Here is a 67,281-nt window from a genome sequence, read left to right on the forward strand (position 1 = left end):
TTCAAACCGCTGTAGAAAGTTTGAAACGTAATTTCTTCTTGTTACGAATATAATTTGTTTTCTCTCTATGTCTATGTATTTATTAATTTGTTAATTTGTTCTATATAGCTATTGACATTCATGAGTAGGGATGAGTAGTTGAGAGGATATTTGAGTTTATGTGAATATAAAATGCGTTTATATGCCCATTTATTTGATTTTTTTAAAAAAAAAATTAATTGCATATTCCTATATAATAATCATATTACACTACGAATTTTCAATTTATTTTCAAAAATTTAAATTAATTATAGAATAATATATTTATTTTATTGCATGGTTAATTCGTTTACAAGGTTACCACGGTGAAAATTCCCAATATACGGTTTCTAACTTGCAAAGTATGGACCTATGGAAGAAAGTTTGATACAAGTGATTATCTTCTATCCAACTTTCTTCCATACCTTTCTATCACTTTCCATGTGTGAGAAGGAAAAATGAGAATGATTGTGGTTGGATTAATGGCCGGGTGTGGTGCTATTAGGGATAAAAAAGAACGTGTACAAATTTTTTGTTAGTGAAGAAACAATTACCAAATCAAATGATTGCTTATTCAACCAAATTTTGCTTCACCTTGCAATTTTTTCATATTTTAGTGTGACGTTTTGGTGCAAATGTCAAAATTCTGGTTTTCATAAACATATATATATATATATTGGACAGAGAAAAATAGTCCATCTATGTAACAAATAATGATCGCCATTTACAAGGATGATGATAACGTGGTAATACTAATTGGAATTACGAAACCGCTGATAGTACACATCATTGCAGTCCACACCAAGCCGCTTAAAAGTAGCTTCATAACATTGTCTTACATATTCAGGTTCCTTTTTAATTGCCTCAAATTCAAAGTCCAAGGACCAAGCTTTGTAGCCAATTGAACTTTTTTTCGAGGAAGCTGTTTCAAAGCCTGAAATCACAACCACAAGAATTGCAAATCTAACGATAAGAATTCCCATAAAAAATTTCCAACAAAATATCATATATTATCAACAAACAAATCTTGGGTACTCCTTAGTCCATATTTCATGCTGATTATGTTGTAAAGTTCTTCAAAAAAAACAAATTAAGCTAGTACTATATTTGATTAAATGAACAAGGAGCTAAGCAAGGGCTGTTATGCTTCAAATCTGCTAAGAGCATGTCCTCTTCTAAAAGGGTGAATAATAATTTCCTTCTTTGTCAAAAATTTTTTTAGGAAAGCAGCTAATGTTTGACGAATCCTATATGAGCTCTGTGATTGAATGTTCAATAGACAAGTTTACCTTGCCAACCATGATTCCATTATCATGATTATCTCCATAGACATCTAAAGTATCAAAAAAAGTGAACTTCCAGCTTGAATGAGAGAGAGGAGCATTGTACATTCCGGATAGTCTTGCACATCCAAATCCTATACCATTTTGATAAAAGACAACTTGCCACACCAAAATTAAGTCTCTTTCTTTTATTCATTGTAGAAGCATGTTTCAGGGCAAGGCCTGAGAAACCAATGATGATGTTGGATCATGAGCAGCAATTTGAGATAGCAAAGAACACATAAAATGTTAAAATTGGAAAAGACTGTTTTAGGTTTTCTATTACATAAAGCATACAAGAATTCTACATTTATTACAAGTCAAGATCATTCCATGAATGATATGAAATTATGTGAGTTTTTTTTTTGCATAAATTATGGAATTAATTTTCACGACATCTAAATTTTGTACGGAGATTAACAAACAAATTCTTCTTCCCTTTTTTATTTTTATTTTTTATTTTATGTTTTATTTTGAGTTTTTTTTTTTTTTTTTTTTTTGGTAATTAACATTTTTTTCGAGTTGCTCAAGATTCTACAACTAGTTTGACTAGGGGGAAAATACTACATAGAAGGCTTACATGTTTAGATAACAAATTCCCTTTCTCACCAACTTCCATACTATTTTAGTTACCAAAAAACAAAACTTCGGTACTTTTTTTCTTTCTTTTTTAAATAGGAAAAAGTTTCTAATACTTCGGAGTAGTTAGAACTCAAAATTCATGCCCTTCAAATTATATCATCTGTTTAATTTTTCATAATAATAATGTACTATGATCTACTATGGTTGATAGGATAATAGAATAATATTATACAGTTATTAAAAAGGTGCTTTGAAAGGTTACTTTGAACCCACGCAAACTTTTCTACCATCCTTGAAGCTTTTTATACTGTTCGTTGTCTATATCTTGCGGAAACTCATATTTCATCTTTATTTCCTAATTTCTAATTATTTTGTTATTTCCTAATCTTGGTCGGTTTTTATTTCTATCTTTCCTAATTCAACCAAGATTAGAAGTATCTCCCCCCAGTATACAAATATGTACAACATCTATGGTTTTAATTCAATTATCTATTTCTCTCTTCTTTACCTTACAATATTACGATTTGATTTTTCAACTTCAGCAACAAATTCAATTCTTCATTGATTTGACAATGGCCTGCTAAAACGGAAGACCAAACTGGTTGGAACTTCATTTTGATCTCTTGGAGTTGATCCTTAAAAAACGTGTTCCTCCGGATATTGTTCGGTTCAAATCTGGTTATTCTCTTTGGAAAACTGCTGCTGAGTCCTATATGGCTTCCCCTACTTACGCTCCATTGCTTCGACCATTGCTCATGCTCCATAACTCTTAACAACAACAACAACAGGAATTTGAGGCCGATAATAGTTCTAGTCTTTTCTATAGTCTTGCAGAAAAAAAAGGTTTACAAGCTTAACAACCTATTTGGGGTGTTTGGGAAAAACACCTGGTGCATCGGATCCACGCGAGGTTGGTTGGTTATTTTAGACGCTAGATTGAATCTTCATCTTCTTAATCCAATTTCGTGAGCAAGAATCCAACTTGCAACGACACCCCAGTATCGTAATCATATTGTCTATATCTATCTACGCAAAGACCCTGCTTTCCCCAATTGTTATATTCACAAAGCGGTCCTCTTGTCCGATCCATCTCACGGCAAGAATTTCATACTTGTGGTAATATTTAGAATGGCAAAAAATCTTGCTTTCTGCAAGTACAGAGAGAACAAATGGAAACACTTTAGCGATAAGGAAGGTTACAATGATATATTAGGCCACAGCAGTGGTCAACTAAATGCTCTATTTAAAAGCATAGCACTAGAAATTTGGGATTTCCAGGGTGGTTCTAATATTCCAAGGATAGTTAAGCGTGTTAAATGTTCTACACCACTAGTAACATTGTATCTAGCATATCCAAACTATTTTAGTGCTGGTCTTGATAGAAGACGTATGGTCAAAGTATATTTGGTGGAATGTTCATCCTTGAGGGAGGTTTTAATGGTGTTTCGGGTTTATGAATTTGGTAGGCTTTTATTAGAGTCTAAATACTACTCATCAGTTCAATTTATTGTTTTCAGCATGGATTTCAATGTGGAAAAGTGGGTTAACGTGAAGGAACTCTTGAGTAAGCCGATTATCGACTTTCCTCTTGATGAGGAAAAAGACGCTGTTTTATAAAGTTGTCCGATTTCAATTGACGTCTAGGAAGGGAAATAAGCTTGCAACCCATTTTACGGGGAAAAGGCTCCAATGTCACCATTGAAGTCTCACTTAGGGGGGAAATCAGATTGATTGCAAGCAAAAATCCCAATAAAATGAAAGATTACTCAGATCAGGGGGAAGGGGGTGCTAACTTTGTTGGATAGAGCTATTTTCTTAAATACAAACGAATCCATTTCGATATCTACTCGGGATTTACCTGAATGCCAAGAAAATTCAATATACTTTACAGATGATTACACAGATTGGCAATATCGTCGTCATTTGGGAATGTACAATGGTCATGATCTAGGAGTGTACAACTTCAAGCAAGATGAATTTACATCAAGGGATGAATTATACACCATGAAGAGTACTGATTTACAACCTCCTAATTGTCGTTGCTTTTGGTTTGTCCCTACTTGATGATCTTTAACTATAAATTTTCAAACTGCTGTAGAAAGCTTAAAATGTAATTTCTTCTTGTTACGAATATAATTTGTTTTCTCTCTATGTGTATGTATTTATTAATTTGTTAATTTGTTCTGTATAGTTATTGACATTCATGAGTAGGGATGAGTAGTTGAGAGGATATTTGAGTTTATGTGAATATAAAATGCAGTTTATATGCTTGTTTATTTGATTTTTTTTTTTAGTTAATTGTACATTCTTATATGTTAATTATTTTACACTACGAATTTTCAATTTATTTTCAAAATTTTAAATTACTTATAGAATAATAGATCTATTTTATTGCATGGTTAATTCGTTTACAAGGTTACCAGCTTGAAAATTCCCAATTTACGGTTTCTAACTTGCAAAGTATGGAACTATGGAAGAAAGTTTGATAAAAGTGATCATCTTCCATCCAACTTTCTTCCATACCTTTTCATCACTTTCCATGTGTGAGAAGGAAAAATGAGAATGGTTGTGGTTGGATTAATGGCCGGCCTAGTGCTATTGGGGATCAAAAAGAACGCGTACAAGTTTTTTGCTGGTGAAGAAACAATTACCAAATTTGTAATCAAATGATTGCTTATTCAACCAAATTTTGCTTTCACTTTCAATTTTTTCATATTTTAGTGTGACGTTTTGGTGCAAATGTCAAAATTCTAGTTTTCAGAAACATATATATATATATATATATTGGACAGAGAAAAATAGTCCATCTATGTAACAAATAATGATCACCATTTACAAGGATCATGATAATGTGATAATACTGGTTGGAATTACCAAGCCGTTGATAGTACACCTCAATGTAGTCCACATCAAGCCGCTTAAAAGTAGCTTCATAACATTGTCTTACATATTCAAGTTCCCTTTTAATTACCTGAAATTCAAAGTCCCCAGATCCTGATAATACCAAGCTTTGTAGCCAATTGAACTTTTTCTCGAGGAAGCTGCTTCAAAGCCTAAAATCACAACCACAAAAATTGCGAATCTAGCGGTAAGAATTCCCATCAAGAATTTCCAACGAAATATGATATATCATCAACAAACAAATCTTGGGTACTCTATAGTCCATACTTCATGCTGATTATGATGTAAAGTCTTCAAAAATCATTAGCTAGTACTATATTTGATTAAAATGAACATTTGGATAGATCTAAGAGTTAGTCCCCATGCTTGATACTAATGTTTGACGAATCCTATATGAGCTCTGTAATTGAATGTTCAATAGACAAGTTACCTTGCCAACCATGATTCCATTATCATGATTATCTCCATAGAGATTGAAGTATCAAAAAAAGTGAACATCCAGCTTGAATGAGAGAGAGGAGCATGGTACATTCCAAATAGTCTTGCACATCCAAATTCTATACCATTTTGATAAAAGACAACTTGCCATACCAAAATTAAGTCTCTTTCTTTTATTCTTTGTAGAAGCATGTTTCGGGCAGATAGAAAGTAAAAATATAGATCCTTAAGGTTGAAGATGAACCAGGTAGAGAGAGAAAGAGAAAGAGAAGAAGAAAGAGAGAGAAATCGATTCACATTTTTTATTAAGAAAACAAAGCGTACTGAACAAGCAGAGTCTATTGTCACATTATATAATACCTCAATAAGTTGAAAGAAGTTGCTGAGAAAAATTGGTGTGACAAATCAATGAAGAACACGTGTACAATAGTAAAACTAATCTCTTAACTAACCTTCTAACTATCAAAATAATAATAAGCTTTAAACAACCAATAGAAAGAGAACAACAAGTAAATGCCACGTCATACAAAGAGGACATATAAGTAGATTGAAAGCAAAGACTGATTCAATATGCCCCTGCAGAAGCAAACCTCTTCCTCAAACTATACACTGATGCACCAAGTCAATACGCTCCCACAAAAGCAAGTCTCTTCCAACCTCTAGACAGATCTCTACTTCTACAATTTATTGAAGAAATTGAGCTGTAATATTTAACGAGTTAAACTGCAGTATCAGCAATATTAAGCTTACTACGAAGAGCAAGAAATCTGTCAGTGCTAAGTCGTTTGGTAAAAACGTCAGCCATTGGTATGTATCTGATTTCCAAAGTCTTTGCAGTTACTTTATCTCTCACAAAATGCAAGTCCAGCTCAATATGTTTGACACGAGCATGCAGCACAGGATTTGTAGCAAGAGCTACAGCCACAATATCATCACACCATACAATGGGACAATCAAGCTTATATTAAAGTTCTGTTGTTAAATTCTGAAGCCAACAAATTTCAAATGTAATGTGAGCAAGAGCACGATACTCATCTTCAGTACTGGATCGAGCTACTACCCGCTGCTTCTTGGAACTCTAAGATATGAGATTGGTGCCCAAGTAGATACAATACCCACTTACTGACCTTCGATCATCGATACTGCCAGCCCAATTTGCATCAGTAAAACCTTGAACTTGAAGAACTTTATTTGATGTGAGCTTCAAACCATGATGAAGGGTGCCTTTCAGATATCTAAGGATACGTTTACAGGCATCCCAATGATTAACAGTAGGGGCTTGAAGGAACTAGCTTAAAGTACTAACTGAATATGATATGTCTGGTTGAGTGAGTGATAAGTACTGCAAACCTCCCATAGTACTTCTATAAACAGCAAGATCTTGAAGAGGATCACTATCAAACTGAAAAAGCTTCTTACTGGAGCACATTGGAGATGAAACAGGCCTTGCACCATCCATCTTAGTCTTTTTCAACAAATTTGAAATATATTTTGCCTAACATAAAACCATAGTTGAGCTTGTACGTGTTACCTGTACCCCAAGGAAATAATGAAGACTTCTCAAATCCTTAAGAAAAAAGAAATCATCCAACTGTTTGATTAAGCTAGCTATATAAGTTGGCTTATTTCCTGTAATTAAGATGTCATCCACATACACCAAAATTAAAACATAAGCTGAAGTAGGCTTCAAAATGAACAAAGAGTTATCAACCTGTGAGTTTTGAAATCCAAGACTTTGAAGAAGTGTCTTAAGCTTGTTAAACCAAGCTCTTGGAGCTTGCCTAAGACTATAAAGAGCCTTAGTGAGCTTACAAACATGAGTAGGCAAGGATGAATCAACAAACCCTTCAGGCTGTTGCATATAAATAGCTTCCTTTAAGTCTCCATTGAGAAAAGCATTGTTAAAATCAAATTGTCGAACTTCCCAATCATTAGATAAAGCTAGAGTAAAAACAAGTCGTATTGTAGCTGGTTTGATAATAGGACTGAAAGTTTCTATGTAATCAACTTCAGGTGTTTGATGAAAACCCTTAGCCACCAAACGTGCATTCAATCGCTCAACTGTACCATCTGCTTTAAACTTGGTACGAAACACCCATTTATTACCAACTACATGCATTCCAGGTTCATAAGGGAATAAATTCCAAGTTTTGTTGTGCTTGAGGGCTTCGAATTCTAAAGTTATTGCATGTTTCCAAGAAGGATCTGAAAGAGCTTGTGAGACAGTAGAAGTATCTAAAGGAAAAGAAAGAGCTGTAACAAGTAAGGGATGATGTGTAGCTGAAAAAGTTTTTGGTTTAAAAATTCCTACTTTAGATCGAGTAATCATAGGATGAGTATTGAGAGCAGGTTGGGAAGAATGCACAGGTAATGATTGTGAAAAGGAAGAAACTGGTAGGTCTTGCTGCAAATTTCTAGGTGTAGGAACTAATGGAGAAGCTGAAACATGAGGAATTAAAGAATTTATGGGATGAGGAGATTGAGAGATAGCATTAGAAGAAGATGATGTAAATGCGGATGACCTTCTTAAAACTAACAAAGGAGCAGAAAACTCTAAATCTGAAACTGAAGACTTCACAGTAGGCACCATACTCAACTTATGTAAGGAAACAAAAAGAGGATATGAAAGGAAAGGAAGTTCTTGTTCATTAAAAGTGACAATTTTAGAAATATAGACACATCCTGAAGAATGAAGGCATTTATAACCTTTGTGGTCAGGACTGTAACCAAGAAAGACACATTTCTAAGTATGGAACTGAAACTTGTTTTTGTTGTAAGGCCGAAGGAAGGGATAGCATTCACAACCAAACATACAAAAAAAGTTAAAGTCAGGAGTTTTGTGAAACAGCAATTGGTATGGAATTTGATTTTGTAAAGCTTTTGTGGGTAACCTATTGATAATAAAAGCAGCACAACAAAAAGAATCCCACCAATATAAAAAAGGCCTATGAGCATGAGCAAGTAAACTAAAACCTACTTCAACAATATGTCTATGTTTGTGCTCAACACGACCATTTTGAGAATGTAAGTGAGGACAAGGATGACGAAACTGAACCCAATGGTGGTAAGATAAGGCAAAAAAGAACGATACTCACCACCCCAGTGAGCTTGAACAGTCTTAATTTTTCTGTCAAAGTGTCGTTCAACCATGGTTTGAAATTGAATGAACATAGGTAAGGCTTTTGATTTATGTTTAAGAGGATATGACGAGTATGATCATCTAAGAATTGAATATAGTAACGAAAACCATCAACAGACTTAACTGGAGCTGGATCCCATAAATCTGTATGAATCAACTCAAGAGGTGCTGCAGCTCTTGAGCCTGAAGAGGGAAAAGAAATAAGATGATGTTTACCAAACTAACAAGCATCACAGAAAGAAAATTTTGAAATGGTTGAGGTAGAAGAATGTGTGCAAAAACGTAAAATTTGAGAAAGAACCTATGAAGATGGATGACCAAATCGTTGATGTAAAATATTAACATCACCATTCATGTTTGTTGTTGAAAAGAAGCCAAAGATGTTGAATTAGTAGAAGAAAAAAAGAAGGTAAAACTAAAATAAAATTATTTTATTTGATGATAGTAGAATCACATTGTTCAAAGAACATATCACTATCAACAGGCTATGATGAAGATGAATTACAATTGAAACCTGATATTTGATCACAAGGAAAAGTTGAACTAACAGTGGACTTTTTGAACTAACAGTTGACTTTGAAACAGGAACATTACAGGACAAATCTTTATTTGAAGACAAAATAAAAGAAGATTCAGTATTACAATTTGCAGCAAGACCAGAAAGCATCTTAGTATCATCGGTAGGAAAAACAAAACTAGCTGTTGCAGTTTGAAAAGAAGAGTCTGATGAGGAATTGGAAATATTGCCTGGACCATGAGAAGACAGAAAAGTTGAAGAAGAGATGATGGTATGATGATCCCTTTTTGGAAGTACCAATCTGTGTAAGCCCTCATCAAGCACACCTTTGAGTATTACAGTCCCTTGATGGTCCTTGAGAACACAAGAGTCAGCAATAAACTCAATTATCAAATCATTGTCTTTTGTCAGTTTAGAAACACTAAGCAGGTTCTTTGCAATTAAAGGAACAACAAGAATATTCAACAGCTTTATTGGAGCACTACTAGTGGGAAGATAAGAGTTTCCAATATGAGAAATAACTAGAAACTGACCACTACCAACCATTAATTTGTTGTTACCTTGATACTCAATTTGTTCCAAAAGAGTATTTCCATCAGCTGCTACATGATCTGTAGCACCACTGTCTAGATGCCACACTGGATCAAGTAATGTCATCGGGGAAGCTGATTGATAGTGACCAACAAACTTGTCAGATACAACCACAACTGGAGTAGAATTTTATGGTGCTGTAGTTGTTGTGGTAGAATGAACCATGTGGCTTTGGGCTGGCAGAGAGGAAGAAACAGGTTGGCTAGGTGGACCAACTGAAGGTGCAAAAGAAGAAGTAGTGATTGCAACTTGGGGTAAAGTACCAAACTATAACAGTGGTGGTGTTGGTCTAGAAGGTAGAGGACAGTGAGAAGCAGGCAGTGGAAAAGGTGTTTGAGATGCACAATATGGTGTACCAATTTGAGATCAAATGAAAAAGTCAATAAAATTACTTGGATCAGGAGGATATGAAACCTCAGAAACAGTATTACCAACATTTGGTCCCAGAAATGTCCTGTCAAACCGTCGATAACAATGAGCTACAATATGACCATAAACACCACAGAGTTGACAAGTTGGTTTCGATCCACCACCACCTCTACCAAAGAAATTTCTTCCTCTGCCTCTTAAGAAATTATTAAAACCTCTACCTCTTGAGAAATTATTAGAACTTCGACCAACAGATTAAGAATCATGCATCACATTAAAAACCTTATTAGTGGAATCAATTTCTGTCAAGACCCATCCAAAATTCCTCACCGGAACCCTAGACAAGCTCTAATCCCAGGGAAACCCTACCAGACCTTCCAATAGAAAATCCAGTAGAACCTCCCCTAAGGGTTGGACTTATCACAATTTTCCTGCACTGAAAACACACTTCTAGAAACATCCCCTTATTCCTTCCACATTACTGCAATTTAATCCACAACTTTCAGCACTCCGATAAAATAAACAAGAAATTCATGCAGTACTGATACAATAGGTCCAGTAAATATACAGAGCATTATAAGTTACAGATGAGTGTCAAATTTATACAACATAAAATAGGAAACAATAATACAACAGAATACAAGGAAGCATAACTCTTTGAAACTCAACAGCAACAAACGTCGAGCTTGATTCTGATGTCGTCTAACAGCCCGAACCTAAGGGAACGGAATTTAAAAACGTGAGATGCTAATCATCTCAGTAAGTGACCCTATCTACTGTACAATTATAATAGTAACGAAAATTATAGCACATTTGAATAATTAACAATAAATGAGTAAATAAATAATAATTAATTAAAAATAATATTTTCTCTCAAAACCCTCACGGTTCGCTCGGTTGGAAAAGTTCTCCTTTTAAAACATTTCACCAAAACCCAGCAATTATATTTCCCCAAAATCAAGGTAGCCAATAAATAATTAATTAAATAATAAATAAGTGGAATAGCAACATTTAAAATACAAAATCATGCAAATAATAATATAGAGTGCCACAATTTATATTTTCTCAATAATTACCAATAAAATGCAACAATTTCTTTTTTTGTGAAATCCAATGCACTCGGAAAAATAATCCGGAATAAAATAAATTTTTAATAACAAATAATAAATCATATAAAAAAATGCCATAAAAATTATTTGTTTGAAATAAACAGTAAAATTTAAATAAATTAACCATTTTTAATTGAATAGTATTTCCAAATAATGAGTTTAAAAAATTCAAATCGAAAATAGCCTGATGCACCACACTATATACCAGTGATGCCCTACGGTACTCAGCGTCCCGAGCACCCTCAGGCCGGGGTTAAAGAGAGAACCGGCATACGGTCGCTTCGGCGTCCCGACAGCGCCGCTGTTAAAACCTATCATCCCTGCCTAGGAGGAGGGCGGTTATGTGCACTATACTAAACCGGCCTGCCCTCAGGTCTATAGGTAACTCATGGGAGACTGTCATCCCAGCCTAGGAGGAGGGCGGTTATGTGCACTATACTAAACCGGCCTGCCCTCAGGTCCACAGATAACTCACGGGAGACTGTCATCCCGGCCTAGGAAGAGGGTGGTTATGATGCGAATCCACCCGAGACTGCTCGACCGACAACCCGCTGGGGTGCTGACCCAATACAAATGAAGGTGGGACCGATCACTAGGGCCCAAGCCAAGAAGTTCAAGGACAATCTTGCTGTCTTCATGCAAGGAATAAGTCATAGTCAAGAGGGGTTGGCCACATCTAAAGAACCAAGGCCTGTTTTACTCATACAAGCAATAGAAGCCAAAACAGGGTCGGGTGACGTTTTTGGTGATAATAAGGAGGCCGGGTTGTATGAATTGGAGCCCCATCCTTATGGGTTCAATTCATATGGAGGATGAGTCATAGAAACCAGCCAAAGCAGCTTCAAAGCCGACCAACAAGGTGGTTTGCGCACAAGGAGAAGGAAAGGCCGGATTTGCTGTATTCCTTGCTGGCTTTACTGTATTAGCCTTTTCTCATACTTCCAAGCAAGGGCAACGTGAGGAACTTCACAATAAGCTTATTTGGCATCCTACAAAGCATATTGAAGCTAATTTGGAGCTTAATTTGGTCAAAGATTGGTCAAAGTCAATTTAGTCAAAAAGCTAGTATTATAGTTTCCTAATTTTATTCTACTTTTTGTTTTAGGAAACTACCATTACTTTTTAGTTTTTATTTATTTATTTTCTGGACAAATAAGTTTAGGAAAGTTATTATTTTATTATTTTCATTGTAAATTAATTAATTCCTAATTCAAAATAAAGGAATTAATTAATCCAAATTAGTTTAGGAAAAGGAAAGTTTCGGCCAAGGTAGACTTCTTCATTGTGTGGCTGGTTTTTCCTAGGGTTTTTAGGGTTTATTTTGTTTCTTTCAAAGCCTATTTAAAGGCTTATTTTTCATTAATAATACAATTTTAAAAAACTTTGATTTGATTAAGAAAATACTTGTGAGATTAATTATCTCTTTGTTCTTTGAGAACACCTAAAACACCATTAGAGAATTGGTAGTTTTAGCTTGACTTATCAATAGGTTTTCCATCCCCTATTGTGGCGTCTACATTATACCAAGGTTTCTAACCACAGGTTGGTTAGGGGTTGAGGTCCATTCCATTAGAACTTGAACTTAATTAAAGATCCGGGCTAATATAATACGGGTTTAGGAGCAGGTCGTCCTAGGTTCGTATCAGGTTATGTGCACTATATTAAACTGGTCTGCCCTCAGGTCCATAGGTAACTCACGGGAGACTAAAACCTATGCGCTATTCACAATCTCATGTACAGTACAGAACACTGGTATTGCATAAGTGCGTCCAAAATAATTAAAATAAAACAAATACCAATAGCCCATTTTTATTATTACCAAAAATTTCCGAAATTTACCGTGGGAGTTATAAAAATCTCCAAACCCACATTCCTTGCATTTCTCACCGTAAATCATCAATATAGAAAAGAAATATGGTTTACTCAAAACCATGAAATCAACCACCTCGCATTATAAATGCATAATTACCTTTTTAAAACATACGGTACCATCATACCAATATTTTTCTTCAAATTCTTTAAATCAATTTTCTCCTCCAAAATAATATATAAGGCTCACAAAAATATTTAAATATATTTTCTCTTCATAAGCCCTTGATTGTACATGAAAATTCTCGGTAAAAATAATAATAATAACAATCCAGAATTTAAATCATAAATTCTTTGAATTTCTCCAATATTCAATCATGGCATCAAAATATATATATGTATGCATATAACCAAACATCCGAAATTTGACATTATAAAATAAATACCCAATTTTATAAAATTCCAACCACATACATATATTTTCCAAATATTCAAATATCACCAAATAAATATAAATCATCACCCGAAAATAGTTTTTAAGGTAGGTCACTCACTTGAAGCACGCAATTAATCCAAGATCCTCCATGGGATCAATTCCACGACGTACACATGCTCCTAAAACAACAATATTACACATCTCAAATAAATTAATATTTTATTCGAATAAATAATACCCGGTACCCGAGGGAACTAACACAAACGTTAACCAAAATTGACGAGTAATATACCGAATCGAAGCTTGAGTGACAATGATTACGAATCTGGTCTTACTTCCTGGAGATCGGACCGGTGGTGGCCGAAATTTTACCGGAAAGCTCTCGGCATTTAGAGCCTCGATTCTCCCAAACCATCATGAATTGGAGGAAAAGGATCCCGGATCTGAGTTCAGGGGGTCGGAATTAGTGGGAAAAGGTGGGTGGTGCAACCTGGAACTCGCCGGAATAGTGATTTCTTCGGCTAGCCGTCGCAGTCACCGGCAACCGTTGCCGCCGGTGGCGCGTGCGGTGGCCATTGACTGTGATTTTCAGCAGGGAGGTAGGTCTCGAGGTGGGTGTTCCAATGGGACCAAATGAGGCAAATGGTGGCCGGAATTGAGAGAAATCTGGGTTTGAAGGTGGCGGCGTCGCTGCCGGAAAAAGCCCCGATCCGGGCGCGTCGCCGATCGATTGGCCATGAAATTTTAGGGGTTGGCCAAAAATTGAGAGGCGCTCCTACCTGGCCGGCGTATGTGGCAAGATTCGGCCAGAAAAGTTTGCAACTCCGACGACCGGTGGTTCTCTCTCTCTCTCTCTCTCCTCTCTCTTTTTCTCTCTCCTCCCCCCTCTTTTCACACCGGTATAAGGCCACCGTGGGTGGCACTGTTCACCCACGTGGACCTTAAGATGTCAACACGTGGTATCACTGTTCATGCACTGTGCATAATTTGAAAATAGAATAAAATATTACGGTAACTGGAAATCTTTGTAGACCCATAACTTTTTAACCGTACGTCCAAATTAAGCGTGCCACTAGTCTGTGGACTCGTATCGATGAGCACTTTACAACCATGTATGAATCAAAGCTCATTTCCCCATAAATAAAAAGCCAAATCCGGCATCCTTGGACGGTTTGGACCCCAATCTTATTTTGCTCATATCTTTCAAACCGTAGCTCCATTTTCAACGTGCTACTACTCTACGAACTCGTGCCAACGTGTACTTCGTAACGGTACCTCAGTCAACCTAGAATTCCATCCGAGTCAAAAAGTCAACTTTTGACCTCTTCGGTCAATGGTTAACGGTCAACCTCGGTCAAAGTTAAAAAATTTCCGTTGTACTTTGGGACGGGGTGTTACAATTTCTCCAAGAGAGGAGCCAATATATTGGGAAAAACTTGGCTGAATAGAGTAAGGATTGGTTACTTTTAAGCTAGAATAAGCCATAAATGGCACACCAGATCCATAAGAAGATTGAGGCTCATAAGAACTAGAACCAAGTGATGAAGAAATTGATCCAGTAGCCATATGTGTAGCTTTATGTGTATCATCATAGTTAATAGCTAAGTTAAGTTCATCCAGTTTAAACTCAAAGGCTAAAAGATGATGTTGTACCTCCTCTAAGAATATTGTTCTGGTTGACTTTCCAAAATTGTTGAGATTGGTTGAAAATCGGAGCCAAGGCCTCCAAGAATGTACATCACCAGATCTGTCTTAGAGACATTATCACCAGCAGCTGTTAGGTTTCCAGCCAAGGTTTTCATTTTAAGAACGTAATCATCAATAGATAGAGCATTTTTCTTTGTGTTCTGTAGCAATTTACGGTAATGAAGAATTCTAGTTGAAGATCGAGCTGCATATCGATCGGTAATTGCACGCTAGATTTTATATGTTGACTCTTTTCTAAGAAAATGACCAATAACTTCCCTAGCAATTGTTCTTCGTAACCAGCCTACAAGAAATTGATCTTGTACCTCCCAATCATCATGATAAAAAATAGAGCAGCTTGAGGAAGAATCAATGGATATTGCATCTGATAAGCCATTGTTGTTGCTATTTCCCTTCACATATTCATCATAAGAAGAAAAATGCAGAAATTTAGTGAGTTTGTGACCTTTAATCACTAGAAGTATTTTTTTTTTTTTGGGGTAAATAGTACTGCATTAAGCACAAAAGAGGGGGGCACCGGTACAAGAAACCCAGTTACCCCAAGGTACAAGAAGAGATCTCCTCCAAAAGGATTTGCTCTTGGATAGTATCTGGACAATTAAACATATCAGAGCTCGAACAAAAAATGGTTAACTTATTTTTCATTGCTTCTTTAGCTGCTAGATCAGCACACTTGTTTGCTTGTCTTGGAGTCCAAGAAATTCTCCAGTTGTGGTTTTTCATTGTCTTCTTAATGGACATGATGATCTCCTAAGAGCTCCACGCACACGGCTCATCCCTGTCAAGCAGCTGGTTGACCACTGAACGGGCGTCACTCAGCCATTCTATGTCTTTCCAGTTGGATTCCTCAGCTGTGGCCATTGCCCACTCGATGGCCTTTATTTCGGAGAGTTCACTTTCCATTGGTGTAGCTGGTTTAGCAGCTAGCAGAAGGACTTTACCTTTGTCATCCCTTGCTATAAAAGCTAAACCAGTTTTACCTGGACTACATGCGGCATCTGTGTTTATGCAGATTTTGCCTTTTTGGGGGGGGATCCAGCTGACCTCTTTGGGAGAAGGAGTAGGGATGTGTCTATTTAGCACCACTTAACTGTATTCTTCAACTAGAGATTCCCATCTTTTCGTAACCGTGATCAAAGTGCCAGTGTTTTCAAAAATTCTGTCATTTCTCATCTCCCATACAGAAAGGTGGCCAATAGCAGAGTAGTAAACTCTTTGCCTCCAAACTTTGAATGTAATTGGGAAGACGGATTTAACACCACAAAACTATTTCTTGAGCGCTATTGGCAGCTACAGAGTCTATCCTAAGGCCCCATTTGCTTCCGAAGGCTACTGCTCTAGCTGCTGGACACTTGGTAAATAGGTGGGTCGGGGATTCAAAAATGAAATCGCATAAGGAGCATCTCAAGTCCCCTTTGCCTGTTCTTTCAAATAAAAGGCCCTTGAAAGCAGAACCTCGGCTGCCATCCTCCAAAGAAACATCTTGAGCCTCTCGTGGAGTTTGGAGGCCCAAATCTCCTTCCAAAGTTTATCGCCAGTTTCCCCGTTGCTTGATAGAATTCGATAACAGCTTTTCACGGAAAAAACTCCATTGTTTGTACCAGTCCAGAACAGTTTGTCCTCAACGTTTGGTCCACGGCACTTTACATTTTTGATGGCCTCAATGGATTCTTGGTCACACATCATTTGTAGCTTCGTTTCGTCCCATGAGAGAGTGTGTGGGTTCAGCAACTCTGCAACTCTCTGCACTTGACTTTCATCCGCTCCCTGAATGAGCTTGGGAGTTTTGTCTCTGATATCTAGGACCTATGGGTCCTTCCAAGGGTTGGTGCCCCATCCGTTTTCTATTTTGAAACAGGATCCCTTTCGAACTATCTCTTTCGAACTTAAAAGGCTCTTCCAAACGTAAGAATTTCCTGCTTTGAATTTGCAACCGAAGAAAGGTTTGTTTCTTAGATACTTAGCTCAGATGATTTGAGTCCAAAGGCTGTCCTCACCCTTGGCTAGTTTCCAACCAAGTTTAGCCAAGAGAGCTAAGTTGAAATCTTTGAACTTCCTGAACCCCAGGCCTCCAAGAGCTTTTGGTTGGCATAGAAGGTTCCAGCTTTTTAGAGCTAGGTAGTGTTTGCTGCCCTCCTTTGCCCCCCACCAGAATCTTCTGTTAGCTGCGTCCATCTCATTGCATAGAGAATTTAGGATTTTGAAAGTTGACATTGTGTAAACAGGGCCTGCTTGTGCCACAGACTTGATCAATGTAGCCTTTCCAACTTTTGAGAGAACTTTACTCTTCCATCCTTCCAACGTGTTTTGCAGTTTTTCCTTGAGCTTCGAAAATTCCTTACTTCTATTTTTTCCTAGCAAGAGAGAGTTTCCGAGGTACATAGAGCCAGCTTTTAGGTCCTTGAAACCTAGTTTTTCTTTGATCAAAGCCTTGGTTCTTGCTGGAATGTTTCTTGAGAAGAGAATCTGAGATTTTTCTGAATTTGGCTCTTGTCCTGACCACCTACTGTAAAGCCTTAAAACTTCTTGGACGCCCTTAACATTTTGGTCATTTGCTCGGCAAGCCACCAGAATATCGTCTGCATAGAGGAGGTGAGAAATTGCAGGTGCTTCCTTGCAAATCTTGATCCCTTGGATGTTTGAATTTTTCTCCATTAACCTCGTGAAGATCTCTGAGCATAGGATGAACAAAAACACGGATAGGGGATCTCCTTGGCGGATTCCTCTTTCCGGGTTAACCGTATCCATTTTACTTCCGTTGATTAGGAGATCGAATTCCACCGAGCTGATGCAGCTGAAAATCATTCTCCTGAAGTCCTCAGAAAAACCCCATAACTTTAGAACCTTGGGGATGAACTGCCACTCCAGCCTATCATAGGCCTTCTTCATGTCAATCTTAACAAGCATCAATCCATTCTTCCCTTTGTGTTTCCGAACTTTGTGGGCAACCTCTTGACCGACTACTGTATTCTCCGCTATCCATCTACCTTCAAGGAAAGCTCCTTGGTGAGGGGAAATGATTTTGGACATCAGGGGTCTCAATCTAGCTGTAAGGATTTTAGCTACTATCTTGTAGCAGAAGTTGCAGAGGCTGATAGGCCGGAACTGGTTGAGATTAGAAGCATTCTTTGTCTTGGGAATGAGGACCAGCATTGTCTTGTTCACTCCCCTTGTGATATTCTTGGTTCTAAAACTTTCCTGCACTATATCTATGAGTTGAGTCTTTACAATACTCCAGTAGGATTTGTAAAAAATACCCGAAAAGCCATCAGGTTCGGGGGCCTTTAGAGGGTGTAGCTCCCAAACTGTCTTCCTGATTTCTTCCTTCAAGGGGATTGCCATGAGTCTACTGTTTTCCTCCTCCGCGATATAGCTGACTCCCATATCATCCAGCTCTGCCGCAAAAACTGGGTTTGAAGAAGTGAAGAGTTCAGTATATCCTTCCTTGAAATATTTGCTAATTTGTTCCTTGTTATGGATCCATATCTCTCCTTTCCTTATGCAGTCTATTTTGTTCCTTCTTCTTTTAACAAGGGTGGACGTATGGAAAACTTTGGTATTACGATCTCCTTCAAAAAGCCATGTTTCCCTAGATTTCTGTTTCCAGATGCTTTCCAGCCTAGTTCGTTGTATTCTTAATTCATTCTCCACGACAGTTTGCTTTGCTCTTTCTTCCTCTCTTCCATACTAAATCTCTTCCAGTTCTTTTTCCAGCCTCTTTATATTTTCTTGCACAAAGCCAAAGTGGGATTTATTCCATCGTTTCAGAGCTATTTCTGCATTGTGGAACCTTCTGAGCAGCTTGTGAGCCTCCATTCCATTTCTTGTTTCTTCGTTCCAAGCCTTTTTAATTATCTCACCACTAGAAATGTCATCTGTCCATGCTTTCAAAAATCTGAAGGGGCGGTCTCTCCTTTTCTCATTCTCGTGAGAATATAAAAGGAGAGGGGAGTGATCCGACTATTCTAAAGCCAAATGACTGATTTTGGCTTCACTAAAAAAGGAAAGCCAATCTTGATTGGCCAAGCCCCTGTCAAGTCTCTCTTTTATGTAAGATCGTCCTTCCTGTTTGTTTTCCCACATGAATTTTTTCCCCAAAAATCCGAGATCGATTGCTCCTACATTCTGTACAAAAGTGTTCAAATAGGAGTGATTTCTTTGAAAACCTTTGCCTCCAACCTTTTCTGTGTCATCCAGGATTTCGTTCAGGTCTCCTAAGATGAGCCAAGGCAGCTTGCAGTTGAGAATTATTTCTTCAAGAAGTTCCCAAAATTCCGTTTTTCTTTTCTGTAGGGAGTTACATTCATCCTTCCACATAAAGGCTAATCCTCAAGCTCGCTCTTTCGCTTCAACTATTTCGAAATTGTTGAAGCTGAGAGTTTTGCAAATTTTTGTCATTTTGTCCTTGTTTGCTTTAGTCTCCATGAGATAAAGGCAATGAGGGTCGTGTCTTTTGATCAAGCTACGGAGGGCTCTGGCTGTATCTTTTCCTCCTATGCCCCTACAATTCCAAGAAATGACCTTTATTGGCGAGGGGGGGGCATGAAATGGCCCGCTTCCTCGGCCGAATGAAAATCCTGGTGATTTGTTGATGTTTGTCCTCTCTCGGTCCTTCTAGATGGTGTTCTTGCCTGGATATTAGATCTTCTGGCATACTTCCTCCACTTTCTTGACCTTCCTGAATTTGCTTCATAAGATCCTTGACTGAAGGAAATTTCTTCAAAAATAGCGGTTGTGATCTGGGTGCTTGGCGTATTTGGGGATTCCTCTCTGGGTTCCTGGGGTCTTTCCTCTTGTGTTCCTGCACTCCCTTGAAAGCTCTCGAAGGATATGGGTTCAAGTCTTCCAACTCCTCTATTACTCTTGGCTTTTTTCTGAAAGGGTGTTCTGAGAGAGCTTGGGCTGCCCTTTTTAGGAGAGTGGGTGGGATTTCCTTTCTTGCAATTTTTGAACCACTTGGCCCAGAAATATGGCCAGGTTCTGGTATAGGCCCAATTGGTTTGCTTCTTTCCTGGTTATTAAAAAAAGATAAATTATTTAAAAGTACAGAGGCCCACTCACCTAGAATTTGAGGATCAAAATTGGAAATTCTTGCTTGGTGAAGCATGGCTGCGTAAAAATCTTTCAGATTTCATTCACAATTTGAATCCATTGTCTTTTTTAGAGAATCTAGTTCAGGACAAGTATCCAAGGCTGATTGTAGGTTTGCCATAGGCGTGCTTTTGTTGCCCTCCTCGAGCAGCACCACCTGCTTCTGTCTGGCCCTATTCTGACATTTGGTGAGTTGCTTTTCTAACAGTCTATCAAATTCCTGTAGCTTCTTCCTGTGATGGGTTTGAATTGCTTTTTCCTCCGGTAGGTTAATGAAGAGAAGGTTGCCGCCGTGCTCCGCCCTGATCCACGGTCCATACAGCTTGGCCGTTATTCCGTTTGCTGAGGTAATGGTTGCTGGGTTTTCATATCTGCAGATTCCAGTGACATGGTCCAGTTTTCCGCATTTGTAGCAGAAATCAGACAACTTCTCAAACTTAAATTGGATCCATCTTTCGGTTCCATCTTCCCTGTCTTGAAAGAAGCCCGGTGGAAGGGGGTTGAGGGTGGAAATATCAACTCTGATTTTGAGAAATCGTTGGCCCACCACACATTTCTTTGTCAAGGATTCCTTGTGAACGCCTCCCAATTGGTTTCCGATTTATGCTGCTGTGTGTTCATTCATGTATAAGGGGGGTAACCCGTGTATCTGGATTGAGAAAGCTATTGTGTCAAAAGAGATTTCCTTGATGGATTTGTTTGGTGGCCACTCTTTTAGAATGAGATGGGCTCCGTCGATGGACCAGGGTCTGTTCCTGAAGATTTGGTCATTTTCCTCCATGGAACCGAAGAGGAAAGTGAAGGTGCTTTTGTCAATCTTCTCGACTTTAACCTTGGTTTTTACTCTCTAGATTTTGGGAATGGTTTCTGCAAGTTTGAATCTTCTGAATCTTCTCGCAATGAGGATTCTTCCTACTAACGTTCTTTCTGAAAAAGACTCGTCATTGTCTGTGTTGGGTTTCAGTGTGAGTGTCCTTAGGGCCTATTGCAAGACTTTCAGATTGCTCTGCTGGTTATCCATTTCTCTGTGAAACACGCTTACAGGAGAAGACTGGACTGGGGAAAACTTCGTGTTTCCGGATGCTTCGGTGCTTGTAGCTTCGATTCTTTTGTCTTTGCTACTTTGTTACTCTTATCACTAGAAGTATTTGTGATTGCCAAATGAAGTAATTCGAATCATCCAGCTTTATTATGTTGCTGGGAAACGGAGAGACAATGAGGATTGTACGTGAGTCTGCCATTGATGTGGCTCTGATACCAAGATAGAAAGTAAAATATAGATCCTTAAGGTTGAAGATGAACCAGGTAGAGAGAGAAAGAGAGAGAAAAACTGATTCACATTTTTTATTAAAAAAACAAAGCGTACTGAACAAGCTAAGTCTACTGTCACGTTATATAACACCTCAGTAAGTTGAAAGAAGTTGCTGAGAAAAATTGGTGTGACAAATCAATGAAGAACACGTGTGCAATAGTAACTAATCTCTTAACTAACCTTCTAACTATCAGAATAATAATAAGCTTTAAACAACCAATAGAAAGAGAACAACAAGTAAATGCCACATCATACAAAGAGGACATATAAGTAGATTGATAGCAAAAACTGATTCAATACGTCCCTGCAGAAGCAAACCTCTTCCTCAAACTATACACTGATGCACCAAGTCAATATGGGCCGAGACCAGAGAAACCAATGATGATGTTGGATCATGACTAGCAATTTGAGATAGCAAAGAACACATAAAATGTTAAAATTGGAAAAGAATGTTTTAGATTTTCTATTCAATAAAGCATACAAGAATTCTATGATTATTACCCCAAAAACAAACCAAAAATTAAAAATTAAAAAAAAAAATACAAGAAGTCAAGAATTCTATGAATAAAAGTGATATGAAATTATGAGCTTTTTTTGGCATAAATTATGGGATTAATTTTCACAACATCTAAATTTTGTTAGGAGAATAACAACCAAAATTCTTCTTCCCTGTTTTATTTTTATTTTTTATTTTTATGTTTTATTTTGAAACTTTTTTTTTATTTTTTTGGGTAATTAACAATTTTTTTGAGTTGCTCAAGATGCCACAACTATGTTGACTGGAAGGAAAATAGTACATAGAAGGCTTGCATGTTTAGATAACAAATTCTCTTTCCCACCAACTTCCGTACTATTTTAGTTACCAAAAAACAAAACTTCTGTACTATTTCTTTCTTTCTTCTTAAGCAGGAAAAGTTTTTTTCAAGTAACTAGAACCCAAAACTCCTGCCCTTCATATAAAAAAATGTGTCTAACTTTCCACATAAAAAGTGTCTCAAACAGTGTAAAAAACAACGCTTTTAAATCTCCGTCTACATATTAATTCTACAACATTTTACTATTTTTTTTTTTTAATTTTTTCCCAACTTCTGAGAAAGAATCCCTAAATTTTTTCTATCCCCTGCTCATTTCTTTACCAAACATCGATTAAATAGTAAATTGCAATTATTCATCTTTATTTATTTTTTTATTTTTTCCCTGAATACTTCTGCAGTCTCCACCATCATAGTCTGATTGCACCAGAAACAAAAATGGTTGGATAGAAAGGAAGCCAACCCACTAAATAAATTAAGAAGGAAAAAAAAATAAATGTTGAGATGGATCATCAATTACTCTTCCATGGTAAAGCATGTAAGCCTTCGTAAATTACTCCGGGACAACTAGATATTTTTTTTTTTTTTTTAATTAGAACTTGTAGAAGCATCTTGCAGGCCAAGACCAGAGAAACCAATGATGACGTTGGGGTAATGACTAAAAATTTGAGATATAAAAGACCACACGTGATATGTTAAATTCGGAAAAAGAATGTTTATATTTTGTAGTACATAAAGCATACAAGAATTCTATGGAGAAAAAAGTTTTCTAGATGCCTTTTTGGTTTTCAATGAAAGCTCCGTTTCAAGCAAAAGAAAAAAGAATGTTTTGTAGATACGAATGGAGGTTGACTTTGGTGATGGTAAGGTAGAGAGATATGAAATTACCATTTGACATTATAATTAGCAAAGGAAGAAGATATTAAAATTAAGTTAATTACATATTTCCCTACACTTTTCCAATTTTTTCTTTCTGAATTTTGCCTTTTAAAATTAAATTATAAAAAATCTCATATTATTCCAAAATCCACATTTACATGTTAAGTTAGTCGAATTATTACAATTTTTGGGATAAAATCTTAGTATTCTTGTGCATTGTACAACTCCAATCATAATAGAATATTCAAAAATAAAAATTTTAGCAGTGAAATTTTAATTGAATCTAATTTCTTTAACATAATCATATTATTAATTATGACGCATCTTTCCTTAAGGCATTTAATTATTTATTATTATTATTATTGAGATGTTTTATTCATTTTCTTTTTGTTTCGTTTTTTAGAAGGGAGATCTTTTATTGATTTTTTTTTTTCAATGAATATATATATATATATATATAAACTTTCTGATAGGCGGCCCAATAGGCATTATTTTCATATCCTGTCCAATACAAGGACGTGGCACTTAGAACTCGTCGTGGATGTATAAACCGAAAAACGCAGCGTTTCAATCGACCTTCGCGCAATAAGTATGCCACGTGTTATAATCCTAGTGCGTCGTCGACGTGTTCTCTTTTGGTCTCAATTTCTTCTGAAAACCTGTAATCAAAGAACCCAAAAAAATAAAAATAAAAATAAAAATAAAAAGACTCAGAGAGACCCGCAAAGCTTGAACGGCGAAAATGGAGAGGAGGAAGCGATTTGGGGCCGCTATGGAGGGCCAGTTGTTGATGGCCATTCTTCTATTCGCGAGCTTTTTTGGTCGCATCTCGTCGCTTTCCGTGACGGTAAACGACGTCGAATGCGTCTACGAGTACGTTCTCTACGAGGGAGATACTATTTCCGGGAATTTTGTCGTTGTCGACCATGATATCTTCTGGAGCTCCGATCACCCAGGAATTGATTTCACTGTAAGCCCTTTCTTCCCCCGCCTCCTCACCCCCCCCACAAAAGAAAAAAAAATTTGAACTCATTTCCATTCGATTCCTTTCTTATCTTTATAGTTTAAATGCAAAGTTTGGATCTTTTTTGAGATTTTTTGTGTGATTTGGTAATTTGATCTGGATTTTTCCTCCTGTTTTGTGATTTTTTTTTTTTTCTATTTGCATGATTTGAATTTTAGGGGTTTTTTTTTTTTTTTCTGTTTTCTAGATGCATTATTTGAAACATAGAATTTAGCTGCTTCGGCGCCCTATATGTTAGATTTGATGCTTCTATGGCTTCAATTATTATCCCTAATTAAGGAGATAATTTATCAAATGCTAAATTTATCTTAGAGATGGAAATAGGATGTGAAAACAAGGGCAATAGTGATTATAGTGATAGAATTCTTCCCCCCCCCCCCCCCCCCCCCCCGGGGCGCCCCCGCCGGGGGGAAAATCTTGCTTCAATCGTATATTAGCTTTATATGTTCTCCCTTTATAAGGCCTTGGCATAGAATTTTTTTTTTTTTTTTTTTGGGGGGGTTCTTTTTAAAAACTTTTATAAGAAATTGAGTTTTCAATAGTATTTCTTACCACCCACACATCCACCCACACACCACCCACCCCCCCCCCAACCCCCAAACACCCTAAAAAAAAAAAAGAAATCATACTTCAATCGTATATTAGCTTTATATGTTCTCTCTTTATGAGGCCTTGGCATAGAATTTTTTTTTTTTTTTTTTTTTTTTTTTGGGTGGGTTCTTTTTCAAGATTTTTATAAGAAATTGAGTTTTCAAACAGGGGTTATCTGGATCACTAAAAACCCCCCCAGCAAGCCCTACCAAAATGCATTGGGAGTTATCTTCTATTTACGTGCAGTCATAGTTTCATTCTGTGGAATTTTGGTCTGAACTCAAGTAGACAGAATTCTGTTTTTCTTATGGAAAATTTAGTCTTAAAAAAATCATAAATTTGGGTTTTACTGCAGGTGACTTCTCCTGCGGGTAATAATGTGCACACTTCGAAGGGAACATCTGGGGATAAGTTTGAGATTAAAGCCCCACGAAGCGGCATGTATAAATTCTGTTTTCACAATCCTTACTCAACACCGGAGACTGTTTCTTTCTACATTCATATTGGTCATATTCCCAATGAACATGATCTTGCCAAAGATGGTTCGTGAAATTTTCTCTGAATCTGTCCTTGTCCATCTATTTATACAAACCTAAAATTGTATGTTTGAAGTTTTCAATATCCAAGTGCTTAGTTGAGCCTAAGCAGCATTTTGAGGCTGATTAAATGTTTTATTATTGCAGAACATCTGGACCCTATTAATGTAAAAATTGCTGAGCTGAGAGAAGCTTTGGAGTCTGTTACAGCTGAGCAGAAATATTTGAAAGCACGAGATGCTCGTCATCGTCATAGTAAGTTCTGTTTTGCCATGGCTATGAATTCATTAATGGTCATGCTGTGAACCATATCATGTTGTTGCATCTTTGCATCAAATTTATATCTGTAACTAGCTATTGACATAATCCTTGTTTCTCTTACCATGTGTGTTGCTCTGTTAGCAGTTACCGGTGCATTTAGAATAATTAAGTTTGTAAATCTAACTATGTTTGGGAACCAAGTAATTCTTGTGACTTTACTTACCACTTGCCTTTTGTGCTGCAGCCAATGAAAGCACAAGGAAGCGTGTTATATTCTATACAGTTGGAGAGTATATTTTGCTGGCTGCTGCAAGTGCAATGCAAGTTATATATATCCGTCGTCTTTTCAGCAAATCAGTGGCATACAACCGAGTTTGAGCTTCTTTAGCATGTTGGTTAGCAAAATTCTTATAAGACTTACTCCAAATAGACTTTTTATTCTGTATAACAAATTACGAGAATACTTTTGTTTTATTGATTGCAATTGTTAAAAGACCGCTAAACTAGTGAATTTGTACTTTCTTTTTGCTTTTATCTTTTTATTATTTTGATATGCTGCTTGCATTTCAAACTGCAAGTAACAAGGTTGATGTTCGCAATTATGTAGTTTTAAACAAGATGGATATAACATTGAAGCCTAAAAAATTGAGTAGCCCAAATTTCAATCAAAATTTGGGTGGGAATTAAGGAAATCTTTGTATTGTTTTTATTATTTATTATTTTTGGTTTTTGGTTAGAACAAAACAACCAAAAATCTGGATTGATTGCGGGTCGCATTTTTTTTCTTTTTGTATATGTGGGTGGGTGGGTCGGTTGCTCTTGGGAGTTATTACCAAAAATTTAAAAGAAAAGAAAAAAAATGTCCCACAACGCCTATTTTTCTTTACTAATATTTTTGAAATAAAATAACCATTTTTAATAAAATGATTGATTTTAAGAAGAAAAAATAAGAGTTTCTATCTAAATCTTTCTAAACAGTAAAGAGATCTTAAAATGATCAAGCCACTTATAATTATTAAAAAAATTTATTGTATATTTGTTTATGGAAATTTGGAAAATATGGATTCGAGTTGAAACTTTAGAATTTGGAAATTTGAACCGCGTTTAGGCTACCTACGTATTATTTACAAAATCAAGTCGATTGTAATTTGTTGAATTTTGAAAAATTTTGAAATTTTAGAATTTGAAATATTTGCTTAAGTTATTTAATTTGGAAAATCTGAAAGGATAATTTTATTAAATTTTAGACTAAAATACTTATACATCACGAGAAAAGAAACATACTAACTAGTTTGATCTCCTTAAATTCTCAGTTATATGCAAATATCTCTTAGCATTCATTTGACCATTTTTAAATTTTGATTTGGTAGAGATAATTAGACAATTTTAGTTTGTGGAACTTACTACTAAGCAATTTTTAATTTGGTTGAGTTTTATATCAAGCAATAATAAATTCATAGTTTGATATTTAAAAACAATTGTCCTTTTATTAATTCAATTTTATTTTTATAATCATTTATCTGATATGACTATTTATTTTAAAAAATCTCTTTAGTTTGTTATTATAATATTGATTAATCCTTTTTAATTTTATTGGAAGATTAAAATATTTGAAAATTAATAATCCTCTAATTAATTCAATATTATTTAAAAAATTAATTAGATACTTTCCTATTTATTTAACATTTGATTTGGTTGTTAAGTCAAATTAATTTTAATTGGCAACTTTTTATTTTGATGGTTGAAAAACAATTAATTTTAAATTAAAAAGTCTACCTGGTTTAGATTGGAAAACAACCTGTGTTTTTTGGACCTTTGCTTTGTGATCCAATAAACTTGTTTGATTGAAATTTTTTGTTTGAATTTATAGCCTTTATTTGTTTAGTCTATAAATTAATTTGGGCTTTAACAATCATTCAACGTTGAATTTAGACTAGCCTAGAATAGGGAATTAAATTGTGGATCTTTAATTTTATATATTATTTATTTTTAATTGGATTTTAAGTCCATTAGGTTTGGGCTTTGGACTTAAAACTAACAGTCCATTTAAACGCTAAAAGGGTTTCTGTTTAAGTTAATGGGCCAATTCAATTTGATAAAATCCAATTTGATTTTAGACTTTTTTAATTAAAGAAAATCCATTAAGCTTTAATGTTGATTAAAATTTGTTTACAGGAATGCAAGAGTAAATTTCACCGTCCATCCATTTTAAAACTTTGGGCATTTTTACTGAAAACTCATTTAGAATTTAATTTTGACTTAACAAAATTTCATTATTTAATTAGATTAAATGAATAATAAAAGTCAAAATTAGTTTGAATTAACTTTGGAGTTTGGACAGCCATTGCATATGGAAAATGTGGGCCTCAAATTTTAATATACAGTAAAATCCATTATTAATTTGATTTTAAATAAATGGATTTAAGCAAAACAATTGCAATGGGTTTCGAACTGAATTGTGAAACAAATCTATTTACTTCAAATTTTGCCCCTCTTTACCATTTTCCAATAATTTTTTGCTGCCTTTTGCCTTTCACCATTTTTTTGCTTCTCTTTGCCCCTTTGTTGCAAAGCAAAATGTAATTGGCTTTTTAATTATCTCCTTCTTGTTTTGTTTTGTTTTTTTTTTTTTCTGCTTTTTATTCTCTTTTTTTTTTTTTTTGTCCCTCTTGTTATATATGATAATTTTAGAATACGATCTGTCCATATACAGATCTGCATCAAAACTGATATTTTAAAAAAAAATATATATATCAACTTTATCCTGTATGAAATAGCAAAGCCGACGTTTTATTTATTTTTTTTTCAAACATCAATTTTAGTATGATCTCCGTACAAACGGTTCATACTGTAGTCTCATCCTATGCATATATATATATATATATATATATATATAAACACTTATTTGATGTTGTTAGGTATATAAAAACCAATGGGATTCATTTCCATAATGTAAACATACTTTTTCCTTTTTATTAGGAAAATAATTAGGAGTCCAAAATTAAACCAATTTCTTTTCTTTTCTTTTCTTTTTTTTTCTTTGGATTAGATATATTAAAAATATTAATCCGTATTTTATAATTTTTGAGTTGGAAGAAAATGATCATTTTTATAAGTCAATGTCCAGGTTATCCATTAGAAATACCGCAGTATCCCTTAAGGCAAATATTGACAAATGAGATTAGTGCAGAAAAAATTTGTTATTAATATTCATGTTGTCTCTGGAAAACCCCCCGTATTCCTTGAGGTTAGAATATTGATAACCAATATTCATGTTGTCGACGTGGAATACCATAATTTTTTTTTTTTCTTTGAGCTAAATGGGAACTACCACAGTATTTTTTGAGGTTAGAATATTGATAACCAATATTTATGTTGCTGATGTGGAATACCATAGTATTTTTTTAGGCCAAAATATTAATAATTATTTTTAATGGAAAAGATTTTTACCATTGGTGATACTGTTGTATTCCCTTAAGTTAAGATACTGGTAACTAATTTGAAAAAAAAAAAAAATGAGAGAGAAAAAAATAATAATTCGCTTTTTGTTTTCTCTTTTCATTTTTCTTTGCACCCCTTCTCTTTTTTGGCTTTTTCTGTTCTCTGTTTTTTTTAGGGTCTTTTTTTTTTTTTTTTTAAAAACTATTTTTCGAAACTCTTTCATTTTGGTTTTTTTCCCTCTATTTATAGAAGTGGGAGATCCGAGATAAAATAATTGAATTTCAATTTTGTATTTTGAAATTAAAAAAAATAAAAACTAGTTTGAATCAAATTTAATTTTTTTTAATTTTTATAATATATTCAACCTTGTAACAAGGTAAAGTGTTTGATTTGGAAATAGCCATTTTTCCAAAATCTCTCCCGTTTGGTAGCATGTATTAAAAGTGTAGTATTGTATCAGCCGTTTTGCACTGTTTTTAGTTTGGATTGGCGCGTTTAATTAGATGCATAAAAGGACATGGGACCCATCATCTGATGCAGTGAACCTCTGGATCATATTAACTCAAGAACTGTTGGGTTATCGTGAGATTGGGCCATTTAGGCGTCCATGCCCCTTTCTTCTTCTTGTTTCTTCTTTTTTTTTTTTTTTTTTTTTTTTTTTTTTTTTTTTTGTGGCACTTAAAAAAAAAAATTAAAACAAAATTGCACCTTTTCACTTCTCAAATTTGTTTTTTCTTTCTACTTCTTCTCTTTTGTTTTGTTTTTTTTTTTTTTTTTTCTACATTGCTGCACTTTTTATTTTAAAAAATCCTCTTTTTTCCACAAAATTGCTCATTTTCATGCCTACACTTCTCTCTCTCTCCCCTCCCTTTTTTTTTTTTTTTTCCCCAAAATGGCCACATTTTGTTATTTAAAAAAATTCATTCTTTCTTTTTCTCTCTTTTTTTTCCCCCTAAAATTCCTATACTTTGTTAAAGAAATAAAAAAAAGAAAAACTTATTCGACGTTGTTAATGCACTGCTTTTTTCCTTTTTTTTTGGTGAATTATGCGCACTAAAGTGTTTTTTTTTTTTTTTAAAAGATGCAATTTGTTTGTTTATCTTAACTTTCTTTGTTATTATTATTTTGTTTTGTGAAAAATGTTATTTTTTTAGTATCATAAAATTTTAGGTAATGAATTATTATTATTACTAATAATGATTAAAATCCAATTTAATGTATTAAAGAAAATATAATTATTTAAAAAATTGATTATAATATTAAATATAATGATAATTTAATTTTTATTAAATAATATACTTCTTTATACAAAATTATATGAGTAATAATAATCAATCTCTTTTTAATAAAAATATTTTTTTTACAAAAAATTTAAAATATAGTATGATTCTGCATCAAACATAATATATAACATTAATATAATACAGACTAATATAATAGAAATCAATACAATATAGATTGATACAATTTAATGTATCAAACTAGTCCCATATGCTAGTTCTTGATATACTTCAATAGCAAAAAAGGAATAAATGTTAAACATTTGAGAAACTTGAGCAAAGCAGATGAGAAATATGAATTCGGGAAGCTCCTACACTATGAGATAATGACAGCTCTGCAGGGTCATGCAGAGCATGTGCAATCTTATCAGTTAGAGCAGACAACTGCAACATTCTTTGTGATATCCAACTCATGAATTTACAGAGGTGTTTCCATAAAAAATTTTCCGTCCCTATTTAAGAAATTAGCCGGTATTCTTAGTTAGCTTGCTGGCTTTTTTCTTTCACCTTTTGGCCCATATAAAGTGATGAAAAAGGGTTACCAACCTCTCTTTAAGAGCTGTACATGTACATAATAATATTCTTTATTTGACTGTCATGTATTTTATGAAAAGGATTACCATAAAGAAAAAAAGCCGTAGCAAACTAATGATTCTAATCGCTCCAAGAGATATGGATGAAGCACGAAATAATTCTATAAACTTTGCCTTCATTTTTAAATTTCAATATTGAATTGGGGAATTAAATCCAGGATTATTATCAAAGGAAAAACAATAGTTTTTGCCCATGTTCTAGTGATTAAAAAAATAATAATAATAATAACCAATAATAATCTTAGTCCTTTTTTTTTTTTTTTCCAATACATATACAAGCAAAAATATAGTATATATATTGTGAATGACACATCACATAATGTGAAATGTTAATTCAGCATGTTTATTAAGTAACATTCATGTGGCAAATGCTATTATATTTGTTAGGACAAGGTTTTAAATATTTCGGGATATATATATATATATATATCTATATATATGCTTTCAGAAACTCTACGAAGAAAAGGAAAAAAGATAAACCAAATGTTAAGCTCAAATATAGTTTTCTTTTTAGAATATTACTTAGATTTTAAAGGTAGTTAACGTTTCACATTTTTTGGTCATATTCATGTATATATCAATTTTTAATTTGTCATCTTGTGCTTAGATTTATGATATCATCTTGCACATGATTTCTTTAATTTTCAAAAATATGTATGAATTATGATTACCCTGAGCAGTCAACATGCTTTACAAGGGACTATAATTATTCATCAAAGAGACTAGAATTTTTAAATGGTTCAAATGTGCCAAAGGAGGTGTCACCATCAGGATGGTTATTTTCAGTAAATAAACAATGTCCATATCAGCCCTAAATGATTGTCGCGTATTGGACTAGAACGCGCTAGATTCTAATAAACAATATTATTTCTCAAACCGTATATATATATACAAGCTGACACATTTCTCAAGAAAAGTCATTTAAGACGTGTCAAAGTCACGCCTGAACATGGTGTGCCCTTTTCAAGATGATATACATATATATATATATATATATATATAATAAGCATAAATAATCATTTTGAAGAGACAAACCACCACTATTTCATGAAATCATCAAGCCAAGGACCAAGTTAAAACCCCAGAAAAAGTGCAGTGCAGAAGATCTAAATTGCTGACAATTCAATCAGAGACAAAATATGTACGCGGCATATATATGATCGATCTCACTTCTCTCAAATGATCTGTCCCTGATTAATGGTTTTGATCATGTTTGTTAAATCGGAGCTAACCCCCACTTCATCAAAGTCCAGCTGCATTTCTTTATATCTATATGACTGAATTCACAAGAAAAAAGTTTTTATTTCCTAGCTCGCACGTAAAAACCATGCACCGTACATTTAAGATTATGAGATTTAATGAAGATTAGATTTCAAATAACATGCATGACTGGTGTGACTAATGCCAAGAGAAATCATAATCCAAGCATAGCAATACTTCGAACTTGATCTTTTAATGAACTAATCGCTGCAGTGCATACAATCAGAGATTATATATATGCAAGAAGATATATATTGGAGTAAATATAATCCAGAAATTTATCTAATTTTCAAATGACATCATGCAATTTAGTTTTTGTATTTAATCCAGTGGTTCAAATCACAATGTTAATGTATCATCAGCATTTAATTCTTTTGGTGATATCCAAAAAATAATAATAATAATAATTTGAAAACTGAAAGGATGGAAATTCCGCATCAAAGTAGGAAAAAAAACACAAGAAATTAATTAGACCAGTCAGATCCTACCCCAGCTATCCCCTTGATGAAAGCAATGTGGTAACAAGCTCGGATGCTTCACTTGGGACTAGAGGCCAAGTAACCAAGCTGCTCAACCAAAGCATCTACATCTTCCTCATCTTCATGTTCAACACCCACAATATCAGTCTTTTCTTCAGTAGCTTCATTCAAAAGATTTAGCCAGAAACCATCGTCAATGTATTTACTTCTACTTTCATGTTGCACTAATAATACTTCTTCCTCTCCATTCTTTTGGCTTCCACCTATACCTGGGATGTCAATGGCAATATCTTCCACCTCTGGAACTTGAAACTCAGGTATGTGACCGTAATCATTGGTTCCCATTGTTACAAAAGCTCCTCCTCCAGCTTGTCCTAAATCATCAGCTTCAACAACATTACTAGGACCTTGCTCAATAGTTCTCCTTCTCTTTTTAGTAATTGCTTCCTCAAGTTCTTTCCGTTTGTCCTTCTGTTGAAGTAATTGTTGAACAAAGTTTGGATTCTGCATTGCTCTAGCTAAGAAATTCATCATATGTTGTTGTTTTAGTTCAGTCCTCTTTAATCTATCCTCCATTGATTGGATATAAGTTCTAGTATTTTGCTGTTGCTGTCTAAGTTTCACTAATTCCACCATTAGAACCTGTTTGTCACGCCTCAAACGTTCAACTTCTCCATCCAATCCAAATCTTCCAACTTCAACACAAGGATCCAAAGGTTGCTGTGAAGCCTGAGGCTGAGTACTGGTCTTCCTCCTCCTGATATTCTTTAAAAGGTGCTTTTGCCCTTTGAGAAAACCCTCATTAGCAAATTCCCATTTATCAGGATCAACTTTTCTAAATCCCTACATAAACCCATTAATTCCTTCTTCATTATCAAATTGACCATAAAGCTGTGTAGTAAATTGAGAGATAAGACATTCATTAACTTACGCATGGCTCTATAAGATCCCGCAACATAAAACAAAGACTGAAACATCAAAGTTATGAACATTAATGTACTGATAAAGTAAATTTTAAAATTGATTTTAGTACTTTCCTTTCGAAGCCATTCAACAAACAAATTATCCACATTAGGAAAACCTATTAACCGAAAAGAGAAAAAGGAACCAATTAAATCTCTTATAAAAAGAACAAAAGAGAAAAAGAAAAAGAGAAAAAAGATCAATCATAATATATATTTGTAGTTGTAACCAATTAAATCTCTTACATAAAGAACAAAAGAGAAAAAGAAAAAGAGGAAAAAAAGATTAATGATAATATATATTTCTAGTTGTTTCATGAATATCAAATATCTTACAAAAAGAACAAAAGAAGGGGGGGGGGAAGAAAAAAAAAAATTAATTATAATATGTATTTCTAGTTGTTTCATGAATATGAATGGATAAACACAGAAGCAGTAGATCCAAAGAAAAAGAAAGAAGAAAAAAAAAAGGATTAATTATAATACGCATTTCTAGTTTTTTTCATGAATATGAACGGATAAATACAGAAGCAGTAGATCCAAAGAAAAAAGGGGGGGAAAAAAAAAAGATTAATTATAATACGCATTTCTAGTTGTTTCATGAATATGAATGGATAAATACAGAACAAGTAGATCCAAAGAAAAAAGGGGGGGAAAAAAAAAAAGATTAATTATAATACGCATTTCTAGTTGTTTCATGAATATGAATGGATAAAAACAGAAGCAGTAGATCAAAAGAAAACCCGCACAAAAAAAAAAACAACTTGCCTCTCCCTATTGAAGGTTATTTACTCTCTTGCTAAATGGTGAATTGTCTTAATCAAAAGTCAAAGAGAGAAAGAGAGAGAATACTGACATAAGTGTTGAGCTGCCTGACAAAGCTTGAGAAATTATTGTGCTTGAAGTATCTGGGTAGAAGGCTCATAGCAAAGTTTTGGGGATCCCAAACAACAAAGCTATTATTACCTCTACTCCAAGAAATTATATGATTTGTAGAAGGGTCTTCAACTATGTCATAAGTCTTGTTGAGAAATGGTGGAGGACCTGAGTCATGAAGTCCTTCCATTGGCTGAGGAACCACAGATGGCTTCCCTGAATAGGATGATGAACTTGCTCCTGGAAACTCTTGCTTCACTTGAACTTGAGGATTCATTATTTGTTTTTGTTAATTAAAGAAAAACAAATTTCGATCTGGGTTTTACTTGGGAAGGTCTAAAGCCAAATGGATTTGCAGATTATGGAGTAAAAATAATAATAATAACAATAATAATAATATAAAAAAATAAAAAAGGGTATTCTCCAAAATATGTCCAGATGGGTACTTAAAATGCAGGTCGAAAAATATCAAAGACAGATTAGAGGAATGAAAAACTGGCTACTGGGTAAGTTTTGTCACAAATGATAAAGGATCTTAAGACGGAAAAAGCTCAGCGTGGTTCTTTTAGCGGAGAGAATGAGATTTGAGAGTGAGAGACACCAAGTTCAAAGAAGGAATAAGAAAGCATATATGTATGGATACTTAATAAATAGATGATACTACTACTACTACTACTACTAGTATACCTTTTTTGTTTTTTCATTTGGCGAGACATAAGATCAATAGATGGGGTTCAGTAGGCCATGCTATAATGCAAAAATATAAAAACCAAAACGTCATTGGAGATATTTTTCTCTCTCTACTCTTGTCTTTCTTTCTCCTTTGGGAAAGCCATTTGGCACACTTTGTTTTGTCTTCTCACAACCCCAAAAATACACACACACACACACACACACACACACACACACACACACACACACACACGCACGCACGCAAACACGCACACACACATATTACATGTAACTAGTTATATAAGCAAATAAGCTTGCCAAAGACACTGGGTCTGTGTCTATTTTATAAAGGACTAAATATAGTAGCAGAAGATATCAAAGGGGATATTTTTAAGCCGTTTTCCCAATATCTTAGCACTAGAAATATTGGGTTTTGAAATGCTCTTCCATAGAGGGGATAATATGCATGGTGGAGATGGAGCACTGTTTGAAAGCACTGTAGATGGATTATGGAAACCCCAAATTTGGTCTTGGTTTAGGGCAATGATAATGGTGGTTTTTGGACCCTTATTTGTCCCTTTTTTTTTTTCTTTTCTTTTTTTTTTTGGGTTTGGGGGGGGGGGGGGGGGGTGGTGGTCCTATCCGTCTAACAAAATGACGTAATGAAGACTGCCAGAGGGCCAGTGAGCTACAGTTTTGAGAAGAATATTAGAGCCTTGTAGAACCGGAGAGCCGAAAATTGGTTACTGTCGAGTTGGGTGGGTGGGCGATGAGATATACTGAAGTTTGTCACGGGTGAATAATATTATAATATATATTCAAAGATTATTATATGCTTGAATCAGAACAAGTTGGATTAAAAAAATGTTCTGGCACTATGTCATTGAGAATATAAAAGTCCATCTTTATTTCACATCTACTAGATGCATTGGTTTATGAAAGAGATTGGAAGTTCTATTCAAAATTGGTGGGGTGGGCAAATTAGATACCCCATTCACTAAGTTCTATAAACTATAATACAGTTTTAAAGAATTTGATTCGGAAATAAGAAATGTGTGAATATCGTATTAAAAAAAAAAAAATCAAAATTTGGATGTTGACCAACATGGAATAAAACTTACTTTTTTGAATCTTACTCCAAATGATGAAGAAGCCAGAAGAACATTGTGGATACATGGCCAACCAAGGGCCAGTGAGCAAGTTCATGCAACTGGGTATGTCAGTCCTGCCGGCTGCCGGCTGATCTTGGTTCTTTTCATTTTAATATTTATTTAATTCAAACAAATATATTACCCCGCACACTTTGCAGGCACCGCAAGCCGAAAAGGGCAACCCTAGGGTGCTTACGTAGATTGCCCTTGCCCTTCAACAGGGCAAAGGCCGAACACGTGTCATTTTTTAAAGAAAAACCAAGCTTTACAACAAAATTAAAATACATATATATATATATATATTAATGTATACATACGTATATATATATATATATATAAACCAAAAAGAAACAAAATTCAAAAAATATAATATTTTATGAGGCTTCGGATGAGTGTAGAACAGCCTCGAATATACCCGACAAAAACCAATTTTCAAAAGCATCAAAATTATTTATTTGAAAAAGAGCATGACTGGGTCCAAATCTAGTGCAACTTGTATTTTGTCCAATATTACCTTTGAAAATAATTATGGTAAACAAGATCAACAAACCATAACTAGATCCGGATTTTTCATCACCTAATCCAACTTCCACCATTCTCAGTATAAGTAAATTTACCTGCTGTTTTTAAACCAAGGAACACTCAGGAAGCGGAGCGGCCTATTAGAAGTTGCTGTTAGATATATAAAATTAAATTATATCCACCAAACCATACTTCCTATAAACCAATCATTATTTTACCACAGGGGCAACAATACCATTCCCCATCCCTCCTATGGCTAAAAGGTCAAGACCAGATAGCATTTTAAGGCAAATTCTTAGTCCGAGTGAACCATTAAATATCCAGATCTATTTTATTTCATATACATACAAAAGAAGAAGAATTCATAGCATTACAGATAAACGCCCATTTACTAGTAATTTATAGCAATTCTTACAGACAGGACCAGTTACTGGTAATTTCTAGGCAACAGAAGCACAACAAGCATAATGGTGAACTAAGCACCCAGGAAATCAAACTAGACTTTATTAATATAATATTAGACGAGAAACGAAAGCCATATTTTTATGCTGCAGCATTAATAGCATGATTGCCAGCTTCCTTCTCCACGAAAGCTTTAACATACTCCTTCCTGCAAAGACGATCATTCTATTAGATTTGAAGAAGCTTTTTGAAACATTATTTTTACAACATCAACAGATATGGAATGGCATTCGAAATATTAAGAAATGAAAGAGCCTCCTTACCTTGCAGGAAGATGGTCATGGGGACGATTGAATGGAGTCCAAACTGGGTCTCCTACAAAAAGCCTCATTGCCTGCATAAATGTTATTTGTGAGAAATGTCTCTTCACTTTAAAAGTTAATACAGAAAAAAGATATTCTAAAGCTTTTATAAGACACAAGAATATGTCCAACCTAACATGACCAAAAGCTATGTGAAACCAGTGTCAACGTCTGTACATATGGTAACAATTATGATAATTTTATAACCAATAATAGATAATTAGGAAGAGGAGCTGTCCGATATCCAATCCAAGTGTATCAGGGCCCAGGCTGATAAAATATTACACAGCAACTATTTTGAACAAGACAGCTTATTAAAAATAGTAACTATCAATTATTCCACTTCAAGGGCCACATCATCATCATCATTAACTTGATAAAAATTACACATTTTCTTTTTAGAATAGTCAATCGACACATAGATGCTTCTCTTAATTTGGGGAAATTTAACAGCACAGACAGGCCAATAGAAATAATGGATGCATAAAAAAATTTACAGTATCAATTATAAGGAAATAAAAATAAGGGGCAGGCATGTTAAATTAATCATTCTAATATATAAAAAATTTATCCAAGTGGCCAGTGGGCAATGAATGTGAAGACAGTTTCAGCTCTTTTGTTTTAATAGCTTATTCATGCATTTTAAAATACCTTAATGTAGTTGTTTGAGTCCAGAGTAAAGCGGTGATAAATTCCAGCAGGCAACACAATCATTCCTCCCTTCTTCAGCCATACACGAATCCAGCGGTCATTACGATCCCTCACATCAAAATAACCTTCAAGACAAAGTAAACAATCAACAACCTTAATAGGCAGGTAATGCCATGACTGCCAAACAAAGTAAGCATAACTAATCCTACCACTTCCTGCTACAGCATAGCGAATCTCTTCATCAGTATGAAGATGCTCCTCAAAAAAGTTTTTTATCTTCTCTTCATAATTTGGCAGCTTCTCTGGAGAAACCTCACAAAAGTCCTAGAATACAAGAAGGGTTCCATTTGGTTAAACTTATTGTCCAAGTGAAAGAATCATATATTCTTATCATACGACAAGATTTTCAGAATTGATGCCCATCTTTCCTACTCAAACCCAAATTAAAAAAATAAAAAAAAATTAAAAATAATATTAATAATAAAAACAAAACAACTTATATCAACTAGTGTTTGAATCGTAACCTCATAAATATGTTAGAATAAATAACTCATGAATGAATTAAGTTTGGACAAGTTCAAATCACAAACCATGTAGGAGTATCCACGTTCTTCTCGAATTTTTTTCAACTCCTCATCCGTTTCGTAGTTATCAGCATCCAACTTCCAGCTCAGTACTCCAAGCTCTGCCAGGTGCAAAGGTCAATATAATTGCTCAAAAACCATTCATGCCGGATGGCTACATCAATTAGCGATCTAGTTAAGCTAAGATTCTGTAAAGCTACTAACCAGTAAGTTGTTCAAGGGATACAAATTCCTTCGGTTCCCGGTGATGGGGAAGTCTCTGATCTTCATCACTATCATCCATGTACCATGCTTGAATGACTTCCTCTCTAGGATCCTGTAGATGTTAAAAGGATGAGAAGATAACTCAAACTTACGAGACAATGCCATTTGATACAATATGAAACCTAGTTTATCTAGAACATAAATACACAAAAGTCTTCCAGCTGACCAATTGTACAATACATTTTGGTATAATGACCTAATATCCTTGATTCTGAATTTCCATCCAGTAAAGTCTGTTCTTCATATAAAGTAACTCTTTCTTCCAATTGCAAACATCCAACAGATTTTCCGCATTGACACATCCTATCATAAATCCATAGCCATAAAGTCTCATTTACCCCGATTTGGAATTTGGACTTTGGCAGCCAAAAACTGCTAAATCTGATATCAAGTTTTCTGCATCTCACTATTAGCGGGAATTTTTAAATGTGAAAGATGTTTAAGCAGACAATAAATACAACAGTAGAATTTGTTCACATGCCACAAGAAAGAATTTTTAACACGCGAAAAGTAAACTAAGACACAAAGTATCAATCTTTAACTAATTTCTGAATTTACAAAAATCAATTTAAAGAGAGAGATTCAATGAAAATTCTCAATTAAGACCCACTCGGCCACGCAACCTTTATTACGGAACTGTTCTATATTCACATTAAAAATATAGCTCCTTTGTTTGGCTTCATGGGATTAATCGCACACGATCACCAAATTCTGATAATACTCGGTATCTTTCATCCAATTTTATTCAAAAACATTCCCTCATACAACTTATAATTCATTCACCATTTAATTACCAAAAAAAAAAAAAAAAAAAAAAAACACTCAATAGGCAACAGATATCAAATTATCCAAATAAAATTAAATAAAATAAAAGTTTCTTTTTTTTTAACAACTGCGAAACGAAAAGGAATAAATTTTGAGGTGGAAAAAAAAAATTTCCCGGGAAACAAACAGAAAGCGAAGATTTAATTAGGGTTTTAGATCAGAAGGAGTACCTTGTCTGGGGCAACCATTGCTGCTGCGCTGGTTGTGTGGCTTTCTTCGGATAATCGAAGTCAGAAACTTACCCTCTTTTATTTCTTAAATTGCTTTAAGGCCACGCGTGGAGTAGGTGGACCTCAATGGCTAAATCCCATTTATATAGATGTATGATTATGAAATACGAAAAGACTCAAATGCCCTTACTTGTTTTATTGAATTGACGATATTGGATGTGTCCAGGTTAATTGAATTCTAAATCCCATCTTTTCCACACTACCCAAGTTGTCCAGGTCAAGACCCATGCCTTAAAAACAAACCACGGCTGGCTGTAATTTCCAATCAACGACATCGTTTTTCTCGGATGACAAACAATAATAAAGTATTTGGACTTACAAATTAACAGTCTATTTTTGTTCTTCCAAATAGAAATGCCATTCGGTTAATCTACAACCTTTTTAACATATAATAATAATAATATCCTTTGTTTATTTTTCCTCGGCAAATTTAAATACCTATTTATTTATTAGATAAAGGATTTTTTTTTTTATTGAGTTAAAATGTGTTGGCATGTCCAAATTTTAATTGGGAATAACACAAATAAATCAAATTCCTAAATGGTGAGCTCGGAGAGAATTTTTCCTTTTGGCTTCCATTTCAATTTGATTAAGAGTTTCAGTTTGACAAGAAATGTTGATAATTCAAAGAGAATAGTAAAAATTAAAAATAAAAAGTTGGGTAGCATAAGAGGTATGTAAGATATGCAAAAAAGACCGCAAATTTTATTTTATTTTCCCATTTATCTCTTTTTAATGTCCACATTTATTTCAAGGACAAATGAGAATTATTCTGGTCGGTTTGCACATTGCATTCCCACCTCATTGCTGACCTATGACCAGTCACCCTATGCGGATAATTCCATGCAATTTTCAAAGTGAAGAATTCAAAGTGAAGAAGGGAGAATCAAGTTTTCCATGTACAGCTTTGTTATTACAAATTTCTTACGACTCGTAAATACTATGGATTATAGTTTTCTATGGGATTTTGTTTTTGATAATTAACTCAAAATATCTTCGTATTATTATTAGTATTATTATTTTGTGGGATTCTCCCTCTTACCTCTTGTGCCACCCAACGTTTTTGATAAGAATGTCCACAAATATTTCAAACACAAACAAAGATTATTATGGTTGGCTTGCACTTGTTTATCTCGGCCTTGGCCTGTGACTAGTCACCATCTGCTGGATATATAATTCCATGTCTGTTTTCAAATTGAAGAATGGAGAATCAAGATCTTGGTATGAAACTTATTTACTATTAATAATTTTTTGGATACACAGATATTATAGATTATAGTTTTTGTGGAATTCTGCTTCCCGTAAATAATTCAAGTCTTGTTTGATTATTTTTTGTCCTTAGGACTGTTTAGTGGCAATATTCGCACTCTTTTCATGTGTGAAATATTGGATTTGAGCAACATTTTTTCTATTTAAATTTAAGATTTTCGATTTTGAATTTTACAATATATATATATATATATATTTAACACATACCTCTTAAGAAGTTTCCGTAGATCCAAAATTAAATCTCCTTTTCATAGATTTTTAAAATCTAAATTTTCTCTTACTGCTTCTTAATATTTTCTTTCATTTTGGCGCTTCTTTTCTAAGTAAAGCCCTAGATTAATAGCTTGTTGTGCAAACTAAAAACATTATTTTATAGAAATATAGAGTGCTTACTTTTCCATTGGATCTAAATATTCTTTCGCTGCTTCTTCTTTTTTTTTTTTTTTTTTTTCCATTTTTTCGTTTCTTTTCTCACTATAAACCTAGACTTTATTTGTCTTTAACTTGGAATAAAAGAAAAAGTACAAGAGTTTGATGATTTAAAGCTTGATCAAGCTTTCAATCTAGCATATTTAGTGGAATATTGAGAAAGTGTTCTAGCTGGATTTGGTTTGAGGGGGAAGATTGAGGAAGAAGACTTGTGACAGTCACGTGCTTCTTTAATCAATTTTCAAATTTGTGCAGAACACGTGCTACAGTTATCAAACTAGTTATTCAATTTTTTTCGCGTCTCTTTTGTGCTTTTGGTTACTTTACTAAATTAACTTATACTTATATATATATATATAGTCGTGTGCGGATCAGAGAAAAGCCAACGCTACATAAGAAAAAAAAATTGATTTTTCACTCAGAAAAAAAACCGACGCTACACAAGAAAAAAATATTGGCTTTTCTAAAAATGTCGATTTTGCTTAAACTTATATATATATATATATATAGTCGCGTGCGGAGTAGAGAAAAACTGACGCTATACAAAAAAAAAAAAAAAAGAAAATGTCAGCTTTTCACTCAGAGAAAAAACCGACACTACGCAAGAAAAAAACATTGGTTTTTCTAAAAACGTTAGCTTTGCGTCTGTTTTGCTCCTAGTCCGTACGCAACTTTATCTGATGGTCCTGACCATAGAATCTTCCTATATATATATATATATATATGTCAGGACCCGTCCAGAATTCCTTCCCCGGAACCCTAGACAAGCCCTGATCCCAGGGAAATACCACCGAACCTTCCAACGGAAAATCAGGCAGCACCTCCCCTAAGGGTAGGACTTACCAAAAATTACCTGGACTGAAAACACACTTCTATATTCATCCCCTTATTCCTCCCGCAAAACTACAAATGATTCCACAATTTACAGCACTTCACAACAATATCAGCAACCCAATGCATAAATAAAACATAAGTGTCCAAATAGTATACAGAGCTTTATGAAGTGCTAATCAACAGAAAATACAACAAAGATAAAAGAAATAATACAGCTGAAATGAAGGAGTACAAAAGTACTTCTCGAAACACGATAGCGGCGGAGAATTGGTTCGCTCCGGAAGAACATCTACCACCCTTGCACCTAAGGGAACGGAACTTAAAAACGTGAGATGCTAATCATCTCAATGAGTGACCCTAACTGCTGAACACTTTTAATAGTAATAGTAACAAATAAGGGAATTTAATTAATACCAACAATCAAATAGGTAAATAAATAATAGCAGTTGAAAATAATAATTTCCCTCAAAACTCTCACTGATCACTCCGTTGGAAATGTTCCCTTTTTAAAACATTTTCACAAAACCCGATGTTCGTATTTTCCGAAAACCAAGGGATCAAATAATTTAATACACAATAAATAAATAAATACCCTAAATATAAATAAAGTGTAAATAAATATAATAAATAACTTTTGAACACCTTTGGGGTTTGAAATTTTATTTGAAAACTTACACTTGACGCACCACAACATATACCGATGATGCCCTCCGATATCCAGCGTCCTGAGCATCGACTGGCGGGGAGATTAAAGAGAGAAACTTGCAAACGGCACTTCGGCGTCCCGACAGTACCGCTGCTGAAACCGTCATCCCGGCCAAGGAGGGGGGTGGCTGTGGCCAATATCAAACTTGCCTGCCCACGGTCCAATGGCAACTCACGGGAGACATAATACTTGCGCGCTAAACCACATATATATACACCAGAACACCAATACTGTATGAATGCATCTAAAATATTTATTAAATCAACCGTACCGTTCTTTCCAAAATTACCGTGGGAAATATACCAATTTGCACATTTACCATCCCACATATTTTCATTTAACAAACCGGTACGAAAACATTGATAACCAATAAAATCATAATTTTTCTTGTAATACGAGGTTCGACAAATAAAATACCATGGGCATAATTATAAAAAAAATTAAACCACCACTTTAATAAAATATTTTCATAAAATATATTAAACCAATTATGCCCAAAAATAATCTTAAAACCACATACAATTTTATTACTGAAAATACCTTGCTCATGCATAATAATTAAAATTAAACCACAATAAAATAATAATTAAATTGCACCACATGAGAATAATTCAAATACCAATTAAACACCAATTAAATATAATTAATTGCCCAAAATATTTTTAAAGGTGGGTCACTCACCTTAAGCGCGTATATCAGCTAAGATCCTCCTCAGGATCAACTCCACTACTCGTACGCGCACCTAAAACATCCACAGTACACCAACCAAATATATTAATATTTTAATCGGGTAACTCCCAAATGGATACCCGGGGAACGAACACAAACGACAACTAAAAATTACAAATAATATACCGAATCGAAGCTTGAGTGATGAGGATCACGGATTCGATCTTACTTTCCAGAGATTGGACCCGAGGTAGTCGGAATCTCACCGGAAAGCTTTCGAGATTCGACTCCTCAATTCTCCCAAACCGTCGCGAATTGGCGGAAAAGGATGTCGAATTTGGATTCAGGAAGTCGGAATTAGTGGACAAGGACCGGCGGTGCAACTGGTACTCGCCGGAACAATGACGTCCGGCGAGCAGCCGCGGTCACCGGCAACCGTCACCTGCGACGGCGCGTGCGGTGGCCGTTGGCTGGGATTTTTGGCGGTTTTATAGATCGAGGGGAGAGGATTCCAACGGGACCGGCGGTGAGGCAAACGGAGGCCGGACGGCGGAGAGATCGCGGAGAGGCCGGATGCGTCGGAGGTCCGGTGGCCGTGAAATTTGGTGGGCTAGCCGGAAATGAGGAGGTGGTGAGGGGTGGCTGGCGCGTGTGGCCTGAAAATGACCGAAAAGGGGTCAAATGGCAGTGGCCGGCGGTGGAGGGAAAAATCACTGCCGAGCTTCGCCGCCTCGATCCGGGAGCATCCGGCGACCGTCGATCGTGAAATTTCAGGGTTTGACCAGAAATGGGATGGCGCTCCTGTCTGGCCGGCGAGTGTAGCAAGAATCGGCCGGAAAAATTGGACGATTTCCGGCGGCCGGTCGTTTCTCTCTCTCTCTCTCTCTCTCCTCTGTCAGGACCCGTCCAGAATTCCTTCCCCGGAACCCTAGACAGCCCTGATCCCAGGGAAATACCACCGAACCTTCCAACGGAAAATCCGGCAGCACCTCCCCTAAGGGATTTACTTACCACAAATTCACCTGCACTGAAAACACACTTCAAAAATATCCCCTTATTCCTCCCACAAACTACAAATTGGTTCCACAAATTTCAGCACTTCAAAGCAAAAATACAGTAATCCAGTGCAAGATAAATACAACAAGAGTGAAAGAAATAGTACAACTGCAATAAAGAAGAACAGGGTACTTCACGAAGTAAAACAGCGATGAAGATCGAGTCCGCTCCGAATGAACACCGACAACCTGGTACCTAGAGGAACGGAATTTAAGAGTGTGAGATGCTAATCATCTCAGTGAGCGACCCTACTACTATACCATATATTATCACAGTAATAAGTATAAATAATAATTATTTGGAAATAATATTTTCTCTCAAAACCCTTACAATTCTCTCAGTTGGAAAGGTTCCCCTTTTAAAACAATTCCACAAAACCCTTTATCCATATTCCCCGAAAACCAAGACATCAATTAAATACCAGAAGCGGTAATAATTATATTTTTAATTCCAATTCAGTTTCCAAACATTTTATTTTTAAAACACAGTTCTGAAAATCATTTGATGCACCCACTATATACCAGTGGCGCCAACAGTACCCAGCGTCCCAAGGTACCGCCAGACAGGAGGTTATAGAAAGAAACCGGCATACGGTCGCGTGGCGTCCCACAGCGCCGCTGCTAACCTGGTGTCCCGGCCAAAGGGGGGTGGCCGCCCTCTCCGATGGCATCCACAGGACACCCTCATAATATCAACCGCGTGCTACTCACACCCACCTGCGCGCTAATCACAACCGTGTGCACACTAACCATATCACATATACCATATCACATAATCAGAACACCAGTACGTGCACGGTGCATCTAAAAATTATAAAATCCATAAATTTAAATCATAAAACAAATTTCACATTTTTCATAAGCATAGCGGGCATAATCCATCCGCTTGAACCGGAAAATTCTCCACAATTTCCTTATAATCCATACCGTAAATTCCATGATTTTCAAATCCACCAACTCCCAAATCCATCAATTCAAATATCCACATTTTTTCCAAGCATAAATAATTTCTCGAAATATCATAATCAAATCTCATAATATTCCATGGGCATATTTTATAAAAATTGAAATCACCAATATAACCAAATATTTTTCTTGAAATATTTGAAAATCAAATCGTGCCCAATTTACCATTAAAACCACACCAATTTCAAAATCCTCAAAACCATAAAATAATTCCACATGGCATAAATTGTAGAATTCATATTTTCTTAAATCCAATAAATTCATAAATAATTCTACAATAAATCCAATAAATATTTGGCACATAGAAATTAAATTCCAAATATTTAATTCACACATAATATATTCATCAATTAAATTCCCCAAAATTAATTTGAAGGTGGGTCACTCACCTGGAGCACGCAATTAACCCATGATCCACTACGGGATCAATTCTACGACTCACCGGTGCTCCTAGAACAAAATTCACAGACAGTCAAATAAATTAATATTTTATTCGGGTAAATAATACCCGGTACCCAGGGGGTCAAAACACAAACGATATCTAGAATTTACGAGTTATATACCGAATCGAAGCTCGAGTGATGCTAATCACAGATCCGGTCTTAATTTCCGATGATCGTACCCGACGGGGTCGGAATTTTATCAGGAAGCTTTTCGGGTTTCGGCTCCGCAATTCTCCCAAACCGTCGCGAATTGGTGGAAACGGAAGTCGGATTTGGGTTCAGGAGGTCGAACACTGGAGCTGGCCGGAATTTTCGGGGTACTCGCCGGAACAGTAATTTCCGGCGGGCCGCCACGTCACCGGCAACCATCGCCGGAACAGTAATTTCCGGCGGTGGCCGTTTGCTGTGAAATTTTGCAGATTTGTAGATCGTGAGGAGAGCAATCCAACAGGACCGACGGTGAGCAAAACGGAGGTCGGACGGCGGAGAAATCACCGTTTGAAGATTTTCGACCCCTCGCCGGAAAACGCTCCGATCCCGGCGCGTCGGTGGTCCGATGGCCGTGATTTTTGGTGGGTAGGCCGGACTTGAGGAGAGGATCAAGGCTGTCAGGCGCGTGTGGCCGGAAAATGGCCGGAACAGTGCCGATTCGCGGTGGCCGGCGGTGGAGGGGAAAAATCGCCGCCAAACTTCGGACGTCCGATCCGGGCGCGTCCGGCGGCCGTTTGCCGTGAAATTTGGAGGTTTTGCCGGAAATGAGGTGGGCAAGCTTTCTGTCCGGCGCGTGTACAGTAAATCGGCCGGAACAGTGGCAAAATCCGGTGGCCGGCGGTGGCTCTCTCTCTCTTTCTCTCTTTCTCTCTCTTCTCTCTCTTTCTCTCTCTTCCCCGAGAGTTTTTCAAAATTAAAACCCTGCGTGACACTATTCATGCCACATGGACCAATCAGAAACTGACACGTGGCATTTCACTGTTCACCGACCCAAAAAAATATTAAAATAATACGGTATCCGGTAAACTTCAAACGTCCATAACTTTTTAACCGGATGTCCGTTTTGAGCGTGCCGCTAGTCTGTGAACTCGTATCGACGAGCACTTCACAACCATGCATGAGTCAAAGCTCAATTCCCCATAAACAAAAAGTCAACTCCGACACCCCTTGGACAGTTTGGACCGCAACTTGTTTCGTCCATAACTTTCAAACCGTAGCTCCGTTTTCGACGTGCTACCAGTCTACGAACGCGTGGCATCGTGCACTTCGCCACGGTGCCCTAGTCATCTCGAAATTCCCACCGAGTCTAAAAGTCAACTTTTGACCCCTTTGGTCAACGGTCAACAGTCAACCTCGGTCAACGTGCACGGATTCCGGTGCGATTTGGGACGGGGTGTTACACCTCTCTCTTCCCTGGCATTTTTGCCAAATAAAAGCCACCGTGGGTGACACTGTTCATCCACGTGGACCAATCAGGTGACGACACATGGCGTTACTATGCACTTAAGCCAGATATAATAAAATATTACGATATCCGGCGAACTTCAAACCTCCATAACTTTTTAATCAAATGTCCGATTTAAGCGTGCCGCTAGTCTATGAACTCCTATCGACGATTACTTCACAACTATATAAGAGTCAAAACAAAATTACACAACAAGAAAAAGTCAACTCCCGGCACCTTTTGAACAGTTTGCACCTCGACTTGTTTTGCCCATAACTTTCAAACTGTAGATCCATTTTCGACATGCTACTAGTCTACGAACTCGGGGCATCATGCACTTCGCCACGGTATCCTGGTCAACTAGAAATTTCAACCGAAACAAAAAGTCAACTTTTGACCCACTCGGTCAACGGTCAACCTTGGTCAACGTGCACGAATTCCGATGTGATTTGGGACGGGGTGTTACATATATATATATATATAACCAGAGACTAATAGCTTACTATGCAAGTTGACAACATTTTGTATAAAAATACAGAGAGCTTAATTTCTATCAGATCTAAATTTTCTCTCGCTGCTTCTCAGTATTTATTTCACTTTCTCGTTTCTTTCTCACCAAAATCCTAAACTTTTATTTATCTTTAAGTACTAATGTTTTGGGCCTTCTTTGCTGTGCAAGATGATCAACTTGAGTTCTCTGAGATGAAAAAGTTAGGGGGCCTACTTGCTGCATAAGAAAATCAATTTGGAGTTTTGGAGGTGCCAATGGAGAAAACATGGCACAGCTCTTTTGATGGGAACCAAAAAGAACACTTCAGTCGGGCACTCGAGCTTGACTGCCAAATAGATTTCCTTTCTAATTGCAAGGAGGTTGGTATAAATTTAACTTTCTTCTTTTATGATTATTATTATTATTATTATTATTATTATTATTATTATTTTGCGGTCTAATTTTTTATTTTTCCTTTTTTTTTTTAAATAGGACATGGCCTAGGAGTTGGTTTAAAGAAATCTCACGACTTAAATGAATTTTGTGCTACCCTTGAAGGAGTCTTGCACAGGGCTGGCTTTGCGGTAAAAGTAAGAATATTACACTCTCAAGAAAAAGCATGCCCTATTTCTTGAACGTCAGCGTAATGGGACCTTATGAATGCTGATATATATAATGTGCATAACACAAAGTCAAATTCACTTGATAAATGCTTTATAGCGCATTATAGTTATTTCACATTATAAACTATAAAAATAAACTATATTATTTGTTTTTTTATATATATAAGTTAATAACACCTTTTTTTTTTTATATGATATATAATATAAGGCATTATTTTTCTTTTCTTGCCTAAGGCCCTCTTTCAAAGGATGCAATGACTTTCATCAACTGCACGATATGCTTTGAGTAGTTTTGAGGAGACAAATTTTATTTTTGGACAATTTGTTTTATTTCTAGAAGCATGTTTGAGTAGTTTTGTGGACCTAGAGGCATGTTTGAGTAGTTTGGATTAAGAAGTATTACATGTTAATTTTCATGCGCTTATTCTTTAAGTATCTACTTGGACTGGTTTGAAACTTCAATCCATTGGAGTCAATACAAAGCTCCGTATTTGACAACAGAGCTTGGTTCCCATTGTCATTTAATTAACTCTTATAAGCTTTACCTTATATATATTTATATATATATACATATATATATATATATATATAGAATTGTGACTTTTTTGCTATAATCTGGCAAAGGTTGATTATTTGATGACATGTTGATTCTGCTGCTGTTTTTCTTGGCAGCCAAATATAGAATAATTCATCCTATCATCAATCTTCTATGATCAATAAAGAAACAGATTTGCTAGCCATTGACTTGAGGGCCATAGCCATGCATGTTGGAAAGAAAAACTCCTGGTGAAATGGCTCTGGTTGCTTCTCTTACTTTTTGAAACCAAAAAAAAAAAAAAAAAAAATTCAATCGTATGTAGGAATATGACACGGTGATTTTGTGCACGGGAGATTTTCTCGTGCTAAAGCCTATGCAAATTCCTGTGACAAAAGCAAGTGAAAGTAATAATGACATGCAAATAACCAAAAACCAGACAAAACACATTTTTTGGTGTAAACTGTTGACTAATCATTTACATTTGTTGATTTTTCTGATAAATAAATAACATGTGAATTATTGTGTGGAATTAATTAGGAAAATATTTTTTTTTTGTCGTTTATAATATTTTAAATCTATAACTTTTCAAAGAGTAATTTATTAATTAAATCATTTTTTTTTTTTTTTTACATCTGAAAAATATTAATTTGGAAATTAGGTTACGTGACAGGCGGTGACATTTGACCATAAGTTTGAAACCATTTGTCATATCATTTGTCGGCACTTAATTTGGTAACGATAATTACTCAGTTTCCACGCTTAGTCGATTATTTTAACAATTTCTTCCTCGGTACGCGATGGATAAAATGCTGTAAAAGATTCACACAATTAAAGCAAACTCATATATATAAATATATATGTATATATATCACATAATAATTAATTTAGTGGAATTTTTTTAGAATTTGTACTTTAATTAGACATTTTGAACAACCTTATTTTACTTTTAGACGATAAACTCTTTAAACTATGTGTATTATTTTCTAGGTTACATGACTGAATGGCCCAAATACGAGTATCATGTAGGATTAAAATTGCAAGAGCATCAAAGTTTGAGGCTTGTATCACTGGTCATGATCATCTTTTTTTTTTTTTTTTAATTTTGCTGAATAAGATTAAAATATTATAACTAAATAAATAAATAATTAAAATTTCCCACCATTCAGGTTAAATATATATGCAATGGGAATATTAAAATAATACTAAAAATTAAGGATTTCATTTGAAAAAAAAAAATGAAAATGAAGGTCTAAATTGAAATCAAGATTTAAAAAAAAAAAAAAAAATCGACGCACTCAATTTAAAAAAAAAATTGGAATTTAAGGTATTGTCCAAAAGCATAATTAACACATGACCTTATGATAACTAATATGCATGGTCACCTTTCCCTTTTTGGTTAAAACAACCCGATATGTCAGCAAAAAAATCAACCAAAAAAGAAAAACTCAACTTACTACGCTGACTTTTGGGAACCCCACTGGTCAGCGGTTGCCCCACGTTAAGTTGAAACCCCACTAGCTATGTAATATATACACACACACAAATATTATATATATATATATATATATATATGTATGTATGTATTTTCTTTTTCCTTTTGTATTAAATTAATTTTGCCACCATTACTCTAGTGGTGTCTATAATAATGTTATCAATTACTCCTATCATATTTTCCCCCAAAAAAAAAAAAAAAATTACTCCTCTCATTTAAATAAAGATTACTTAAGCTTTCCAAAAAATAAATAAATAAAGATTGATTAAGTATCACATTGATTAATATTCTTACAAGTTTAATAAATAATAATGAAATCTAAAGTTAGTTGTATCTTAGCAAAAATTGAGAATAACATTAGGCTCTAGTAAAAAATATTGTGAAGATGTGAAATAAATCAAGCAAAAATAGTAAATATGATGAAGGTTACGGTCATACGTTCCCAAAGTGATTAATCAAAAACACTTTCAATGTCAATGGTAATTGAGGTATTGGAGGGAATTAGTAATATAAAATATAATGTTGATTTGGACTATAACTTTTCTAATGCACCATTTTCAATGTCAATGGTAATTGAGGTATTGGAGGGAATTAGTAATATAAAATATAATGTTGGTCTGGACTATAACTTTTCTAATGCACCATTTTCAATGTCAATGGTAATTGAGGTATTGGAGGGGATTAGTAATATAAAATATAATGTTGGTCTGGACTATAACTTTTCTAATGCACCATTACTATAGCTAATATAATTGATAAAGAAAGAGGACCAGGACTCCTTTTTCTTTTTCTTTTTTTGGGTGAAAATGAAGGGTAAAGAATCAAAAGACTAAAAACCCCTTTCCGAATGAAACTCAACATCAAAAAACTGTCATTATAACAAATGTTGCAAACTTTTTTCCAATAACGGTATAAGAAAATAAAAGCACACGCTTTGTGGCATGTATATATATATATATATATATACAAAGGGCAGAGTAGAAGACTAAAACCAATTATTCCTAAAACAAACTCTTATGTCTATAATCGTCTTCTCATATGAAGAAATCGGAATCTGTAGTACCACAACTGACGGAAGACTTGGTGATTGAGATATTGTTGAGGCTGCCGGTGAGAGCTCTGAAGCAATTCAAGTGCGTACGCAAGTCATGGTATTAATTGATCAACAGCTCTTCCTTCATGGCCGCCAAAGACTCGCACCTATGCCATCACCATCGTCCATTTATCATCTTAACCGATAGTCGAGACCACCCTGTAACTCGCATATTTTCCTTCGATTCACTCGGAAATCGAAGGAGTTATCATGGAGGACATCCAAGATTTCCATGAAGAAGATGAAGATCATGCAGTTGATGATGATCGTGCATGTGCAGGAGCATGGTTTAAGAACGTTAGCTGCTGCTCTTCATGCATTGATGGTCTCCTATTCGTAAGCGACCCTTGATGCTCCAATCTGCCCTACCGCAGGGCCTTGATTATTAAGATCTACAGCTTCAAAATCAACCAGTGGAAAACCGTTGAATTTCCTGGACTTAATACACATTCACATGCAGGAACCACAATGGCGTTCTCTACGCCCATGGAATGTCTCACCGGATAGGATACAGCTCCCTCTCCCGCTCCTTGATGATGATGATGATCAGCCTCCGCATAATGAGGATGAGGATGCAATTGTTTCCTTTGACATTAGCAATGATTTGAGTTTCGTATTCGCTCGCCATCCCCTTTCCTGATGATATTATCAATACTTATATCTATATTTTTCTTTGGCATCATGACTATAACAATGATTCTCCTTACCTTTCCCTTCTCAATGAATCCCTTGCTCTGGTTTGTCCTCATCACAACAATGGTGATTCTTTAAGAACAAGTTTCGACATACGGATGTTGGGTGAATATGGTTTTAAGGATTCTTGGTCCAAGCTATTCACTATCGGACCCCTGCCAGGCATTCAACGTTTGCTGGGATTTTGGGACAATCCAAGATGTTTCTCAGTGATTGTAAACACCAGATTGTTGGTCTTCAGGTGAATATTGTTGATGGTCACCAGTTTCTGTATGACACCGTCACTGAACAAGCATCCAAACTTCAACCCATTGGAGTCGATACAAAGCTGCATATCTGCCGACAGAGCTTAATTCCCATTGTCAATTAATCTCAACTCTCTTATTATATATGTGTCAATCTCTACTCTTATTATATATGTGTTATCTCGAGTGACTGTGACTTCGCATGCAGTTTATATATATATAATTTTGTTATAGTTGGCTGCTACTTCATGTTGACTAGTTTTCCTTATTAATTTGAATTAAATCTTCATATACGATTGAATAAAGAAGAAAGTGTTTTTCTAATTCCTTGTTTTTCTATTTTCTCTAATTATCAAACTTATCAAAGCTGTAAGTTTGTTCGTTTATAATATCTATTTGTCTATTTTATTTTCAACTAAGAAAGAACTTATATTTCATAATGGAAGGCCAATACTTGTCTATGACCTCAAACGCAGAATTTCAGCTTCAAATGGATCTAAGTTGTTTCTTAAAACTTGATCGTTGGAATCAAAAATCAAGTTTAATTTAGACTTCATCTAAACGAAACAAAACCAACCACAGGAAATAACCACTCTTGCGGTGAAGGCAAAGACAACCTGGTGTGTATTCTATGCCTACACCGTATGGTTAATATTCCAATGCAATTAGGAGCCAACAAATTACTACGTCATAGAAAACCACATAGAAAAGTGTGCAGACAGAATAGCCAAAAATTTACCCATTTCCAACAACCACTTTCCAATCGCCACATTGCATATTGTTTTCCAATAATTAAGCATCATTACCAATAATCTACTGTAATAGTCGATATACATATAGCCCCAAGTCCAACAAAGACACAGAACAGCGACTCAAACTAATACACTTTACTGTTCAAAATACATGCATAGACAGAGACACATATAAGAGTAGCATAATAATACACATAGATTAACCATTAAAATTCTTATAAATTGACCATTACAAAAGGTGTTGAAGAACCTCAATAAGCTGCCAATGGCATTCCAATTTTCTGAGTCAAATTGTTGATATACTCCTTCCTTGCTGGGTGGTCTTCTTGTGGTCGATTATAAGCCGTCCAAACAGGCTCTCCCACAAACAACCTCATCAACTACAAAAAACAATCAAAATCTAACTTTTAAAACATTTATCAACAAGTAAACTACAAGACCCAGAAAACCAAAAAAGGTCAAAAAAAAATAAAAAAAAAATCCAATTTACCTTAACATAGTTGTTGGTGTCTAAGGTGAAACGGTGATAAATCCCAGCAGGCAAAATGATAAGATCACCAGCTTTGATCCAGATTCGAATCCAACGGTCATCCTTGTCCCTAACATCAAAGTAACCACTCCCTTCTAAACAATAACGAATCTCTTCATCCGCGTGTATGTGCTCTGTGTAGAAATTCTTCAGCTTCTCTTCGTAATTCTCCAATTTCTCTGGGCATATATTAAGCAAATCCTACAAAAAGATTGTCGTTAGCGCCCAAAAAAAAAAAAAAAGAAAGAAAGGACGCGTCGTTTCTTCATGCAAATGAAAATTCCAAAATTGGGAATTGGAAAAGAAAATGATTTTTTCTTTTTTCTTTTTTTCCAATATGTACCATGTAATTGTAACCTCTGGCTTCTCTTATGTTGCGTAACTCTTCGTCGTTCTCGTAATCATTTGGGTTCAATCGCCAGTACAGCACTCCCAATTCTGCAACACCACCAAAATTTCCAATTATTTTATAAAATACATATAAATATACATAGATAGATATAGAGAGAGAAAGTACCGGCTAAGTGGTCGAGAGGAACAAGCTCTTTGGGGTGGCGATGGTGAGGAAGCCTTGGGTCTTCAAGACTGTCGTCCATGAACCATGCCTGCTTTTCAATTCAATTTGAGAAAAGTTAATAAGGGAGTAAAAAGCGATTATTAACTCGGAATCGAAATCGTTGTAAACTCGTGACAGAACTCACCTCGATCGCCATTGTTGACTCAGTACTCTCACGCTTCCACTGAGAATGAAATCAGTGCTTTGGGAACGTAACGTCCACCAATATCGAGTGTTAAAACGGAAGCCGATGTCTGTCGTTTTCTCTCAGATTTTTTTATTTTTTCTCTCCCAGTATTGGTCCCGATGTCTTTGTTCGACACGTGTATCTCTAATGTCCTTAATTTTTAAAAATTTTTACTTTTAATTTTTTGTGGACACTATTTGATAAAATACGAAAATCAGATTCCGTCCAACACAATTACGGGCCAAGTGGCATCTTTTACAAGGCTTTTGGACTTTTTATTTTATTTTAATCCACCCAAAAATGTAGAAAATCGTAGGGGCTCTCAACTAGAAATTATGTTCATATCAGGGTGGTATTATAACTTTATGAAGCGGTGCTTACTTTTACAACCTGTGCTTGTTTTTCTATTAAGTACAAGTTATTTTTTAAAGAGGACAGAAATTGAATGGTTGCAAAGAGAAAAAGTCATGGAATTTATATTAAAGATGGTACTGAGTGTTTAAAATTATATATGCTCTCAACTAAAAAAGTGACTTTATTTTTATACGGAAAAAGTAAGATTTTTTTTTTTTTTTTGACGCAGATAAATAGAAAAAGTACTATATATTTAAATATATAAGATTTTAATTCTCAAGGCCCTTCCTTTTGTGGCCTTGCGGTGGGCCAACATACAAATTACATACATCAGAAGTTGAAGGAAAATGACTACTGCTTTCCACCTCCACATTCTCAACCCCCTAAGATACCTTACTAGCTTAACATCGTAAACAAATTAATTGTAATTCCTAAGGATGACCAGTGATGATCCTAGAAAGTTACAAAATTGATCTGAGCCTAAAAAAACCCACACACTCTTTTAAAAAGAGAATTCTCCAACTAGATCTCCAGAAACTCTGCCAAGTCAGTAGAGGTCTCAAAGTGATTTCATCGATCCAAACTCTGCTAAAGAAGTCTCAACTTCAGCATTCAAGGACGTCTGAAAAAAAGCCAACAAAAAGAAACAAAACCATCCTTAATAGTTCAACAACAAATTACTACCATATGCTTGTTAAAACCACAGCCCCTAAAATGTGAACAAGGTCAACTGAGAAAGAGAATTCCAAAAGAGACTGGATTGGTATAAAGACACTGTGCATAGGGACTATTGAAAATTCATTAAATATGAATGAATTGCTGACACATACTTCCATAAATGACCCATGTCTTTTTGCTCACACCATGCACCGTCCACAGCTAGGTGGAATTCGAACATGTTACTTGTTGGCCAAAGACTAAAGGAGTTACTGTTTACGAACAAGTTGCAAACAAAGTTGTGAATGAAATAGACAGAAAATGTTAAAGCTTACTTTTTTTTTTTTTTTCATTGAGATCATCAGGCAGACAGGCAATCCTTCACAGATTGTCAGCTGTGCTACATAAGACTTGTGGCAGCCCAGGTTGGGGTGGAGAGCTTGTGCTACTACGGCTTGAATTACCATTTGAGGTATGTGTCTTCACCTGGTCCTTCAAATAGACCTCCCAACTAGACGTCAAGCCCACGTTTTTCTTGATCTTCAACCTTCCCCTTACAGGATCATGAGCAATAAAATAAAAGCAGGACCGAAAAACAAGATAATATTGGAGGCTTAAAACTCTCATAACAAATGAAAAATATTATTAGGGTGAAAATGACTGTTTCCATCAAGTTAAATACCTGTCTTTTCGCTTTTCACGATATCTCTGCAATAAGACTTTTCTGTTTGCTGGTCCATCTGCATCTTGAGAGATACAACCAAAACATTCAAGGACAAACAAATAACTAGCAACTTCCATATTATAATAAAAACCAAAATCTTCTTCAAATGGCTTTGCCAATAGCATGATTCATTATAATCCCATGGCATGCAAATGGATCTTGTTAATGCATTACTTTTATAGGCTATTCCAATATTTTTTATAAGTAGACAACCAAACTATTTACTTGTGTTGAAGTTATAACCACAAGGAATATAACTGCCATAGAAGAATACACAAATACAACAGTTCAAAATATTAGGGGCTATACTCGGAAAGCTGGAGGTGGTACAAAGGATAAAGAATTAACAGTTGAAAGACTAAGTCTTGACCCACCAGTGTATGTAAGTATGAATGTTTCCATCTCCGTAATCTTGCTGTAATGAAATCAAATGTATGTGGCAACATGTAACCATAACAGAAGAGGGAACAAAAATTATGACCGAAATCTTGAATGACAACTCCCATTTCTGAAATATTATTCCCAAATAAGGCCATTTAAGGACATTCTCCCTCTCAAATATGTATAGAAGGGACTATTCTAACCAAAATAACTAACTGCAGCATTTTGGTTTTAGACTTAGATTATGATATTATTTGTTGAAGACCACAAATTAATTTTCTAATAGTCTCTCTACCTAAATGACAAATGTTGATGAATTTTCTTTTCGAGAACCAAATTATTGCAAATTCCAACACGCAAATATGTAGAGTAACAAATTTGAAGTTTTTACCAGGATCACGTGCATTATTTCCTTTTTCCCAGCATTGTTGAGCATATTCAGCCGTCTTCTCTGCAATGCAAATTTAAAACCATCTTTACTAGGATACTATAGCTGCTACAATACAATATAGCCATTTCAAAGTTGTGAGGTCAAATGTCTTAAGAAAAGAGGATGTAAGCAGTAAAAAGATATAGCCCTTGGTCACTTTAACCAAATTCACTCCAGGCTATGCTTGATACCCAGGAAAGGACCAGAATTTTTTAGATCTAGGCTCTCAATTGTTTTACCTTGCGCTCATAACTCACCGCCATTTAACTGATGAAAAATTTTGAATTTACAATTGATGAGCCTATATGTGTGTATTTTCTTTCATTTTTAGAAGCAATTAGAAAAGGATGTCAAAAATAAGGATTTTTGAGTGCCATCGTGCAACACATTTGACAGAAAAGTGAATGCAATTTTTCTCCATTATAAATGCAGTTCATTCCAAGGTCTAGCATTACCAAGTCTATGATACCAAAATATTATATTAGCAAAGTTGGGAATCTCTCTCCCAAACGATACCTGTTTGCATGGCCTGAGACATTGTGGCACTGGGAGGAAGGCCACCTTTGTCACTCGCAGTCTGTAAATGCCATGGGAGGGACCTTATTGCTACAGGGCTACCAAACGGATTTTCCCAAGATGAGTGAACTGGACTTGCTGCAAGATGCATGATTGCCCGTGCCTGCAAATCCATATATGGCTGCATTGGAAGAGTTATCTCCAGGTATCCATGCAAAGAGGAAGCTTCATTACCTTTTCAGGTGGCACCCCATCATATACATTCACCTTGCCACAGTAGAAAATCGTCATTTGCCCAACTGGCACATCAGTTGCACACTGAGTTCTGCAGCCACATTTCCATATACTTCAGTTTAGAGCTTTATAGAAATATTTTAAGAGAAATTTTTGCGTGATCATTGATTTGATATGTGCCTGTCAATCTGAACCATTCAGATGAAATACACCATTTTAATATTTAAGAACGAAGTTATTTCAGAAGTACAGAAAAAAAGGTCTCAAAAGCATATTGCTCATTATTAACTAACAAAAGTATTGTCTTCTCAGTTGACGTAGATGGACCTAAAAACCCATCAACTAACTTGATGTAGCCTTTTCGATTTTGGTATGCGCATCTTCATTAGTTATAAGGGTGACAACAATCTACCATAATAATCCAATTTTTCTAACCCCATAAAACATTTAAGAGACTACTACTGCAGCAACCCCCTGACGATATAAACATACATTACAAACTCCAACGTTCTTTGTGCATACTTCATTGTAATGCACTCTTTTCCTCTTTCCATTCAGAACAAAAAATTGCCGATGAATATTAGTAAATTACCTTCATCAAAACCCAAGCCATTTAGTGAAAATTCAAACGGTTACAGAAAGACACCCACCAATTCCCAGGATAGCACACAAACAGCTTTGCTCAATGGGTATTAAAAAATGCAGTTAAGCTGAACACATTTCCATTACTGCGTTCTCCTAAATCCAAACCAAGCTAATCTATAAATCAAATTTAACTAAAACAATAGGTGGAAATTCACATGGAATGGCCATTAGCAAATGAAAGATGCTGATAAAGAATAACAAGAAGAAAACAGACCTCGGACTGACGTCCCTGCTATCTGCATCAATGGCCTTGTCTTCAACTGTAGATTTCGAAGGTTCCTTTCTTCTATAAGGAGCAGATTCTTCCACGGATACCGAAGCCTGGACATCACCACTTGTTTTCTTACCTGAATCAGCTGAATTCGAAGTCACCTACATTTTAGATTGTTTCCAAAAATTAAAAAAACTTAATCAGCTTTCATATCCATTACACTCCCAAAAAAATAAATAAATAACTAAAATAGCCAACAAAAGAAGAAAACACTCAGTTTGGTAGCCGAGAAAATGTCGGACAGTTGAAAAGATAGGCAGAACTCCACCCCGAGTCCCCCAAGTCAGAGTTTTTTCAACGCACGGAGTCAAACCTTCAACTGACCTGTGCGACTAAAAAGACTCCCACTTTTCCTCGTAAATACGTTATCCGGGGAAAAAAAAAAAAAAAAAAAACCACATTTTCGTTCCATTTTCCGTCCCATTTTCCCGGCAACCAAACGGAACTCGAATGTACGAGGCTTTTATCAAAATTCAGTGAACAGAGAACTCACGCGCGACGGCACATTAGTCGGCGGCGGCGGCGGGGAAACGACAATCCTTCTTGGGGCTCCCCCGGCGCCGGAATCGTCACTGGGTTCATACAGAGCTTTGAGAGATAAAACCTGCTGGATCGCCTGCGATTTGTTCCACGAAGGCCGTCGCATACCTGTACGGACACGTGTATAATATTAACAAAACCAACATTTTTTTTCATCATTTTAATAATCCAAAACAAAAAAACAAAAAACAAAAAACGAAAAACGATTAAATTAATCCAAAAAAATATTCAGACAAACACGAGGCTTTAGCAGCCGGAAAAAATGGAGACAAACACCAGAAAAAAAAAAACACAAAGTTTTAGGAAATTTTTTTCGAACACAGCGAAAAATCAAAACACAGTTAAAAAGAAAAAAAAGAAAACCTTTTTCTTTGAGAAATTTGCGGCAATCTTCACGGGTGAGCTGAGAAATGTCATCTTCGGTGAGCTGGTTAAGGGGTTTGTCAAGTATAGACCGAAACGACGTCGTTCCGGCACTCATGGCCGGAATCTCACCGGAGGTCGATCAGGTGTAAGGAGAAGGAGGGGAAAGGAGTTAGGGGGGTGTGGATCCGTACAAAATCGTAATTTTGGGGAAGGTGTGGGGGTAGAAAAGTGTGTTGGGGGAAAAAGGGGGAGAGTCAGAGAAGTGAGTTGAGTGAGAGAGTATTTGAGTGCGGCGCGTGTGTGCGTGTGACTATGTGTGTATGTGTGTGTGTGTGTGTGTGTGAAATATGTGAGAGGGAGAGGGAATGGGCCGCAGCGTCTCTTTTACTTTTGGAGGGTGGGGGTGGCTTTTTAGCAGCTGCGCTTCACCCTAGACTGCCACGTAATCCCTGTCTGAATTATTATGAACTTCATCAACTTAAATTATTATTATCATTCTTCCTTTCTTCTTTCTTTTTATCTTTATTTTATTAATTGTGTGCCCAAGTTGCTTTCCCTCCTCGCTTAAATACAGGAAACATAATCCTAAACACAAGAATTTGGTAGTTTGGGTTTTCCAAAATAAAAAAATATCTTCAAAGCTTTTATTGAACAATTATTTTTATTATTTTATCATAAGCTTCCACGCTAGTTTGTTAGAGGTACAAGTCATATAATAATACATAGTTTCACATGCCCTTTGACAATCATGGATGGCAATTGTGCAATATTTTTGGATTGAGAATGCTATTATTAATCATAGTTGGTTCTTCCATGGCATCATGATAGTATTAAGATTTTATGTATTTGTATATGTGCAGGCTACACACCTAAAAGATCAAAGTAGCTAGCAATGATGTAATGGTAAAAATGTAATTATGTATATGGTTAAACAATTTGACATGTATATAGAGAATTTGCAATTTAAAAGACAATAAACTGAAAAAGGATATGGTTCACCCAATAAGTACGGTTATTTGGAAAAGAGTAACAATTCCAGACACCACTTTGAGGTGCTTTTTGTTTGCTCACTCTCTGTAAAACAATGTATCTATAAGCCTGTATATATGCAGTGTTTAAGATATCAAATAATTATGCTTACGGATAGTGATTTTATTTATTTATGTAAGATTTTGAGTTTATTGACAGGGGAAATTATTTATCAAACTGTATTGACAAAATTAGCAAAAAAATAAATAAATAAACTACATCAAGATATAGTATTGATGACAAAGATGAAACAACAAATATTTTAAAATGCACGACAAAAAAGAGTTCTATATGGAGTAGGAAAATGTTTTTTTTTTTTTTTTTTCTACAAAACGTAGCTTTTGTCAATGGAGCAAATGGAGACTAATGGAGTGATAGTAATGGGGAACCAACCTCAGTAATACTAACAAGTATCAAATTTCAAATTGAATTCCCCTATTATTATCATTATTATTTATTTTTATTTTTTTTTGTTAAATGGTCTATCTTCTAGGTTATTACCTTATTGTGTCTCTACACATATACATTTTATTATTTATTCGGGCAGAAAAAAGAAAAGTATATTTTCAACATAACTTGTTCTCTTAAGACTTGAGCATATTCGGCTAAGCTAGTTTTGTGAATCACCGTATTATATTTTCTTCCAACAATGAGATGATTTTTCTGCTCTCTTATAGCCTTCTGATAGTGTTATGAAATTCCTGAGGCCTTGGCCTATTCAATTAACCATGTACCATCTCTCATTTCCTCTATCCAAATTCACTGCTATTTCTTCAACCCAAAAACAAATAAATAAATAACTATTGTTAAATCTGTATCAAACATGTGTTAAAAACCCAGTTAGACTTTTGTGTTCCAATCTTCCTTTGCATGTTTTTCCAAGCTTCCCAAATAGTATGAAATAATCTCTCTCTCCTTTTCGCAGTTATGCATACTAATTACCATATTTATATATATAGAAATATATATATATATCTTCATCAATATTCCTGCACCATTGAGAAGTCAATAAGTATGTACAAAATGGGCCTTGTTTAATCTCATGTTTCTTTTTCACAATGTAACTCAGCTTTCCTCTTGATCTTCTTCATTGCTCTTGAGAACGACAGGTCTACATATTTCTTTTTTCTCATCTTTTTGTTTCTCCAATGAAATCTTTTTAATATGTAGTAGAAGTAGAAAAATTGAAAGATTTAGACGACAGTGTAAGGAATGGCGTTTCTTGAGAATGAAAAATCATGCATACAGAAAAAAGAGCAGCTACCTATGAAGTAGCAGAGTGAAAGAGTGAAGTGTCCCTTTCCAACAATCCCACAGTTTGATGTATAAAATCATGTGAAAGTGAACCAAGTCAAAAAATTTAAAATAAAAAAATGGTTTGCCTTTGTGCCATGGACTGTCCTCCTCATATGCTATACAATATTACCAGTGTTTGGACCACTATTTATTATTTTTTATTTTTTGCCAAACACAGCCTCATTCATCCAAACCAATAAACACATCAAGGCCCAAAGTAGCCTCATTTCTCATTTATTTTCGGGCCTTGAAAAATCAAATCCAAACCCATTTTTTACCCTCTAAAAACATACCAAATGTTCGGCTACACCCAAAATCAATCTTAATGGGTTTTAATAATCATTTTGAATTTAGATTTTTCCATTGTTAAACTTTTTTTCTTTTATTATTATAATAAGTTCGAGAATGGAAAATTTTCACGGAAATGGAGATATGAATTATGCATTTAAAATTAAAAGTGTATTCTCAGTTGGTACCACTATATCAAACCTAGGAATAGACAATTGTTAAACTAAAACCAAACCTGAGCATTAGGCAGCCAACCATTTTGAGTGAATTCCATGCTGAATAAAGGGCTAATTATTATTATTATTATTATTATTTTGCCTTGAATGCTAGCGAACCAACCCAAAAAACCCCATCAAATCACCAAGCCAGGGTTCACCAACCCACCATACCATTCCTACTCTATGTGCTAGACTTGGCCCGCACTTACAGAAAGATCATGCGGGTTCATTTAATAGAACTGCTCTCTCTCTCTCTCTTTCTCCACCCTCTTCTACTTTTTCAAAATTCCTTTTTTTTTTTTTTTCCTTTTCCTCCAAGAAATATATATATTTATGAGATCTATAAACGTAACAAAATAATTTCCAAATAAATAATGGTCCAGAAAACAACAACAATATGTCCCCTGTGCAAATTGGGTCACCTACAGAATTTAATAGGCCTCACCATAATGGAGAGAGAGAGAGAGAGGGGTTTTTGGTGAGAAAAAGAGAGAAAGAGAAGGGTCAATAATGGTTAGGTAGTGTGGGGTACAGAAGGTGGGGACTGGGGAGAGGTGTGTGGGTTCAGCTTGATTCAGATGTTCGTCTCGTACGAGACAACTTTACTTCCCTATTCTCCCCACACGTACGCAACCACACGGGTGCTCTTCCTCATATACCTGAACACCCTCCTCCTTTTGGTAATATTACCACTTCACCACTGTTTTTCCCCTATTTGTCTTTTCTATTTCTTTTTTTCTTTTTTACCTCCTTTTCATAATTTCATCCATTTTGATGTAGTTTGATGTCAACCTGCAAATATTGCTATTTTCTTTCCTTATCTTTGTATATATATATATATATATAACCCATGTACACGTATTCTTCTGTTTTTTTTTTTTTGTTCCCTATTTTTTTCATCCCCATTTTTATCCTTTATTAATATGACATGATGTCATTTTAATTAAAATATTGGATGGAGATTTCTGTCTCCAACTTTCAATTTCATTTTTTAAAAAATCCAATCTCATTTTAAAATACTAAAATAATTCATTTTAACATGAATTGAAATTTGTTTGTGTTTGGACCATCTACTTTCCATTATTATAATTATTATTTTTAATTATAACAAATGTAATTTTAGTGATTTGCTAGAGTGATTGAAGAATTCGAATAAGGCTATAATTTTTTCTTTTATAAATCATTTTTTAAGATTTTAAGATAATGGATAATTATTATGGTCAATATTTGAATTTGAATTTAAAATGGTTTTAAGTAAATTCAAATTTAGATTGCCGTTAATTATCTCAATTAAGTAGAGATGATCATAGAAACAATTTTATTTGAACAGTTCATAATAAAGATAAAAAGCGAATGGGATTTTATGGAATTTCTATATACAACAAAACAGTCATTAAATCTATAAAAAGAAAGTTGGTACAATATGCCAAAAAAAAAAAAAAAACTCTGTTTATATATAAAACTCTCTCATTGTCTTCTTGTAAATTTATTTTTCAAGTAAATTTTACTTTTATACTTATACTACCATTTATCTAAATTTTTATTATTTTTATAGATAAATATTATTTTATTAAATTCTATTTTTACTTTTGTTCTCTGCAAGTTTATTACAAAATAAAGGTAGAAAATTTCTTGATAACCAACAAATGCAAAGAGAGAGGGAGGAGAGGAGTGAGAGTGTTCTCGGTAAGTGGTATTCTCGTAAATATATTCATTAACAAAGGGTTTTTCCCAGCTTCATCACAATCATTCAGGGCCTTATTGGGTCCACTCTTTCCCTTTGGCCAAACAATAAAACAAATCCAATAAAACTCTCTCTCTCTCTCTTTCTTTTCTTTCTTTGGTTTTTCTCTTTCTTTGATCTTTTGGGTTCTGTGTTTTTGACTTGGACTTCTCTTCCCTCACGCTCACAAGTAAAAACTGCAATAGTAATGAACCATCACTCGCTCTCTATCTAAACCAAAAAAAATTTCAATCTTCTCTGCTACTGAACCTTCTTTTTTTCATTTTTTTTTTAATCATCTTCTTCATAATCTGGCCCCCCCATCAACCCCCAAATCTATCTTTTTTCTCTTATTCCACTACCCACTATCTATTTTTGCTAACCTACGCAGCTCCAGCTCGGCGATGGGCGTACTGCACCAACGCCATCACTGCAGCAGCCATTACGTTAGGCTATCAACTCTCACTGCCTTTTTCACTTTTCTCTGCTTATTTGTTTCAACTTCAACCTCTTCTGCTCTAACTCTCACCCAACTCGGTAAGTGCTACCACTACTAGTAGTCAACTACTAGCTAATTATGATCGTCCCCGTTTTGTTTGACTCGGTAACTCAGTTGGACTCTTTTTTTTTTTTTTTTAAAAAAATTTATTTAATTTCAGGTGGATTGGAGAGTAAAGAAAGTGGGGAAGTTGCATTGGAGCGAGTTCTGAGTCAGAAGAGACTGACTGGACCGGGTTCATCACCACCCACTTGTAGATCCAAGTGTGGAAGGTGTTCACCTTGTAAACCTGTTCACGTTCCTATTCAACCTGGTTTGAGTTTTCCTTTGGAGTATTATCCTGAAGCTTGGCGATGCAAGTGTGGGAACAAGCTCTTCATGCCTTGAAGAAAAAGAAAAAGAAAAAAAAAAAATCTAAAAGCTATAATTAGCTAACAGTACAGGGAACAAGAAAGAGAGGAGAAAATCTTCTTCTTTTTTTTTTTTTTTTTTTTTTAAGGTTTCATATATATTTTGATTTTCTGTCAGTAATTCTTATTATTTTTAGCATTATTATGGTTTTTTTTTTTTTTCTCTTTTTAACTTCGTTTTGATTAATGTTTATATTACTATTTGCGAGAGAGATTTTGGTTAAATGTGGTGGGGGACAAGAGAGCGTTGGGAATGTAAGATTTGTAGGTGAGATTATCGAGAGGGATCTCTCTCTATTTCCCTCTCTCTTTGTTTATGATGATTATATATAATTTTCCTTTTTCTTTTTTTTGCACTTGCATTAATGCAAGTTTATTATGGGACAGAATGGAAGTAAAAGAGTATGTAATTAAGATGAAGGAACAGACTTTGGCGTTGATTAATTAATTCCCCTACTTTTTCTCTTCTTCTTCTTCTTCTTCCTCTCAATTTTCTCTCTCTTTGTAACATTTGGAGAATCAACTGTACAACTGTAGCTAAGCCAAATGAGTAGGAAACCTAAATTCCTACTCGGGTTTACCTTAGATTAGGTAAAAAATAGTGTGTAAAGCTATATGTATAGACTGTAAATTGTAGAACAAGTACAATACCAAAACTTATTAACTTATCCTATTTTTAAGTACAACATTTGGGTTTTTCTGTTCCTTAAATATGTAGCAATTTGATTTCATTGATGTCTACTCGGCAAAACGAAGTTGCACTCTTTCTCTCTCTTTTTATCATTAAATATCTGAGAAAATGAACAGTAATGGGTAAATAATTGATATATCTAGCTAGGAAGCAGGAGAAGCAGAAGCCTAGCTGTTCCATGAATTTGTGGTTATGGGTTTTTGGCAGAGAAACTTATTTTTCAATCTGTAATAAGTTTTGCAGAGAGATCATATATACATATATACATGTGCATATATTTATATATATGTGTGTGCGTATGTATATGATCAGGAAATGCATGTGAAAGAAACATGGGTTTCCATTCCATGTATTATGAGGATGGTTGGAAGAGTAAGAAGAAGCAGATTTATCAGAGCGAATGTGAGAAAAGATGGACAGGACATTCATCAGAGACCATGGACAGGACATTCATCAGAGACCATCTGTTAGTTTTTCGTCGTTCTCTCTCTGCAACCATATCTGAGAATACTTGCTTTTCTTTTCTTTTTTCTAATTTTATTATTATTTTCTTTACGACATCAAAAAAACCTCTCTATCTATTAATTTCTTTCGCTGTTTAGTGATACGACAGCATTAATATCTGTATGGAAAAAGAAAACGGTTTCTTTCATCGAATCGTTTCGTACCCTCTCCTCCAAGTCTACTCATTATTTCTTTTTTTCCTATATTACCCCCATCTTCATTGACTATATTACGAAGAGCCTGCGGGCTTGTGGCTTCTTCTACGTACTACTGGTATCTGCAAGAGCGTCATGTCGTTTGGATGTTCTGGTCTTTTATGGGAATTACCATTTATTTATCAGTATCTGAATTTAATGAACCAAAGAAAGAGCATATAAGTCATAAAAGTCATAACCATATATCTTATATATTCCTTCACTTATAAATAATCAATCAATTGTTCCATTCTTATTGTTTTATAATCAAAAGTGGTAGCAATTATAGCTCTCATTGATAAGCATAAA

At 35.2% G+C, this 67,281-nt stretch overlaps 6 protein-coding genes and 1 long non-coding RNA gene across 13 annotated transcripts; 2 read left to right on the top strand and 5 right to left on the bottom strand.

Moving 5' to 3' along the window:
* Window positions 1–23,694: 23,694 nt before the first annotated feature.
* LOC107423106 (transmembrane emp24 domain-containing protein p24beta3) lies at window positions 23,695–25,978 on the top strand. The gene is made up of 4 exons (XM_016032623.4): window positions 23,695–24,002; window positions 25,003–25,189; window positions 25,331–25,438; window positions 25,689–25,978. Exons 1-4 carry the CDS (start codon window positions 23,775–23,777, stop codon window positions 25,820–25,822), a joined length of 657 nt encoding a protein of 218 aa, XP_015888109.1. The 5' UTR covers window positions 23,695–23,774; the 3' UTR covers window positions 25,823–25,978.
* Window positions 25,979–32,312: 6,334 nt separating this feature from the next.
* Window positions 32,313–35,560, bottom strand: LOC107423122 (heat stress transcription factor A-6b). Its single transcript, XM_016032640.4, has 2 exons — window positions 34,316–35,560; window positions 32,313–33,340 (listed from the first exon to the last, which is right to left on the bottom strand). The coding sequence occupies exons 1-2, from the start codon at window positions 34,610–34,612 to the stop codon at window positions 32,555–32,557; spliced, it is 1,083 nt and encodes a 360-aa protein (XP_015888126.1). The 5' UTR covers window positions 34,613–35,560; the 3' UTR covers window positions 32,313–32,554.
* A 1,425-nt stretch (window positions 35,561–36,985) lies between these two features.
* LOC107423094 (acireductone dioxygenase 2) lies at window positions 36,986–40,096 on the bottom strand. Its single transcript, XM_016032611.4, has 7 exons — window positions 39,939–40,096; window positions 38,884–38,995; window positions 38,686–38,780; window positions 38,305–38,419; window positions 38,096–38,220; window positions 37,406–37,476; window positions 36,986–37,290 (listed from the first exon to the last, which is right to left on the bottom strand). The coding sequence occupies exons 1-7, from the start codon at window positions 39,954–39,956 to the stop codon at window positions 37,224–37,226; spliced, it is 603 nt and encodes a 200-aa protein (XP_015888097.1). The 5' UTR covers window positions 39,957–40,096; the 3' UTR covers window positions 36,986–37,223.
* Window positions 40,097–42,529: 2,433 nt separating this feature from the next.
* LOC132803229 (uncharacterized) lies at window positions 42,530–45,143 on the bottom strand. Its single transcript, XR_009638266.1, has 4 exons — window positions 44,092–45,143; window positions 43,918–43,978; window positions 43,206–43,432; window positions 42,530–42,834 (listed from the first exon to the last, which is right to left on the bottom strand). It is a non-coding gene; the product is annotated as an uncharacterized LOC132803229 (long non-coding RNA).
* Window positions 45,144–53,756: 8,613 nt separating this feature from the next.
* Window positions 53,757–55,111, bottom strand: LOC107423143 (acireductone dioxygenase 1). The gene is made up of 5 exons (XM_016032664.4): window positions 54,961–55,111; window positions 54,777–54,864; window positions 54,603–54,697; window positions 54,221–54,460; window positions 53,757–54,110 (listed from the first exon to the last, which is right to left on the bottom strand). Exons 1-5 carry the CDS (start codon window positions 54,970–54,972, stop codon window positions 53,982–53,984), a joined length of 564 nt encoding a protein of 187 aa, XP_015888150.1. The 5' UTR covers window positions 54,973–55,111; the 3' UTR covers window positions 53,757–53,981.
* A 479-nt stretch (window positions 55,112–55,590) lies between these two features.
* On the bottom strand, window positions 55,591–60,484 carry LOC107423075 (protein TIFY 4B). Of its 7 annotated transcripts, none has more exons than XR_009638294.1 (10): window positions 60,118–60,483; window positions 59,708–59,862; window positions 59,158–59,315; window positions 58,299–58,389; window positions 58,065–58,245; window positions 57,510–57,569; window positions 56,696–56,759; window positions 56,349–56,566; window positions 56,187–56,258; window positions 55,591–55,978 (listed from the first exon to the last, which is right to left on the bottom strand). XR_009638294.1 is itself a non-coding variant. In XM_048478084.2 (9 exons), the coding sequence occupies exons 1-8, from the start codon at window positions 60,233–60,235 to the stop codon at window positions 56,395–56,397; spliced, it is 987 nt and encodes a 328-aa protein (XP_048334041.2). In that variant the 5' UTR covers window positions 60,236–60,484; the 3' UTR covers window positions 55,591–55,978; window positions 56,349–56,394. The 7 variants fall into 7 exon arrangements, 5 of the variants coding, with proteins under 5 accessions (XP_048334041.2, XP_048334039.2, XP_048334040.2 ...); XR_009638295.1 differs by having other exon boundaries at window positions 56,187–56,273; XM_048478084.2 differs by lacking the exon at window positions 56,187–56,258 and having other exon boundaries at window positions 56,349–56,560; window positions 56,696–56,753; window positions 60,118–60,484.
* A 4,282-nt stretch (window positions 60,485–64,766) lies between these two features.
* Window positions 64,767–66,052, top strand: LOC125423499 (EPIDERMAL PATTERNING FACTOR-like protein 5). The gene is made up of 2 exons (XM_048477939.2): window positions 64,767–65,211; window positions 65,334–66,052. Exons 1-2 carry the CDS (start codon window positions 65,079–65,081, stop codon window positions 65,558–65,560), a joined length of 360 nt encoding a protein of 119 aa, XP_048333896.1. The 5' UTR covers window positions 64,767–65,078; the 3' UTR covers window positions 65,561–66,052.
* The last annotated feature ends 1,229 nt before the right edge of the window (window positions 66,053–67,281 follow it).

This window comes from Ziziphus jujuba, chromosome 3 (assembly GCF_031755915.1).
Source record: "Ziziphus jujuba cultivar Dongzao chromosome 3, ASM3175591v1".
Lineage (NCBI taxonomy): Eukaryota > Viridiplantae > Streptophyta > Magnoliopsida > Rosales > Rhamnaceae > Ziziphus > Ziziphus jujuba.

Excerpts from the sequence above, each read along its gene's own strand:
- LOC107423094 (XM_016032611.4), bottom strand. Across the intron at positions 38,420-38,685 it reads AACGTGGATACTCCTACATG|GACTTTTGTGAGGTTTCTCC; the intron begins GTTTGTGATTTG and ends CTTGTATTCTAG. Across the intron at positions 37,291-37,405 it reads CATGACCATCTTCCTGCAAG|GAAGGAGTATGTTAAAGCTT; the intron begins GTAAGGAGGCTC and ends TCGTCTTTGCAG.
- LOC125423499 (XM_048477939.2), top strand. The coding sequence starts at position 65,079 with ATGGGCGTACTGCACCAACGCCATCACTGCAGCAGCCATTACGTTAGG. Across the intron at positions 65,212-65,333 it reads TCTAACTCTCACCCAACTCG|GTGGATTGGAGAGTAAAGAA; the intron begins GTAAGTGCTACC and ends ATTTAATTTCAG.
- LOC107423143 (XM_016032664.4), bottom strand. Across the intron at positions 54,698-54,776 it reads TCCTCTCGACCACTTAGCCG|AATTGGGAGTGCTGTACTGG; the intron begins GTACTTTCTCTC and ends GTGGTGTTGCAG. Across the intron at positions 54,461-54,602 it reads CCAGAGGTTACAATTACATG|GATTTGCTTAATATATGCCC; the intron begins GTACATATTGGA and ends ATCTTTTTGTAG.
- LOC107423075 (XM_048478081.2), bottom strand. The coding sequence starts at position 60,235 with ATGAGTGCCGGAACGACGTCGTTTCGGTCTATACTTGACAAACCCCTT. Across the intron at positions 58,390-59,157 it reads AGCAGGGACGTCAGTCCGAG|AACTCAGTGTGCAACTGATG; the intron begins GTCTGTTTTCTT and ends ATGTGGCTGCAG. Across the intron at positions 57,570-58,064 it reads GTCTCAGGCCATGCAAACAG|AGAAGACGGCTGAATATGCT; the intron begins GTATCGTTTGGG and ends TTTGCATTGCAG.
- LOC107423122 (XM_016032640.4), bottom strand. The coding sequence starts at position 34,612 with ATGAATCCTCAAGTTCAAGTGAAGCAAGAGTTTCCAGGAGCAAGTTCA. Across the intron at positions 33,341-34,315 it reads TCAGGCAGCTCAACACTTAT|GGATTTAGAAAAGTTGATCC; the intron begins GTCAGTATTCTC and ends GGGTTTATGTAG.
- LOC107423106 (XM_016032623.4), top strand. The coding sequence starts at position 23,775 with ATGGAGAGGAGGAAGCGATTTGGGGCCGCTATGGAGGGCCAGTTGTTG. Across the intron at positions 24,003-25,002 it reads ACCCAGGAATTGATTTCACT|GTGACTTCTCCTGCGGGTAA; the intron begins GTAAGCCCTTTC and ends GTTTTACTGCAG. Across the intron at positions 25,439-25,688 it reads AGATGCTCGTCATCGTCATA|CCAATGAAAGCACAAGGAAG; the intron begins GTAAGTTCTGTT and ends TTTGTGCTGCAG.